The sequence below is a fragment of the Amphibalanus amphitrite genome, unplaced genomic scaffold (genome assembly GCF_019059575.1).
Source record: "Amphibalanus amphitrite isolate SeventyFive unplaced genomic scaffold, NRLGWU_Aamphi_draft 000360F_arrow, whole genome shotgun sequence".
Classification (NCBI taxonomy): Eukaryota; Metazoa; Arthropoda; class Thecostraca; order Balanomorpha; family Balanidae; genus Amphibalanus; species Amphibalanus amphitrite.
In genome coordinates, this window is record NW_024881854.1 from 144,112 (window position 1) to 215,836 (window position 71,725).

General features: G+C 48.9%; 2 protein-coding genes and 2 long non-coding RNA genes across 5 annotated transcripts in view; 3 read left to right on the plus strand and 1 right to left on the minus strand.

Moving 5' to 3' along the window:
• The first annotated feature begins 11,880 nt into the window (after nucleotides 1-11,880).
• LOC122389501 (formin-like protein 18) lies at nucleotides 11,881-12,961 on the plus strand. The gene is made up of 3 exons (XM_043381614.1): nucleotides 11,881-11,936; nucleotides 12,191-12,515; nucleotides 12,956-12,961. The coding sequence occupies exons 1-3, from the start codon at nucleotides 11,881-11,883 to the stop codon at nucleotides 12,959-12,961; spliced, it is 387 nt and encodes a 128-aa protein (XP_043237549.1).
• Nucleotides 12,962-26,744: 13,783 nt separating this feature from the next.
• Nucleotides 26,745-27,806, minus strand: LOC122389492. The gene is made up of 3 exons (XR_006257981.1): nucleotides 27,754-27,806; nucleotides 27,210-27,316; nucleotides 26,745-26,861 (listed from the first exon to the last, which is right to left on the minus strand). It is a non-coding gene; the product is annotated as an uncharacterized LOC122389492 (long non-coding RNA).
• A 12,296-nt stretch (nucleotides 27,807-40,102) lies between these two features.
• LOC122389502 lies at nucleotides 40,103-57,103 on the plus strand. Its single transcript, XM_043381616.1, has 6 exons — nucleotides 40,103-40,109; nucleotides 40,639-41,112; nucleotides 41,599-41,773; nucleotides 55,662-55,878; nucleotides 55,977-56,636; nucleotides 56,894-57,103. The coding sequence occupies exons 1-6, from the start codon at nucleotides 40,103-40,105 to the stop codon at nucleotides 57,101-57,103; spliced, it is 1,743 nt and encodes a 580-aa protein (XP_043237551.1).
• A 10,106-nt stretch (nucleotides 57,104-67,209) lies between these two features.
• Nucleotides 67,210-71,725, plus strand: part of LOC122389493 — a 16,523-nt gene continuing 12,007 nt past the window's right edge. For both annotated transcript variants that reach the window (XR_006257983.1, XR_006257982.1), the window contains exons 1-2: nucleotides 67,210-67,260; nucleotides 67,529-67,599. This is a non-coding gene — a long non-coding RNA (uncharacterized LOC122389493). The remainder of the gene's footprint in view (nucleotides 67,261-67,528; nucleotides 67,600-71,725) is intronic.

Sequence of the window (71,725 nt, forward strand, 5' to 3'; positions counted from 1 at the left end):
ATTCGGCTGCCCCTGTGTAAAATGCCCCATTTGGGGCAGGATTCTGGCTGCCCCAAACACCTCGTCGAGCTCCATGCCACGTTTTGCAGACTGGTTGAGAGGGATGTGACAATGCAACATGTTGCATTTTCTGAAACTGTCAAGCTCTTGATGATGAAGGAACAATTGGTACCTGTACCTAATTAGTATTCTGTACCAGAGTGCAAGCTCCCCTACAGCAAATGGTAAAACCATTACAGGTTTTCAAAGGCTTCACCACTTTCAATGTTGGTGGGCATCCTTTGCATGATTTTGACAGGCTAGACTGCTTATCAGAATGTAAGATTAAGGATTTAAAGTTTTATTTTTGAGTACTTAAGATTGAGCTTGAAATCTCGCAGCCGTGGCCACAGCCGTAGCCGTGTTCTTGGAGATATTTGCAGCCGCCCCGGCCCACAGCCGTGGGGCTGCAGCCAGCCGCGGCTGCAGCCGGCCGGTGCAGACCTCTACCAAAAAGATTCTTTGGGATGAGACGAATCCAATGATACCCAGTTTTACCTTCTCAGGTCAGTCATTGACCTTCCAGAAAATGTTGCTGTTTTGGGTCACCGTTGGATATGTGCGCTGCTTATCATATACCGATGACGATGCCGTTTTCTGCTGCCAAGCCAGCTAGAGCCTCTTAGTCACACTACCCGACCAGGTTTTTGCTGCTGATGTCATTTCAGGTCAAGTTAGGTCAAGGTCAATGATATGTGCTTGTATGTCTGTGTGTGTGTGTGTGTATACTGATGTGTGCACCGATTGTTTATGTTTCCATATTACATGAAATCATGATCTGAGAAGCTTTTACCAAAAATGCAGTCAAAAAACTTCACGAAAAGTAAGTTCAGCTTGCCTAAAACGCAATTATTTTAGATGACCTAGGTTGACCTTGACCCTGACTTTGACATCGGTACATCGTCGAACATCATGTTCCATGATAGGTGGGAGGTATAAGATTGGCAAAAAGGCCGAAATCAATGTGTCCAAAGCTCACAAGGCCCATAGCAAACGCACTAGATAATGAGAATTGGTCATTTGGGTCATGATAGGTAGGTATGACCTGAAACACAGGTCATATCTCCGAAACAAAAAAAAAAAACACAGAAACTTGAAATTTTCAGTGGACATCAAGAAAGGATAGAGAAGCAGCTATACGAAAAGTCAGGCTTCTATCTCTAAAAAATGTAGAGTGCAGAGCAGAAAGACTACCTGGGGGAAGGGGACAGCCTCCCCCCCCATGTACGGGCGAGAAGTAATCATGTATGGCATTGATTGGCAAATGAATACTTTTGAGCCTGTAGTAGGTAGTACACCCTCGCCCACACATGGGGGGAAGGTGGTTGCCAACCCCACCCCCTCCCAGGTAGTTTTTCTGCTCTGCACTCAACATTTATGGAGCTAGAAGCCTGATTTTTCGTATAGCTGCTTCTCTATCCTTTTTTTATGTCCACTATAAATTTCAAGTTTCTGTATTTTTTGGTTTCGGAGATATGACCTTGTTCTTCAGGTCAAGTCATAACCCAAATGACAAATTCCAAATACTTTTCGTTGGCTATGGGTCTTGTAAGCTTTTGATATCTTCATTTTGGCCTTTTTTGCCAGTCTTACCTCCCACCTATCATGGAACATGTTCCACGATATACAGGTGTCAAGGTCAGGGTCAAGGTGAACCTAAGTCATCTAAAAAATTGCGTTTTAGGCAAGCTGAAATTAATTTTCATGAGTTTCTTTGACTGTATTTTTTGGTAAAAGCTTCTCATTTCATGATCTCATGTAATATGGACACATACCTAAACAATCTTTGCACACATCAGTATAGGCACACAGACACACAGACATACAAACACATATCATTGACCTTGACCTAGCTTGACCTGAAATGACCTCAGCAGCAAAAACCTGGTCGGATGGTGTGACAAAGAGGTTCTAGCTTGCTTGGCACCACAATTCGGCATCGTCATCGCCCATCGGTCTATGTTGAGCGGCGCACTGGATATCCAACGGTGACCCAAAACAGCAACATTTTTTAGTTTGACCTGACCTGGAAGGTCATTTAATGACCTGCGAAGGTAAAACTGAATATCATTGGATTTGTCTCTTCCAAAATAATCTTTTTGGTCTTTACCGCGAGGCTCTATCTCCAACAGGAACGCAATGGCAATGGGGGGGGGGGGGGGGTGGCAACCACCATGTGCGTTCTTGGATGGTAAAATGGTATGTGCGGGCGAGGGTTAAAAGGAAAAAAACAGTGATGATTTTTAACTACTGCGTAGGTTTCGGACATCTTTGGACAAATGGCTGATTTGGACATTTTTGGACGGACAACCTATTGGACTCCGGACGGACATTGGACAAACTTTTTCTGAAACTGACACCACTAGCTCTCGGCCTCTGTGTTTTGAAGAATTTGAACGTGCGCACCAGACCGCAGTACACATCCAGCCAGCGAGCCGAGCCGGTCAGGCCACGGACAAAGACGGTGACGAATCGTGAGCTGCCCTTCCGCTCCACCGATAGCGCTGCTCCGAACCGCCGCCACCACACAGGAAGGGTGACCGCGCCGCCGCAGCTGAGGCCGACAGGAAGGACGTCAGATAGCCGGGCCAGTACCACCGAGTCCCAGAGCCGCAGGCAGGATGGTGCGGTGATCTAAAGAAGGTCCTCTTCAATATTATGTATAAAAAAATTAGGTATAAAATTATAAGTATGGCCTACTGATCGCTCTAAGAAGTCCTTTTTTATCTAAGAAGGACCCTCTTTCCGATTTCAGCGAGCCCTGCCAATCTACAGAGGGCCCTCAGTCAGCATTTAACCCTCGGCCGTAAATGGTGTTTTGCCACCTTCGCCCATGCAGGGGGGGGGGGGGTGCGACCCCCCCTGGCGTTTGAAAACGGAGCGTCGTAAAGCTTAGCGGAAAGGACCAACGGATTGCTCTCAACGAGATCTCGCGATTGGCGGTATATTTTTTGGTCCTAGGTTAACATTTGACCTACTTATGACCCGTAAAAGGTCAAATTTTCGAAAAATCTAACTTTTTCAATTTCCGCGCCGATTGCGACAAAACGGTAAGAGATATCGACTTGAAACCTTCACTTTCGTGATCCTTGATCAATTCTCTATCGTTTGGTGTGTATTTCGATGTCATAACTCTAAAAATGATGCGTTGGGAGCATCGGAAGTCTGCAAGGTCATTTGTGCATTGGGTCACGTCAGGCGTGTGACGTCACTCTGACCTGACCCTGACCCAAAATGAACTACAAGAAACAACCGACGATGCCTGAAATGGATAGCACATTCGAATTCAGGGCATCAAAATACCCCCAAGAGGCATACAAGTGCAAGAAGTCATTACAGGTCAACCGAGGTCACTGACCTTACCTTGACCTTTAGTAACCTTCAAAATGTCAACGGACATTGTGCCAATGTCAAATCAGCCAGTTGTGATTCTAAAAACAATCCATCAGTGTGTCAGGTCAGTCGGCATTTATACCAATGTGAAGCAATCTCCAATTTAGCGTAAATCTGGCCGGAGGTTGTTCCCTTTATGACGTCATAACTCCGTGACCTGACATGACCTTGACAAAAAAATAGGAAAAGTTGCGCAAAGGATGCCGCAGAGGGTAGGTACTGAAATTTTGAGCAGGCTATCTGAAACGGTTCGGCGTGTAGCTAAGAAAAACCTCAGGGGGGGAGGTTGCACCAACCCCCCCTACATGGGCGAGGGTTAACCCGCGCAAGGCCGGAGGGGTGTTTGAATAGCCCCCCCCCCCCCGCGGTTTTCCGCAGATGTCTCAAAAACGTCAACGCGGAGCGACGCCGTTTCTTATACACCTGTTCATGCATCCTTTCCACACATGTTGTGAAAATTTCAGACCCAGGGCTCTTAACCCTCGCCGGACCTATTGGTTTTCTACATACGCGCCGGCCGAGGGGGGGCGTGTACGACCCCCCTCGCCGTTTCGCCCCTGGTGGAGCTAGCGCGTCGCGGAAAAACGAGCGTGTGCTCCGTTGCGAGACGCAGAGATTGGTACCCGATTTTAAGGTCCTTGGTCAACCGGTGACCTCTGAGGTCAGGTCAAGTGCCCTAAGGTACGGTTCAGTTTGTGGCGAATAACTTCGCAAAAAATGGCCACAGAACCGCGAGTTTAGCAGCATCGTGTTCGCCATTTTCAGACGCGTCGAATGATATACTTTTTGTTCGGGTCAGGTCAACTTAGGGTGTTGACCTCAGGTCAAGGTCAGGTCAACACCCCCAGGTCACGAAGTTGGTCGAAAGAGGTCATGTCGCATTACATTCGATTCGGCAGGTCTTCCTGAGTCCACTGGTGGCTTTCCCGACTCGTTAGCTCAATTTGATCAAGTTATTGACGAAAAACGAATATGACCTTGATGACGTTATAAATGACGTCACACAAGGTCAACATTGCAAAAGTGACTCATCTAACCTTACAAAGAGTGCATTAAATCACGATTATGTGTGCTTGAGATAGTTGGAGATCGTTCCCGGCGCCAAAATAGCAGTTTTCTTTTTTCCCCATTGACTTATTGAAATGGTGAGGTCACGAAAATGACCTGACCTCATATGACCTTTAGGAGAAATCCGAGATATACAAGTTGTGAGACTCATAATGGATACTAGATCCTGCAAGTTGTATTTCCCTGTGACATCTCCTCTGGCAGTGAGGGCGTTGCGAAGTTGCGACATCTGAAGACCGTGCAGAGGTTCACTTATGACGTCATAGGTCAGTGACCTGACCTGACCCGAAAATGTGGTTGGTGTCAAAAGATCCGGCTTGAATCAAAGGTCCGGTATGTCAAGTTTCAGCTCTCTATCCCCAGCGTGTTCGGAGCTATCGCGAAAAAAAACCCTACGACGGGGGGGGCGGCACCTGCCGCCCCCCCCCTCGGCCGGCGAGGGTTAAGGCTCTCAGAAATCAGAGACCAGTACAGGGCCTGCAAAGGGCAGTTTGAGACCTTTAGATGCCGACTTGGGTCATCGGGGGCTAATGTGGATCCTTACAGGCCAGCATGGGCCCTCAGAGATCAGTGTGGGACCCTAAAATACCGGCATGGGCTTACCGGCATGAGAAAATAGCGGCACGGGATCTGAGGGCCCCGCAGTGCGGGGCCCTCAGATCCCATGCCTCAGATCCCATGCTCAGAGGCACCTAAAGGTTAGTCTTAGGACACCAGAGACGGAAATGATGCCACCAGAGGCCGGAATGAGGCCCTCAGACGACGGCTGGGCCCTTGAGGCCGGTGTAGGGGCCCTCAAATGCCAGTGGAGGGGCCTCAGAGGTCAATGTGGGTCCTCATCCGTCAATGTGGGCGCTTGACCGCCACTGAAGGGCCCTCCGAGATCAGTGTAGGACCCTTAACCCGCGCACCGACGGGGGGGGGGGGGGGCGGATATCCGCCCCCCCCCTGAGGTTTTTCGCGGATAGCGGGAAAACCGCGGCGCGAAATTTGGTATGACTATAACCTTATCAATTTTACACATGGTGTGCAAGTTTGAACCTCCTAACTTTTAAGGTCAGGTCACCAGGTCACTTTGAATGACCCAACCTCAAGTCACTTTTTTGCAACTTTGTCACCGTGCCAGAGCTACAGTAGATGTCGGAGGCCTTTGAAAGTCGCAGGATGTTATAAGGTCATTAGTAGCTACAATTTGTATATCTCGGAATTTTGATGTCGGTGACCTAAGGTCAGGTCAATTTCGCGACCTCCCCATTATAAGTCAATGGGGGAAAAATCAACTCCCTGTTTTACCACTAAAACGGGTCGGAATGGCCCCATATACTATACATGACTTCATATACGATCAACCTTCACTACCTTGAGGTCTGTTTTGCTGTTGGGCAGCTGTAAGGTCGTGTGACGTCATCAAAGGTCACCAAAGGTTTTTTGCCAATAACTCCTTACAGGAACAAGATACAGCCGCGCGGATGGTCTCATTGTGTTCAGCTCGTCAAGACGCATCGAATGATATGCATGATGACCTCGAGGTCACGTGACCTGAGGTCAACCTTTGACCTTGACCTTTCGAGGTCAACATATATATCATTCGATGCGGATTGACGAGAGGATCACGATGATGCCCTTAGTTTGTTCCTATCTTGACTACTTCGAAAGTTATTCGAGAAAAACCCTCTCCATATCTAGCGCCGCCATTTTGACTTTTTCGACCCCTGTGACGTCATCTTTGACCTGACCTGAAAATGACCTTAGTAAAAATTGTAGACCTTGTCCGTGCGTATCCGATGTTGTTTACCGCTTGTCGCTATCTTGCTTCGTTCTCGAGATCTCAGGGGGGGGGGCGGTCATCCGCCCCCCCCCGTCGGTACTAAGTTGGCGCAGACCCCCGTCGGTGCGCGGGTTAAAGACTGGTATGGGAGCTGTAAATAGCTGGCGTGGGTTTCTTATTAACCTTCGCCCCAGTGGGGGGGGGGGCATATGTTACCACCCTGCCACGTTTTTTGCGTGGGAATAAAAAACCGCGGCGCGTAGCGCCGCGCCGCTTGGAGTAGCTTTTGGTACATCAATTTTGGACAATGTGTAAAATTTTTGACCCCAGGTCATGTCAGGTCAGGTCACCAGGTCAAGTTAACTGACCAAGCCTTAAAAAAAGTTTGCAATCATGTCCAGCCTGCAGTGTTTGTCAGAAAGATTTGAAACTTGGTGGATTGCATGCTGTTATAGGTGCCTACAATTTGTATATCTCGGATTTTTTTATATCCGTGACCTAAGGTCAGGTCAGTGGCATGACCTTTCCATTACAAGTCAATGGAGAAAAATGAAAATGCCTCTAGATCCGTGTGTACGCATAGGAACAGTCCAAATATTTCAGAATCACAATGATTTAGTCCACTCGTGATGACCAAGGTGTCATTTTTGCTGATATCCTTTAGAAAGGTCATCCGAGGTCATTTGAGGATACGAACAGTTTTTTGCCAATAACTCACGATTGGAAAGAGATAGAACGCTGGGGATGGTCTCATTGTGTTTGTCTTGTTGAGACGCATCGACTGATATGCAACATGACCTTTTCCGGTGAGGTCATGACCTTGACCTGAGGTCAAATTTTCAAGTTGACCTTTCAAGGTCAAATTATAGTTCATTCGACGCGTCTCGGTGAGGGGAACACGATTCTGGCAATAGAAATGTCGTGGCTTTTTGTAGTCGAAAGTTATTGGCGAAAAACACTTTTCGTAAAAACAGCTATTTTTGGAGTTTTTGCGCTCTGGAGGCTAAACCGTTGACCTGAGGTCAATATTGATAATGACCTTTTCAAAAGAAGAGTTCAAAAGCTATCGACTGTTCTATCATGCGTTTTTCTAGCTACCATAGTTCCTGAAATAGCGGCATGTTTTCTGAAAAATATAATGACAATTGGCAAATTTTGACCTTTGATGACCTCTGGTGACCCTAATATTGCTCTAAGGTGAAAAATGACCGAAATACTTTCAAACGTACGCATTGAGAGCTATCGACTGCTTTTTACCGCGTCTTTCTAGCCCTCTTAGTTTTTGAGTTAGAGGTGGGTGGTAACATATGCCCCCCCTCACTAGGGCGAAGTTGGCCGAGACCGCCACTGGGGCGTGGGTTAACCCGCGCACCGACGGGGGTCTGCGCCAACTTCGTTCCGACAGGGGGGGGGGGGCGGATGACCGCCCCCCAACCTGAGATCTCGAGAACGAAGCAAGATAGCGACAAGCGGTAAACGGCATCGGATACGCAGGGACAAAGTCTACAATTTTTACAAAGGTCATTTTCAGGTCAGGTCAAAGATGACGTCACAGGGGTCGAAAAAGTCAAAATGGCGGCGCTGAATATGGAGAGAGTTTTTCTCGAATAACTTTCGAATTAGTCAAGATAAGAACAAACTAAGGGCATCATCGTGATCCTCTCGTCAATCCACATCGAATGATATATATGTTGACCTCGAAAGGTCAAGGTCAAAGGTTGACCTCAGTTCACGTGACCTCGAGGTCATCATGTGTATCATTCGATGCGTCTTGACGAGCTGAACACAATGAGACCATCCGCGCGGCTGTATCTAGTTCCAGTACGGAGTTATTGGCAAAAAACCGCTGGTGACCTTTGATGACGTCACATGACCTTACAGCTGCCCAACAGCAAAACAGACCTCAAGGTAGTGAAGGTTGATCGTATATGAAGTCATATATGGTATATAGGCCATTCCGACCCGTTTTAGTGGTAAAAACAGGGAGTTGATTTTTCCCCCATTGACTTATAATGGGGAGGTCGCGAAATTGACCTGACCTTAGGTCACCGATATCAAAATTCCGAGATAAACAAATTGTAGCTACTAATTACCTAATAATATCCTGCGACTTTCAAAGGCCTCCGACATCTACTGTAGCTCTGGCAAGGTGACAAAGTTGCAAAAAAGTGACTTGAGGTTGGGTCATTCAAAGTGACCTGGTGACCTGACCTTAAAAGGTAGGAGGTTCAAACTTGCACTCCATGTGTAAAATTGATAAGGTTATAGTCATACCAAATTTCGCGGCGCTACGCGCCGCGGTTTTCCCGCTATTCGCGAAAAACCTCAGGGGGGCGGATATCCGCCCCCCCCGTCGGTGCGCGGGTTAAGAGGCACTAGTGGTGGGGCCCTCAGATATGGCAATGTGGGGACCTCGGACTGGAGGCGCCGGTGTGGGGGCTTCACAGTCGCCGGTGACGGCCCTCACACTTCACAGGCGCCGTTGTGGGGGCTCTCTGAGACACTGCTTTAGGGCTATCACAGGCGCGCGTGGGGCCCTCAGAACTGCTGTTACGGAACGGACCCTTCATAGGCCGACAAAAAGATATCAAGAGGTCACCGGTGCCTTCAGGAGCCTTGTGGGGTTCTCAGAGACTGGCATGGTGCGCTCAGACGCCGCTAGGACCCTCCGAGTCACCTGTGTGGGGCCGTCAGGGTCGCTGGTAACTGACAAGGGCCCTCAGAACCGCCCATGTAGGGTTTTTAAAGGCATTGGTGTAGGGCCTCAGAGTTAGGGGTGTGGGGCCCTCAGAGACGCCGGTGTGGCGCTCAGGGGCGCCGGTGAGGGCCCTCACAGTCGCCGTTATAGGAGCCCTCAGAGAAATGGGTGTGGGGCCATTACAGGCGGGTGTGCAGCTCCTAGAGCTGGCCTCCTATACGCCGGTTAAGACCCCCAGAGGCCGGCAAGTGGCCCTCAGAGGCTGGCTTGGGACCCTTATGGAGATAATGTTGGTACTTGTGGGCCCATGAGGTGTTCTTACGAGCCCTGTGGGGCCCTTCTGAGTCCAAATATAGCCAACGTGGAACCTCAGCGTCCAATTGGCGCCGCAGGGCCCCTCAGCCTCAGGCCCGAATAACCCGATGGGCCCCTGAACCTGATGGGGGGGGGGAGGCATGTGCCTCACGGGCCCACCTGGCTACGCCACTGAGGAAAATCGTAAACCCATAAATATCGAAATGCGACCACCTGTCATTTTTTCAACGATTATTGTGATCGTCTGATTAACGCCAGAGCCTCGTAGCTATAGGGTAACTGTGGGGAAAACGCACCCCAGGGTTAAACGCCTCCCCTAAAAAAAATCGTAGATCTTATCGACGGATAGGTGTTTTATCCTGTCTTTCATAACAGTCAACTGCTTGTTTACGTAGTTCTCTATTTCCGGTTCTGCGTCTTGAGGAGCAGCGTGGGTAGGTGCTGATGCTGGTTTTGGGTGTTGTTTTTGTTGTTTTTACAGAAGATTCCTAAGCTTTTGATGCCTTCTTTATAGGGTAGCCTGGGGCAAGACGCCCCAGATAATTTATTTTGCCGCATAAATTTTGTCCCAAATCACCTGGAAGGCCAAATTTGTGCTCAATGCGTTCTTTGGACATTTTACTTCCCCGCAGGGGGCTGACCGTGGTCAGAGCTGCTGCTTAGCCGGGGTCATCTGGCTCCGGCTGTGCGGCGGCTGTGACTTCGGCCAGTAAGGGGAGTAGCGCCCCCTCGGCCCCAGCTTGACGCGCGTTTTGACCTGGACTTGCCTTGCTTACTGGATGGATTGTCTGCAGGATTGGCCCCGCAGGGGGTTGGCAGTGGCCGGGGTCGCTGTTGGACTGGGTTCCTTGGGCCTTTACCCCGCGGCGGCCCTGGCCTCGGCCAGCAAGGGGAGTAGCGCCCCCTCGGCCCCAGCTTGACTCATGCTTGCTTACGACTTGCTTTGATTGCTGGATGGACAGATGGTACGGTCCGACTTTTCCTGGTTTTCGTGGTTTTGTTTCTCTTGAGCGGTCTTTGTTTGCTTTTGCTTTGCTTCTCACCGGATGTCCGCGTTTCGTTCGATCACAGCTTTCTGATTCTTTTCCTACCTTTTTTCGTTGGTTTTGCACCCGCAGGAACACAGCCGAGTTGGGCTAGTGTAAGGGGAGTGGCGTCCCCTCGGGTACCAGCCGGTTTTACTAGGCTAGGCGAGCCGACCCGTACCCCAGGACAACGGGATCCTGGAGGTTGAGCCCCCCACCGTCCGGAGCCAGTCGCGGTGGCTGGGCAACACGCCTCTTTGGCCCTGAGTTCTGTAAGGGCGGGACACTCAGTGGGGCGCCGCACTTGAGGAGCCATTCCCAGTCGTGATGCCGCCGGGGGTGGTGTCGGAGAGGTGTCGCCGGCGGGGTTCGGGCACTTGTGCTCGTCCTCCGTCGGTGGGACTGATCTGTCGCTGCCCCTGGCGGTGACTCGGCGAGGCGTCAAGGGAGGAGGCGGTATCCGACCGTGGGGGGTGGTGAGTCTCTCTCTCCCCCGCGGAAGGTGCCGCCAAGTCCCGTACAGTCAGCTCGGCCGTCCTAGGCCTTGTAGCGGCGCCGTTGCGGAGCGTCGGCGGCCGAGCTGGCGGAGACCAACTCACACTGCATGGATTCTGAACTCCTTCCCCCGACCCCTACCTCGACCTCGACCTCAACCACGACCACCTCGACCTCGGCGACCACTTCGACCTCGGCGACCACTTCAACTCCGGCCCCGCCCGGATGTCCTCGCCCCCAGACCTCGACTGAGGCAACCCCTCGACCACCCGGTGATCTTGGGAGGCCGCTGCCTTACTTTCTGCTCATGAGCTCAACCGATCAGGATGAGTCTGGCCAGCCTATGCCGCTCAAACTCAATCCGTTTCAAAGAGAGCAGGCACTCTCGCCTCACTGTCAGCCTCAGCGTGTAACCCAACGCCCAGACGGGACCCTGGAAATCCACCTGACGAACCAAACTGAGATCCGGAATATGCTTGCCCTCAAAGAAATATCATTCAAGGCACGAGATAAGCAGGTCCGCAAAATAGAGGTCAAAGTTGAGCCACATCCGTTCAAAAATTCAGTGCGGGGAGTGATCACATGCCCGGACCTCCGCGGCGTGGCGGACGACGAAGTCGTGGACGGAATGGAAGGGCAAGGTGTCACCCATGCCCGCCGCATCCGCCGTAAGGTGAAAGGATCTCTTATGAACACCGATTCAATCGTTTTAACTCTGAACCGCCCCACCCTCCCGCGGGAGGTCAAGGTTGGCTATCTTGTGGTTCCCATTCGTGCCTTTCTTCCGGATCCAGTCCGGTGTTTCAAATGCCAGGCCTTCGGGCACGTCTCCTCGAAGTGCCGGGGAACACAGCGCTGTGGGGTCTGCTCAGCTGAGGGGCATGGCTCTGACGCTTGCCAATCGGACAGTGTCAAATGTGCCAACTGCGGTGGCCAGCACCGGGCATGGCACCGCAAATGCCCTAAGTTTTTGTTCGAGGCTGAGGTGCGCGCATTGATGACGAAGGAGAACGTCTCCTTTCGCGAGGCGCGGGACAGGGTGCGACAGCGCACTCCCGCACCTTCGCTTTCATACCGAGATGTGGCCGCTCGGCCACCCCAACCTGCTGCAAGCCGGGTCGCCCTCGGACCCGGGGTGAGTGGTGCCCTCAGGAAGGCCGGCAATCTTCGCCAGCTTTCTGTAGCAGAGCTGATCCAGCTCCTCTCGGGGCTCATTGAGGATGACACCCCGCCGGCTCCCGCAGCCGATTCTGTGCCAGCAGCACCTGCTGCTGATGCACGTCGCCGGGCAGAATCTGAGGATGACTGGACCGTTGTTCACCCACGGCGCCGCCCGTCGAGGCGCCAGTCTCCAACAGCCACTGTACCACCATCTCCGGGATCTGACAGGGCGATCAGCCCAGCAGTGCTGGAAACCCTGAAGCGAGGAGAGGAGGAGCGACGGGCGAGGGACGCCAAACGTGCCAGACTGGCCGAGAAGGCCAAGGAGGGGAGGCCGTCCCCAGTGGTGAACGCCCCGGCCGGCTCTCCGGCCATGCCCCCTCCCCCTCCCCCGCCTCTCCCGAGGCGGCCCCCTCCGCCGTCCCTTGGGGCGGCATCCGGAACCCTCAGTGTGCCGGATCCTGCACCCAGCCCCCCAAGCTCGGTGCTGGCCGAACGCAGGCGTTCGGCCAAGCGTGGTCCCCCGTCGCCGCCAGAGCAGGGCCCTGGCCGGGTGCGGTTTGGCAACCGAACCGTTTCAGGCCCTGTGGGACCTCGGTCCCAGTCTGCCGACGGCCGACAGAGAACTAGCCACGCGAGGATTCAATACGAATCCTCTGGGGAGGTGATTTTCTAGTCGTCTTTCTACTCAATCTTTTAAACAGTTTTATCGCCTTCTCGGGCTGTTTTACGTCTGAACGGGCTTTTAAAGCGCTTCTGCGCCTCTTTTACTGTCTTCTCCATGCAGAGTTTCTTACAGTGGAACTGTAGAGGACTCCGCAGTAGCCTTGTTGATTTACAGACGGTGATCCGTCGCGACTGTCCTCTCCTGGTCTGTCTACAGGAGACGAAGCTGAAACCAGAGCATCACCTACATTTCAAAGGGTATTCCATTTTCAGGAAGGACCTGGATACCGACTCAGTTGCTCACGGTGGTGTTCTCGTGGCTGTCAGCCATAGAGTTTCGACGAGACCAATCCCGGTCAGATCCCCACTTCAAGCGGTCGCTGTTGGGGTGGCTCTCGGTCACCGGGAGCTAACCTGTTGTTCACTGTACTGCCCACCAGGGGAGTCTCTCCCTGTGCAGGATCTTCGTATGTTACTGGCAGAGCTACCTCAGCCAGTTTTGATTCTAGGCGATTTTAACTCTCACCACTCTGCATGGGGATGTCAGACAGTTTGCACCCGTGGTCGACTTTTAGCATCTTTTATTGGCGATGAGGACTTATGCGTCCTTAACTCCGGTGCTCCAACTCATTTTACTCTACCTTCTGGCCAGACATCAGTTCTAGATCTCAGTCTTAGCAGTCCGCAGCTCGCTCCTCTTTTCACGTGGCGCGTTGCTGCGCACCCAATGGGCAGCGACCATTTTCCGATCTGGCTGGACCTCCGGGAGCATGGCTCAGTTGGCTGTCGGCCACCCAGGTGGAACTTAACGAAGGCAGACTGGACCGAATTCGAGGCGAGACTGACAGAGTCATTCTCAGATGTTCCAACATACAGTTTGTCAGTCGATGATTTCACGTCCAAACTCGTCGAGGCTGCCGAAGCCTGCATACCCCGCAGTTCCGGTATGCCCCGACGACCACCAGTTCCGTGGTGGAGTGATGCCTGTTCTGATGCAATTCGTGCCCGAAAGCGTGCCTACCGTGCCTTTCAGCGGAATAGTTCCACGGCCAACATGATAGCTTTTAAGAGAGCCAGAGCGGTTGCCAAGCGCACTATCAAAGAGGCCAAGATCTTATCTTGGAAACGATATGTCAGCACTCTTAATCGTTTTACTCCAATCGGCGAAGTATGGTCGCGCATAAAGCGCATCTCGGGCCGGCACTCCTCTGTACCCTTACCCGTGCTGAAGGTGGATGGAAGGGACATCATGGAGCCAAACGCCGTTGCTTCGGAGATAGGCCGCGCCCTCTATCGGCGGTGTGGTGATGAGTCCCTCGACGAATCCTTTGTCAGGCACCGCTCGTCTTGTGAAGCTTCTGGGGTCAATTTTAGCACCTCCGACGTTTTGAGCTACAAAGATACTTTTACAATGGTTGAGCTCAAGTCAGCTATAAGCTGTCTTAACCCTCGCCGGACCTATTGGTTTTCTACATACGCGCCGGCCGAGAGGGGGGGGGGGCGGGTACGACCCCCCCCCCTCGCCGTTTCGCCCCTGGTGGAGCTAGCGCGTCGCGGAAAAAACGAGCGTGTGCGCCGTTACGAGACGCAGAGATTGGTACCCAATTTTAAGGTCCTAGGTCAACCGGTGACCTCTGAGGTCAGGTCAAGTGCCCCAAGGTACGGTTCAGTTTTTGGTGAATAACTTCGCAAAAAACGGCCGCAGAGCGCCGATTTTGGCAGCATCGTGTTCGTCTCGCTCAGGCGCGTCGAATGATATACTTTTTGTCCGGGTCAGGTCAGCTTGGGGTGTTGACCTCAGGTCAAGGTCAGGTCAGCACCCCCAGGTCACGAAATTGGTCGAAAGGGGTCATGTCGCATATCATTCGATTCGGCAGGTCTTCCTGAGTCCATTGGTGGCTTTCCCGGCTCGCTAGCTCAATTTGATCAAGAGTTATTGACGAAAAACTAATATGACCTTGATGACGTCATAAATGACGTCACGCAAGGTCAACATTGCAAAAGTGACGCATCTAACCTTGCAAGGAGTGCATAAAATCACGATTCTGTGTGCTTGAGATAGTTGGAGATCGTTCCCGGCGCCAGAATAGCAGTTTGAATTTTTCCCCATTGACTTATAATGGTGAGGTCACGAAAATGACCTGACCTCATATGACCTTTAGGAAAAATCCGAGATATACAAGTTGTGAGACTCATAATGGATACTAGATCCTGCAAGTTTCATTTCCCTGTGACATCTCCTCTGGCAGTGAGGGCGTTGCGAAGTTGCGACATCTGAAGACCGTGCAGAGGTTCACTTATGACGTCATAGGTCAGTGACCTGACCTGACCCAAAAATGCGGTTGGTGTCAAAAGATGCGGCTTGGATCAAAGGTCAGGTATGCCAAGTTTCAGCTCTCTATCGCCAGCGTGTTCGGAGCTATCGCGAAAAAACCCTATGGGGGGGCGGCACCCGCCCCCCCCCTCGGCCGGCGAGGGTTAAATGTGTCGCAGAAGGCCCGGATTCTATCCACAATGAGATGCTTCGCCATCTCCCTCCGGTTGCTCTGGATGCTCTCCTTCAGCTGTTCAACCTCCTATGGATGACGGGTGTTTACCCAAACTCCTGGCGGGAGGCAGTTGTCATCCCTGTTCTAAAAGCAGGGAAGAGCGGTTTGGACCCTCTGCACTACCGCCCAATTGCGCTCACATCCGCCGTTGGAAAGCTGTTGGAAAAGCTGGTGAATATCCGACTTACCTGGCATCTGGAGCGGCACGGACCTCTTGCCAATTCTCAGTGTGGTTTTAGAAAGCACCGGAGTACTGTCGACCACGTTCTTACTCTTGACTCAGTTGTCCGCTCGAATTTTAAACAAGGTCGTCAAGTAGGCGCCTTGTTCTTCGACATTGAAGCAGCGTATGATACCACTTGGCGATTCGGTATCTTACAGAAGCTGCATAAGCTAGGCATTCGAGGCACGATGGGTCATTTTCTAAGCAGTTTTCTTGGTGATCGTTTCTTCCGTGTTCGTGTGGGCAACCAGTTATCTGAGCGGTTCGCCCAGATTAATGGAGTCCCACAAGGCGGTGTGCTCAGCGTGACGCTTTTTGGTGTCATGATCAACGACATTGAAAAGGTCCTCTCTCCAGCCATCGGCCGCGCTCTTTACGTCGATGATTTCGCTATTTGGTGCAGTGCGGCGTCGACTCGATCAATGGAGCGACAGCTGCAGATGGCAGTTGCTCGAGTGGAGGCATGGGGCAAGGAGAACGGCTTCCGGTTCTCCTCTGCAAAGACGGTAGGCATGCAGTTTTCCCGTAAGCGTCGCCCCACTGCACCCATGGTGGTGAGGCTCTACCGTGAAGCCATACCAGTGGTTGCGGAGGCCAAGTTCCTTGGCATGACTCTTGACTGCCGACTCACATACCGAAGTCACATAAAGTGTCTCCGTGACAGATGTCTTAAAGCTCTTGACATTCTGAAGTGTGTCGCTCGCATGTCCTACGGCGCTGACCGTAGTACGCTACTCCTTCTTTATCGGTCTCTGGTGCGGTCCCGTCTGGACTATGGATCTTTTATCTATGACAACGCTGCATCCTCATCCAAGCTTATCCTTGACACTGTCCACCACGCAGCGATTCGCATTGCGACTGGTGCTTTCCGAACTACTCCTGTCGTCAGCTTGTTAGCTGAGGCGAACGAGCCCCCTCTGGCCTTACGAAGGCAGATGTTGGGCATGCGATACGCCATCAAACTTCGTCAGTTCCCTTCCCATCCTGCTCACGGACCGGCTTTCTCCAGGTCGCTCTTAGCAGTCTTTGATGGCGACGAGAGGAGCCGCTCTCGAGTTTTCTGCACCCGAACGGCCGATCTCCTCCGAGATTGTGGCCTAAGCACTCGGGACATCATGCGAGTTGTTATCCTGCCTGAACCGCCTTGGAGGTTATCTGTCCACTCTGTGGACCTAACCCTATCAGGCACACGGAAAGACCAAATTCTGCCTCTGGCCTTCAAGGCGAAGGCATTGGAACATATTGAATCATATTCAGGCCATGCCGTGGCATACACCGATGGGTCCAAGTCGGACCTCGGTGCTGGCTGTGCCTTCGTCTGCGGCGACGCTGTGCGATGTTTTACTTTACCTAAACATGCATCCGTTTTTACCTGCGAATTGGTCGCCGTCCTCAAACTTTTGTGTTTTATCCAGATTCATCCCGCTCGGTCATATCTTGTCCTCTCCGACTCATTGAGCGGACTCCAGTCCTTGACACAATTCTATCCACTTGACCCCCTCGTACAGGAGATTCTTCTCCGTTTGACGGCTCTCGACCGAGAGGGTACCTCAGTGACTTTTTGCTGGATTCCTAGCCATGTTGGTATAGCTGGCAATGAGCGGGCGGACCGTGCTGCGAACCATGCGGCGCGGCAGCCCTGCTCCCGCCGGTTCCCTCTACCGGCCAGGGACTTTTTCCCTGCGGTGAGCTCATTCTTCCGCGGAAAGTGGCAGGAGGATTGGAGCAGATGTCAGACAAACAAGCTGCTACGCATCAAACCGGGTTTGGCAACCTGGTTGTCTGCGTCGCGCAAGTCGCGTCGAGAGGAGGTTATCCTCTGTCGGCTTCGCACAGGGCACACTTTCGGTACCCATGGACACCTTATTGGCGTCGGCCCAAGACCTGTTTGTGCGAGATGTGGCGACAGACTTTCCGTCCGACAGCAGGGGCGGATCCAAGGGGGGGGGGGTCACATGGGTCATGGCCCCCCCTTGAGGCCCGGGGGCCTAAAGACCTGCCAGGGGCACCACCGGCCTATCAGGGGTATCACAGTCCTGGGCCTGGCAGGGGCACCACAGGACCGCCAGGGGCACCACAGGCCTAGCAGGGACACCACGGGCCTGGTGCCCCTGGGCCCTGACAGGACTGTAACGCCCCTGACAAGCCTGAAGTGTCCCCGGCAGGCACGTGGTGCCCCTGACAGGCCTGAGGCGCCCCTGCAAGGCCGGTGGTGCCCCTGGCAGGCCTGTGGTGTCCATGGCAGGCCTGTGGTGCCCTTGCTAGGCCTCTGGTGCCCCTGACAGGCTTGTAATGCCCCTGGGCCCTGACAAGCCTGAGGTGCCCCTGACAGGCCAGTGGTGCCCTTGCTAGGCCTGTGGTGCCCCTGGCAGGCCTCTGGTGCCCCTGACAGGCTTGCGGTGCCCTTGGAAGGACTGTGGTGTCCCTGGGCCCTGACAAGCCTGAGGTGCCCCTGGCAGGCCCGTGGTGCCCTTGTTAGGCCTGTGGTGCCCCTGGCAGGCCTCTGGTGCCCTTGCTAGGCCGCTGGTACCCCTGCGCCCGGAGAGGACTGGTACCCCTGAAAAGTCTGAAGTGCCCCTCGGCAGGCCCGTGGTGCCCCTGACAGGCCCAAGGTGCCCCTGCGAGGCCGGTGGTGCCCCTGGCAGACCTCTGGTGCCCCTGGCAGGTCTGTGGTGCCCCTGGCAGGTCTGTGGCGCCCCTGGCAGACCTGTGTTGACTGGTGCCCCTCACAGACCTGTGGTGCCTCTGGGCCTTGACAAGCCTGAGATGCCTGGCTATGACAGGCTCGTGGTGCCCCTGATAGACCAGTGGTGCCCCTGGCAGGCCTCTGGTGCCCCTGCTACCCCTGCGCCCGGAGAGGACTATGGTGTCCCTGAAAAGCCTGAAGTGCCTCTCGACAGGCCCGTGGTGCCCCTGGGCCCTGACAGGCCAAAGTTACCCCTGCGAGGTCGGTGGTGCTCCTGGCAGGCCTCTGGTGCCCCTGGCAGGTCTGTGGTGCCCCTGGCAGGCCTGTGTTGACTGGTGCCCCTGCTAGGCCGCTGGTGCCCCTCACAGGCCTGCGGTGCCCCTGGAAGGACCCCTGCCCCTAGGGGTGCTCATGGGCCCAACAGGCCCGTTGTGCCCCTGACAGGCCTGTCGTGTATACTTGCTAGACCTGTGGTGCCCCTGCTTCCTGGCAGGCCTGTGGTGCCCCTGGCGGGCCTGTGGCGCCCCTACAAGGCCGTAGGTGCCCCTGACAGGTTTGTGGTGTCCCTGGAAGGACTTTGGTGCCCCTGACAAGCCTGAAGTGTCAAGGACAGACCCTTTAGACGCCAGGGTCAAGTTCGTCGGACTGACAACGATTTGCTTACCTGATAACGTTCCTGGTAAGTACTCACTACTCAGCGTCCACAACATATATACACATAGAACATTCATATATACTTGCTTACAATTGGTAAATGTGGTTGTGGCTAAGAGTTAAGATACTGACTAAAAATAAAAAAATAAAAAGAAAAAACTGAAAATGGGGGCACCACCAAAATGAAGTGGACGAAATCCGTTGAGTTTTTAATTTTGGGTATAGGTAGGGGCACCACTTCGATTCATGACCCTCCCCTTGGAGTTTTCCTGGATCCGCCCCTGGTCCGACACGTTTTTCTGGAGTGTCCGAGACTGGAAGCTGAGCGGCTGAAGTTTCTGGGCCTGCGCGGAGCCCAGCTTTCTTTGAGAGCAGTCTTAGGTGACGAGTCCTCTTTGCTAGACTCTTCTCGTCTCTTTTCGTTTATTGCGGCCTCCGGCCTTCAGGTGATTTTTAACGCCCGACACTGAGGAAGTTAAATAAGAAATGGGCGCGATATAGCCTCGCAGCTGGTGCGCCCTGTCACTCCAAATCATCATCATTGGACATTTTACTTTAAATTGCACCCCTCAAATTCATTCACTTGTGATCGGACTCCAAGCTAGGAAGTGATTTGTGAAGCAACTGCAAATGGGGCATTTTGCCCCAACCCCAGGGCAAAACGCCCCACGGCATGGGGCAAGTAGCCCCATACTTTAGATTACAGATTTAACGTGGTAGTTGGCTAAATCTTATGTGAGAGGTCCGTTACACCTCTGAGGGCACGGCGCTGAAGTTACCACTTTCCATCCTGTCAGGTGTTCAGCTATGACACTATTGTATGAGCAGGTTTTTCACCTGCCTCATAAGACCAAATAATAAATTATTGCAATGCAAATGTTTACAGAATACTTCCTTTGCCATCCAGTTGCTGGGAAAAATACGCATAAAGGCATAGAAACTTACTGTTCGCCAGCTACCGAACATTAGAAAGTGGGTAGCCCGAACAACACATGAGGTAAAACGCCCCATGGGCTTTTTGCCCCGCGACCTACTGGGGCGTTTTACCCCATCACGTAAGTAGTTGGGTCAGAGAACAACGCTTTGCACTCCAGCAAGACATAATTGAACACGAACCAACCCGGCATGATAAGCGTTAGACAATAGTTGTTCAAAATACATAAAAGTCGTTAACCTGATGTGGCCCATAAAAGAACGCCATGATGCATAATCTGACAACAAAACATAAAAATCACTCAAAAAAACACATTTTTGGCTATGTCTCCCGAAAGAGTCATCACAATTTCTTTCCAGTCTGCTCATATAATGATCATATAGTGCACGTTTTATAGAAGAGAGGATGTTTCCCCAGAACTCTGCCAGTTCCGAGAAACATCGGCGAGGCGTTTTACCTCGGCGAGGCGACTTGCCCCGGTCTACCCTATCACAAAACTTGCTATTGTGCACATCACTCAAAACTGCGTTTTATTGTCATTCTGTTGAATTTATTATGCTGCGGCGTTAGTGGCGCGTTTTTTGTCAATATTTTGTTGACCGGAAATGGAGTGGATGGGGAAAGACGCCTACTCGATGCATGGGGCAAGACGCCCCCAGTTTTCTGAAAGGGGGGCGTTTTGCACGGTGGTGAGAGTGCAGGTTAGCGCCCTGTAGGTCGGGGCCGAAAAGGCCTCTCCCTGTCCTTTTTTGCTGATATATCCTAAACGACTGCAGATATCGTCACCAAACTTTCAGGACTGCTCCGGGCATCCATTTTACACATTGCAACAACATTTTATTCCAAAGGCTATGATAGGTTGGCCACAAATGACGTCAGAATGACGTCAAGTTCTGCCATGTTCATCATTTTCTGTTGATGGATGGGGTGGGGGCGCTTTGCACATGGGTGTGGGCGTATTACCCAGGGTGTGGGGCAAAACGCCCTTTTGTAAGGGTATGCGGAAACCTTTTTGGGGGGTTAAATACCACACGCAAGTGTCTTTTCTTGGTCTCAAAGCGTAGTAAAAAGAATGAGCTACATGATGGTGCCCAAAGGTTTGAGTAATCTGGGTTGGGTTGAGTGTCAGAAGGTTTCGCGCTTAATGGGGGCGTTTTTGACCTATTCACCCTACCGTTGCCTCCCGCGCAATATCTGCCCCTGTGGACCGCAGGGGCTGCTGCACCGGTGCTAATCGCGATCATCGGTTTCTGTCACCTTAGTGACCTTATTACAGAGGTGCCGGGGCTGCTGCCGAGCTGCCGGCAAATGTACGACTTTTTTCGGAAAGATGTTTATTGTAATGAGGTAGCCAAGTACTAGGACGAGCAGTATGATTTTGAAGAACGTTTAACCTTTGGGAAATATTAGTGGAAATCCCGGGATTATCAGTACCTATAAGTCAATGGGAGAAAATTGAAATGCGCCTCTTTTGGATGAAAGACATTATAAACACTCCCAAACACCAAATTACAAGTGGTTTAGACACACTGAACATTAAAATGGTGTCCGTGACCCTTGTTTATGCCCTGAGGTCATCTTAGGTCACGAATGGTGTCTAACAGTTTTTCGCTAACTTTTGATAGAGGCATGCTAGAGCGATGAAAACGCCTTAGATGTGTTCAGCTCGACGATACGGATCAACTGATATGCAACATGATCCTTTCCGGTCAGGTCATGACCTTGACCTGAGGTCAAATTTTCAAGTTGACCTTTCAAGGTCAAGTTATAGTTCATTCGATGCGTCTTGATGAGAGGAACACGATGCCGGTAAAAGTAAGCTCGTACAAGGCTTGGGTCAAAAGTTATTGCAGAAAACTGTTTTCGAAAAAAAATCGGCTATTTTTGCAGTTTTTGCCCCCTGCAGGTAAAACCGTTGACGTTAGGTCAAATCCGAGAGAATTACTCAGAAAGGGCGTTAATAGGGCTATCGAATGCGCTTTTCCGCGGCGCTGTAGCTCTATTGGTTCCCGAGTTATGCGTTGGCTTCTTGGAAATTTTCGACATTCGACCTGGAAATCGGCGAAATTTTGCCTTTAATGACCTGTGGTGACCTGACCTATGACCTGACCAAAAAATTGACCGAAGTGATTTCGTCATCATTTTTGGCGTTCTTTCGAACGCCGCCTTCCGCGTATCGCTACGTGGCCCAGGAGCCGAGTTACAACTAGCCGAGTTACTATTCAGCCCAGGGCAGGCTGAATAGTCGTCAAGTTCTGATGTTTAGAGAACATACCAGGTGGTAGGTAGGTACAGACAGACACTAAAGTCAGCAAAAAGTGGGGGGGGGCAGTTAACATTGCTGCCCCCCACACCTCCGAAAGTGGGGGGCAGGGCCCCCAGGCCCCCTCCCCCCTGTTCCTACGCCTATGATTGTGCTTGCATGTTACCTACGTTTGATGGCTGGGTCTTCACTTCCAAGCAATCACCAATCACCGTTCTGCAAACGATGTTGAACCGTTAGTTTTCAGGATAGGTGTGAGCTGCGTGCCCCCTCGCTAGGTCTCCCTTGCCCCCCCCCCCCCACAGACAGCAAATGGTTCTAAGAAGTCGTTTATTCAAATATCTTTACGCCGATGTTCCAGCATCACCGCACTCGGTGCTCATTGGACGTTCCAGTATGGACGGACGAGTCCATTATTGTGCTCATCCAGACGGGGGAGGTAGTTTCCATCCCCGTCGTGTATAAACAGCACGGAACAAGGCAATTATGTTTGTTTGCAACTAACAAGGCTAAAAAATGATTCATTTTGTAATGAATAGATCGGCGCAGGTACCACCTCTGGTGTGTGGCCCCGCGCCGGCCCGGCTCGTCTCTGTGTTGGCCGTGACGCCGGCAGCCGGAGGTGGCCGCCGGCCGGCTCCAGTCGGCGCCGCGCGCCTGTCGCTGCCGGCAGTGGCGGATCCAGAGGGGGGGGGGGCAAAATGGGCATTTGCCACTCCTAAACGGCATAATTTTACCATTACGCCTATGGACTAGGCATGGAAAGAATCGATAAATTGTTTTAGTTTGCCCAACCCAAACATTTCTGAGCTGGATCCGCCTCTGGCTGCCGGCGGCCGGCGGCTCTTATCGGGGCCGCCGCCGGCGGTCGGTATATCAGCAGCGGCGCCGGCCGGCACCGGCCAGTCCTTCTGTGACAGTGCCACAGTGACACCTAGTGTTTGCCTTACGTTAGATCGCTTACCTATTATATCTACCTACATAGATACAAGTATGTCTAAAATCATTGATGCCGCTCGCTTTTACAGGGTGGAGCGGAATTGGAGGCTGGTGGAGAGGAGGCTGGACCCGGTGGTGCAGCAGCTGGTGGCGAGGTGCGGGTCGGCGGCCCATCTGGTCCCCGACACGCTGCTGTTGGCGAAGGACCTGGTGGACAACCACGGGCCGGGACAACAGGCGTACATCACCTACCAGGAGGTCGGTGACGCCGTCGGTGATCTGCTGAGCCGCCCTCTGCTGTCGGCGCTGGCGGAGGTCGGGGCCGCCGCCGCCGCCCGGTGCCGTCACTGCCAGCCCCGCCAGCCGCTCCGGCTGGTCACCTCTAACAGGTCGGGGAGCTCGGCTGAGGGGCTGTCTGACGGTATCGTCGGTGTGGGGGGCACGTCAGACTTCGACATTATGTTAGAGTTTGACGGCCCCTTCCGCTGGGCGCCGCCGGGCGCGGAGAAGCCGGCCGACATCGAGCCGCGCTCTGCGCCGCAGCTGTGGGCCCGGCCGACCGACAACGCCGGCTTCGTGACGCTGCACTGGGTGCGGACGGACCGGTGCGGCCACGAGGAGCCGCTGGAGGCGCTGCCGGCCGACTCGGTCCGTCGGCTGATGTACGACTTCTGTCGGGTCATGATGGATGGTGAGATCACCCCCACCGGCCCGGCAGTCAATGTCAAGGGGCCTGGTGCTAAAGACGGCGGCAGAGACTACGTCTTCTGCCTGCTGGTGCGCGGCTGGTGGCCCGCGCCAGTCTGGCCCGACGGCGCCCCCTGGGAGACCAACTTCCCGTCGGCAGCGGCGCGGGACGATATCCCCCGGTTCGGGGTCCACCTGGTGCCCACCGGCCGGCCGGGCAGTAAGACGGAGTTCATTGAGTACCGCATCTCGCTGTCTCGGGCGGAGCTGCTGGCCGTCCGTCAGCTCTGCCCGGGGCTGCGGGCTGCGGTTACAGCCCTAAAGGCCATTAAAAAGATCCTGAAGGAGAGCGGGGTAGCCATTGGCGACTCATTAAAGTCGTACTTCATGAAGACGGCGGCGCTCTGGCTGGCCCAGGAGCCGCACGGTGGACCGCGGACGGGCGTCACGGACGGCGTCCACCGGCTCCTGGACTGGCTGGAGCGGCGCCTCGATGAAGAATGGCTGCCCTGCTTCTTCTACCCGGCCATTAACGTGGCGGCGGAGCTGACCGCGGACCAGCGGCAGGCCATCATCGGCTCCCTCCGGCTGGTGAGGGAGCACCTGACACCCCTTCTGATGGCCTGCTGTGAGGAGCAGTGGTCCCTGGACACACTGCTGGAGGGGCGGCCGACGGAGCCGCTCTCAGAGCGCCAGCTGCGGCTCCGTCTGGGACGGCTGCTCCTCCGGCAGGCTGTGTTTGAGGGCATCCAGTTCCGCCCCACGGCTCCCTGCTGGGAGAGCTGGTGGAGTGGCAACATCCCCCGCCTGGCCCGCGCGGCCCCCCGCCTGCTCCAGTGGCGCCACCACGTGAGGTCGGGGACACACTACCAGCAGTGTTACCTGCTCATGGCCTGGAGCGTGGTGGACCCGGCGGACCTGGCGGACGGCGAGCCGATGACGTCACCGGTCGGTGACGTCACCGTCACGCTCGACGTGACGCCGCTCACCCGGCTCCTCACCGACTCCGACCTGGTGCTCCTGCTGGGTGAGCCGGCCGCGGTGGCCGCCTGGTGTCGCCGGGAGCGGCCGGCCGGCCTGACCGCCGAGCCGGACACGCCGCGGGGCCGGGCCGAGCTGCTGCTGCGGCCCGAGCTGCTGCTGCGGGCCCTCGGTGAGGCCGTGCCGCGGGAGATGGACGTGTGGCGAGAGGTGGACCGGGAGCTGAAGGAGGCCTGTGAGGGGAACTACCGACCACCGGTCACCTACCAGTGGTGCCGGGGGTGTTTGGAGCGGGCCCTCAGCTGTGACCTGCAGCACTGGCTCCGTGTCAAACTACCAGAGATGGACGGCCCGTCGGTGGTCGCCACGGCCGGCCTCTGGCGCCGGCGGATGCAGCAGCTGCTGTCCGGTGACCGGCTGCGCGCGGCATACGACGCGGCCGTCGGCCGGTGGCCGGACCGGTGGCAGCTGCTGCAGCATTACCTGGCGGAGGACGACACACAAGGTAAGTCCGCCGCCGGCACCGCCGCGCGGGTTTCGCTTTGGTAGCCGAGTTACTGACTGAATCTATATTACTATTTGAGGAGGGTGCGTCTGTCCGTTACCGAGGTCCCGACTTGGTGGTGCTTTGCGTGGACTACAGGCCAGACCGTTGCACCTAGCCCGGTGAAATTTGCACAACTTATAGATCAAGGATGCGCGACGTGCCTTTGAGGGGTCTCAGCTCGATCGGGTCGATAGGGATCGCGAGGCGCGTGCTCAAAAAGTGCAAATTCGCGTCATAGACTTTACATGTATAAATCGGCGTGCGAAATCGGGCGAAAACGGCTAATTTTGGCCTACACGGGTCCAGTTCCCGTGCAATATCTTGGTGACCAGGGGTCCGACCGGCACGGGGAAAACAGCATCGTGTACAGAATTGAACGGGCTATTGAATGGTGTGCAATGCAGAGGATAGCACGCGCCACGTGCACCGGAGAGGGCACTTTTATTTGAAAAATTGCGGTTTTTGAGGGATTTTGGAATTAATTTTATTTTTAGGTGACCGTTAAATGGAGCGAGTTGAATCAACGCCTATTTGCAAGAGAAAGGTACCGCCTCTCATATAAAAATTGTGAAAAGCTGATTGATCCAAATCAAGGTGGTGCAAATCACAGGAGAAAATGGTGTTTGTCAATTTTGTGCCACTTTATTAATCACACGGGGTTTGCTGCATAACCTGATACCTTTGGCAATTGAATATGGTACCATTGGATAGAGCATTCAATTCTGTCCAATATTCACTCTTCATTTTTGCATGATTAGCAACAGTATCCTTAAAAATGTAAATGTTCCAAACCATTACATTGTCATTTTTAGCGAAATTCATCGATGGCCCTCAAAAGACTTCACGCCAGTTTTCGAATCATTCTAAAGTAGAACGCATGATAATACGACACGGGCACCTCGATGCGATGTATCTTTTTGTTTTCTTACAAAATGCTTGGCCGTCAAAAAGCAATCAAACGAAATGGATACCAACCAAATCGACACAGACCAACCCAATACCCACGGGTCAAAAATAACCCTTCTTCGCGTTGCGGAGCACGCGGGTAACCCTAGTAAATGCTATTTAGAAACACAGGCAAGAGCAAATGGGTGAACCCGGCCGCGAACCCACGACCTCTGGCTTGGAATGCGACTGCGCTAGCTATTACGCCACGAAGCCACTCTCGATTAATAGACTTATTAGTGAGTTATAATGAAAAGTAAATTATTCTCCGGGTGGCTCCTCCCCCTCCCGCTGACACAGACACACACAGACACACACACAAGTGGGCGGTTCACTCCGTCACCCGGTGGCCACAACACTGGACCGGATTGGTCATCACTGTACAACGGCAATACGAGAGACCACCGACTGTTCAATGGCCGTGGACCGATACTAAATCAGAATGTGACCCGTGGCATTGATCAATTCTACATATATAAGTAAATAATATGATATAATGCTATGATCAGTATGATTGTATGATTAGATATACGCTCTATTATATGGTCCAAATGCGATTTACCTATATCATGCTAATGAATAGGTATCTGTAAGAGTTTGCATCTCTCTAATGATGCCAAAGTTTATGCAATTCCGTTAATACCTACCTCCAATACAATACCAATACCACGGTGTTGAAAAGCCTCAGTAGCGAAGACTGCCCTTGGAGACAAATGTCCAAGATATGAGCTGCAGTCGGTGCCGAAAGCAGTTTGACAGATAGCAGCACCGTCAACTGATGCTTGTGTAGGTGGCAGCACCAGTCACAGCAACACCAGGCCAGAGCTGCAATCACAAACAAAAGGGTTATTGGCAACGAGACGCATATTGTTGAAAGGTGCGTCGAACTCTACGAATACAGCAAAACGGGAAGATATGCCAGTCATACTAGTTTATAGAGGAAGCAAATTATAAATCATTTTCAGCTGCTGCATTGATTGTCTTTATTATGTTTGCGTTTCAGCCTACCTTCTGCCAGGCTACCAGATTGCTTGCTACCTATAGGTAGCCAGGATATTTGCAATAAAATAAAATGGTTCAGCGAAACTAGATTCAGCAGATGGAAAATACATTATTGTGCTAAATACAATTATAACGTTTGTATAGAGTTAGACTTGATCCAGTCCAAGATACCCATCTGCTGCCGTCGGTGCCGGAATATGCCGTCAGATGACAGGGCCGACATCAGAATAGGAACCGATTGAAATGTCCAAATCAGTCTCAGAAACACCAAAGTCGAGCTGCAAACAGAAACAACAAAAAGATGTCAGCGTGACCGAAACGTGCAGCTGAGTGAGCAATTATTGTCATTTCTGGGATGGACAAATAGGAAACAAATCAAGAAACGAACAAAACAACAAACATGCATCGTTAGCTCATGTTGAGGCCATCGCTATGGACAACTCAGAGTCTTGCATATCTGAAAGTGGTTTGACAAAAATTGACTCTGGGACAACTTTGCACAGAAGGGCTAGGGCAGGGAAGGGCAGGGCAGGGAAGGGCTAGCGACAAGCGGTAAACGTATGGGATACATTCGGTTGGTATCTGCAATTTTTACACGGTTTTTATTTTTCTCTTTCAAGTCAGTGCAAAGATGACGTTGCAGGGGTGAAACTAATCAAAGTTGTGGTGTGTGAGGTCAAGAAAGTATTTTTGTAGGTACTCCTGTGCTCCTTACCTGTAAGGCGCTATCCGGATCGTTGACACCAAGCGGCCGCCGGCGAGATGTGCCTCCGATAGGTGAATTGATACTGCCCCTGAGAGTCTAATGGTACCTGGTAAGACGTCTGAAAAGACAGCCTCAGATTCAGATTCACTTTCAGAATCACATTCGGACCCCCTTAGATTTTCATAAAAACTGGTCCATGGGTACAGTTTTGGACGCTGATTCCAATGGTGAAGTCTGTTTTTCGCCACATATAATACTTTGGCCCCTAGAGGCATTCAAAGTTTTTTTTTGGGGCGAAGGGGGACCCCCTTAGATTTTCATAAAGACTGGTCCATGTGTACAGTTTTGGACGCTGATTCCAACGGTGAAGTCTGTTTTTCGCCACATATTATACTTTGGCCCCTAGAGGCATTCAAAGTTTTTTGGGGCGAAGGGGGACCCCCTTAGATTTTCATAAAAACTAGTCCATGGGTACAGTTTTGGACGCTGATTCCAATGGTGAAGTCTGTTTTTCGCCACATATTATACTTTGGCCCCTAGAGGCATTCAAAGTTTTTTTGGGGCGAAGGGGGACCCCCTTAGATTTTCATAAAAACTGGTCCATGTGTACAGTTTTGGACGCTGATTCCAACGGTGAAGTCTGTTTTTCGCCACATATTATACTTTGGCCCCTAGAGCAGGGCTGCGGAGTCGATGGATTTTCGGCGACTCCGACTCCGACTCCGACTCCGGCTTTCAAAAACCAGCTCCGACTCCGACTCCGACTCCTGGCAGAATTGTCGACTCCGACCGACTCCAACTCCCGACTCCGACTCCGCAGACCTAGCAGGGCTGCGGAGTCGACAGATTTTCGGTGACTCCGACTCCGACTCCGGCTCGGGTTTGTAAAATCGACTCCGACTCCGACTCCGACTCCGGTCACAACTGTCGACTCCGACCGACTCCGACTCCGACTCCGACTCCGCAGCCCTGCCCTAGAGGCATTCAAAGTTTTTTGGGGGAAGGGGGACCCCCTTAGATTTTCATAAAAAACTGGTCCATGTGTACAGTTTTGGACGCTGATTCCAATGGTGAAGTCTGTTTTTCGCCACATATTATACTTTGCTACCTAGAGGCATTCAAAGTTTTTTTTGGGCGAAGGGGGACCCCCTTAGATTTTCATAAAAACTGGTCCATGGGTACAGTTTTGGACGCTGATTCCAATGGTGAAGTCTGTTTTTCGCCACATGTTATACTTTGGCCCCTAGAGGCATTCAAAGTTTTTTTGGGGGCGAAGGGGGACCCCCTTAGATTTTTATAACAACTGGTCCATGTGTACAGTTTTGGACGCTGATTCCAACGGTGAAGTCTGTTTTTCGACACATATTATACTTTGGCCCCTAGAGGCATTCAAAGTTTTTTTGGGGAAGGGGACCCCCTTAGATTTTCATAAAAACTGGTCCATGTGTACAGTTTTGGACGCTGATTCCAATGGTGAAGTCTGTTTTTCGCCACATATTTTACTTTGGCCCCTAGAGGCATTCAAAGTTTTTTTTGGGGCGAAGGGGGACCCCCTTAGATTTTCATTAAAACTGGTCCATGTGTACAGTTTTGGACGCTGATTCCGATGGTGAAGTCTGTTTTTCGCCACATATTATACTTTGGCCCCTAGAGGCATTCAATTTTTTGAATTCAATTTTTTGAATGCCTCTAGGGGCCAAAGTATAATATGTGGCGAAAAACAGACTTCACCATTGGAATCAGCGTCCAAAACTGTACACATGGACCAGTTTTAATTAAAATCTAAGGGGGTCCCCCTTCGCCCCCAAAAAAACTTTGAAAGCCTCTAGGGGCCAAAGTATAATATGTGGCGAAAAACAGACTTCACCATTGGAATCAGCGTCCAAAACTGTACCCATGGACCAGTTTTTATGAAAATCTAAGGGGGTCCGAATGTGATTCTGAAAGTGAATCTGAATGCCTCTAGGGGCCAAAGTATAATATGTGGCGAAAAACAGACTTCACCGTTGTAATCAGCGTCCAAAACTGTACACATGGACCAGTTTTTATGAAAATCTAAGGGGGTCCCCCCTCGCCCCAAAAAAACTTTGAATGCCTCTAGGGGCCAAAGTATAATATGTGGCGGAAAACAGACTTCAGCGTTGGAATCAGCGTCCAAAACTGTACCTATGGACCAGTTTTTATGAAAATCTAAGGGGGTCCCCCTTCGCCCCAAAAAAACTTTGAATGCCTCTAGGGGCCAAAGTATAATATGTGGCGAAAAACAGACTTCACCATTGGAATCAGCGTCCAAAACTGTACACATGGACCGGTTTTTATGAAAATCTAAGGGGGTCCCTCTTCGCCCCAAAAAAACTTTGAATGCCTCTAGGGGCCAAAGTATAATATGTGGCGAAAAACAGACTTCACCATTGGAATCAGCGTCCATAACTGTACACATGGACCAGTTTTTATAAAAATCTAAGGGGGTCCCCCTTCCCCAAAAACTTTGAATGCCTCTAGGGGCCAAAGTATAATATGTGGCGAAAAACAGACTTCACCGTTGGAATCAGCGTCCAAAACTGTACACATGGACCAGTTTTTATGAAAATCTAAGGGGGTCCCCCTTCGCCCCCAAAAAAACTTTGAATGCCTCTAGGGGCCAAAGTATAATATGTGGCAAAAAACAGACTTCACCATTGGAATCAGCGTCCAAAACTGTACCCATGGACCAGTTTTTGTGAAAATCTAAGGGGGTCCCCCTTCGCCCCAAAAAACTTTGAATGCCTCTAGGGGCCAAAGTATAATATGTGGCGAAAAACAGACTTCACCATTGGAATCAGCGTCCAAAACTGTACACATGGACCAGTTTTTATGAAAATCTAAGGGGGTCCGAATGTGATTCTGAAAGTGAATCTGAATCTGAGGCTGTCTTGACAGACGTCCTGGTAAGAGGCTACTACGGTCTGTTTCTGCAAAAGAGAAACAAGCTCGTCAGTTGCGTTCCCTATCTGAGACTGAGCCATTCTCCGTTGAGTGGCCAGGAATGGACCGTGCTCGATGTTCTTTCACCCTCGCCGCACCTATTGGTTTTCTACATACGCGGCGGCCGAGCGGGGGGGGGGGTAGGGTATGACCCCCCGTCGTTTCTCCCCTAATAGAGCTAGAGCCGAGCGTCGCAGGAAAAGCGAGCGTGTGCACCGTTACGAGACGCAGCGATTAGTACCCCTAATTTTAACCCTCGCCGGCACAGGGGGGAAGGTGGTTGATGCAACCCCCCTAAGGTTTTTCGCAAATAACTCGCGTAAAAAGAGGCCGATCGCGACGAAACTTTCAGTACCCTCGCATTGATCAAGTTTACACCTACGCTAAAAAAAATTATGACCCTGACTCAAATGACCTTTGACCTGTGACCTACTTTCCGAGACCATGTTTGGACGGAATCGCGATTCGGCGTATGTCGGCTCGCATTAGCCGCGCGTTTGCAAGCTTTTCGTGGTTTCAAACGCTCAAACATGTGATTTGATGTTGCTCCCATGCATTAGGGTGGATGTCAAGGCCACCTGAAGGTCAGGTCAGGTCATTGACCTTTGTGACCTCGTTTCACTTTTCGAGTTATACCTACATGTTTCTAGGCTAATTTTTTGAGCTGATTTCGAATTTAGCAACCATTTAAGCATTTACGAAGTGGTTTTGGTGCATTCGTAACATGTTACGAAGCTGTCAGAGGCGGTTGACACGTATTACGAATACCCGTCACAATCCCTACCGGTTGACCTGACCTGACCTGACCCGACCTGGTCTAAATGCTTAGACATCATCTCTGATCAAAACTAACACGATATTCGTGATCAGCACCCCGGAAAACCCCATAGCAGCCACACTTTACGACTTTCTAACAGGTCCCGATTTTCCCGATTTTCAGGTAATTGACCTGACCTGGAAGGTCACCCGATGACATAGGACCTTAACCCTCGCCGGCACAGGCCATTTCGCGTCCTTCGACGGCACAAGGGGGGGGGGGGTTGGTACGACCCCCCTCGCGTTTGGCCCCTGATCGAGCTAGAGCTTCGCGGAAAAAACGAGCGTGCTGCCCGTCACAAGAGGAAGCCGACGATACCCAATTCTAAGGTCCTATTCTAAGGTCAAACGTACGCATTGAGAGCTGTCGACTGCTTTTTACCGCGTCTTTCTAGCCCTCTTAGTTTTTGAGATAGAGGTGGGTGGTAACATACCTATGCCCCCCCCCCCCACTAGGGCGAAGTTGGCTGAGACTGTCACTGGGGCGCGGGTAAAGTTATTGTGACGTCGTTCCCGGCGCCAAAATAGCAGTTTTAATTTTTCCCCATTGACTTAGGTATTGACATTGACTCAGCTAATGGTGAGGTCTTGTGACCGACCTGAACTCATGTGACCTTAACACGCGCACCGACGGGGGGGGGGGCGGATATCCGCCCCCTGAGGTTTTTCGCGAAAAGCGGGAAGCGCCGCGAAATTTAGTACGACTATTCTCTTATTAATTTTACACATGGTGTGCAAGTTTGAACCTCCTAACTTTTAAGGTCAGGTCACCAGGTCACTTTGAATGACCCAACCTCAAGTCACTTTTTTGCAACTTTGTCACCGTGCCAGAGCTACAGTAGATGACGGAGGCCTTTGAATGTCGCAGGATGTTATAAGGTCATTAGTATCTACAATTTGTATATCTCGGAATTTTTATATCGGTGACCTAAGGTCAGGTCGATTTCGCGACCTCCCCATTATAAGTCAATGGGGGAAAAAACAGCTCCCTGTTTTTACCACTAAAATGGGTCGGAATGGCCCCATATACCATGCACGACCTCATATACGATCAACCTTCACTACCTTGAGGTCAGTTTTGCTGTTGGGCAGCTGTAAGGTCATGTGACGTCATCAAAGGTCACCAGCGGTTTTTTGCCAATAACTCCGTACAGGAACAAGATACAGCCGCGCGGATGGTCTCATTGTGTTCAGCTCGTCAAGACGCATCGAATGACATGCATGATGACCTTGAGGTCACGTGACCTGAGGTCAACCTTTGACCTTGACCTTTCGAGGTCAACATATACATCATTCGATGCGGATTGACGAGTGGATCACGATAATGCCATTAGTTTGTTCCTATCTTGTCTAATTCGAAAGTTATTCGAGAAAAACTTTATCCATATCTAGCGCCGCCATTTTGACTTTGACCCTTGTCACGTCATCTTTGACCTGACCTGAAAATGACCTTTGTAAAAATTGTAAACCTTGTCCGTACGTATCCGATGCCGTTTACCGCTTGTCGCTACTCGCTATCTTGCTTCGTTCTCGAGATCTCAGGGGGGGGGCGGTCATCCGCCCCCCCCCCCGTCGGTACGAAGTTGGCGCAGACCCCCGTCGGAGCGAGTGTTAAAAAAAAAGATCCGATATACAGGATGTGAGACCTCTGGAGGATACTACATAGGTCCTGTAAGTTCCATCCCCCTGTGAAAGCTCCTCTGGCACTGAGAGCGTTGTGAAGTTGCGACATCTGACGACCGTGCAGAGGTTCAATTATGACGTCATAAGTCAGTGATCTGATGTGACCCGAAAATGCAGTTGGTGTCACAAAATGCGGCTTGGATCAAAGGTCACGTAACACAAGTTTCAGCTCTCTATCGCCCCGTTTTCGGCAAAAAAAAAAACTATTGGTCGTTGGGTGCCGCCCCCCCCCCACATTTTTATTATTTATGGCGTCACTTGGGTCATAAGGGTTTTTCGTAAATAAATCTCGGTCAAATGGACCTAGCGAGCCGGGAAAATCACCAATGGACTCAATGGGGCACTGACCTGACCTTGACCCGAGGTGAGCACCTTAAATTGACCTTACCCGAACAAAAAGTATACCATTCGACCCGCCTGAGCGAGGCGAGCACGATGATGCCAAAATCGCGGCTCTGCGACCGTGTTTTCGAAGTTGTTAACGAAAAACTGGTCCTGTGCCCGGGTCACTTGACCTGAGCTCAGAGGGCCCCGGTTCACCTGAGACCTTCCAGTCGATGTGCCTCGTAACGGCGCACACGTTCGTTCTTTCCGCGCCGCTCTAGCTCCATCAGCTTATCAGGGTCGAAACGGCGGGGGGGGGGGTCTTAACACCGGCGGCTGGCGAATATGTAGGCATAACACCGGCCCTTCGGCCGGCGAAAATGTAGAAAACCAACACTCGCCGGACCTATAGGACTGGCGAGGGTTCAGGGGCAAAAAAGCCCCCCCCCCCTACGGGTGGCATTGTCCGGCGATAGCCCTACGGCCCACGGGCCACGGGGTGTGGGTTATACGAATCATTTGGATAACCAGTAGCGCGGGAACTACTTTCAGACTGGGGGGGGGGCACACTTTTTAACCCGCGCCCCGTTGGGCTCTGCCGAGCAACGCGCCCTGTTGGGGGGGGCCATTTTGCCCCCCCCCCCCTAAGATCTGGAGAACCACGCAACCTAGCGACAAGCGGCAAACGGTGTTGGATAGCCCTATCAGGGAACTACCGTGTGACCCAATTTTATTGACCTAGGTCAAGCCGATGACGTCACAGGTCAGGTCAAAGGTCCAATTTTCACCGTTTACAGGTATTTCAAGAAATGCGTTGTAAAATCGAGTAAAATGCATTTCATTGAAAATCATCGATGGGGAAATGTTCTTCAAACACATATTTTGCTATTTGAGGTCACTGATACCAGGTCAGGTCACAGAGGTCAGGTCACTGGGGGGTCACAATATGAAAGTGTCGTGTGATACATGTTTTATGGTTCATTTTACATGACAAATGCGATTATGTGGGTCAAGCAGCCTTTGAGGCCAGCTTAGGTCACGTTTTGGTCAAGGTCAGGTCAAGGTAAGGTCAAGGTCAGGTCGAGGTCAGGTCAAGGTCAGGTCAAATCAGGTCAAATTTCAAAGCTGATATTTTTGCATAAAATGGGTATCGAATCGATGAGGCTCGTCACGGGGAGTTCAATGATGGTCTTTATTTTGCCGTAGGTATGTGGTCTAGAATCGCTAAAAATCGAGTTCAAAAATTTGACGTCATCATTTTTAACATTTTTTTTCGCTATAACGTGGCCAAAAAACGAGATATCGATCTGAAATTTGGTATGTATATAGAAGAGCGCAGGGACTATCACATATATTCCGGTGTTTTCGAAATTCGGATTTTTTTATTTTTTCAGTTTTTTTATATTTGAATTTCTTTTTGGTCAAAAACCCAAAATTTTGAAAATCAGAGATAGCAGTTTTGTAGCGCCGCTTTTTCTCTACTAGACCATATAAAGAACTTTGAAATTGCTTGATAACTGTAGATTAAGTGAGCGTTTCAAGATTGCATATTTTTTGCTCATTTTTGCTCGAACATGACCTCAGTTTGACCTCAATAACTCCTGACCTAAGGTGACCTAAGACTTGAAATTTGGTGTGAAGGTGTTAAATTGATGCCCGGGAAGGTACTAAAAATTTAGCGGCACTGCGCGCCGCCGTTTTCTTGCTATTCAGGAAAAATCACAGGGGGGCCAAAATGCCCCCCCCCCCCAACGGGGCGCGGGTTAATAGAGGTCAACCTAGGGTGCCCCGAAATCTAGTTTTCTCATCGTTTTTTGGCTTCTTATTTCTCATCCCTTGACCCTTTCAACAAAAAAAGAACACATTTGCATACAAAGTGCGATATTCCGTCTCAAAGTTGTGGGGGCACCGCGGCACCGCCCCCACGCCCCCAGAACTGTGGGGGCAAGCTGCCCCACTGCCCCCCCCCCCACACTGCGCGGGTTTCCACGCCTATGTAGATAGCTTACCCTCTTTCATGACGAAATATAAGTCTTGCTTTTTTGTAACAAAAAGTACCTACTTGCACAAGCGGTCACTATGGCAACAGAATCTAAGGCGAAAAATAAAAAAATAACAGAAAATGCAATAAAACATTAAGATAAGAACAATTGTGTCACTCATATTCCATGAAACTTACACCTATACCAAATTTATTATTATTACTAGGGATGAATGAAGCTATATAATATTTTCGAGTATTTACTTAACTGTTTACGTATGTCGTAGGTATCGTGACCGAGTTGTGTCCCAAATTCCTGAAGGCCGTCTTTCTGATCTTCGCTCTCAATCACGTTCACATCTTCTGATACCTATTTAGAGCTGATGCCACATGAACACACAAGAATCCGTTTTCGCCGGCATTTCCATCCGCTCCCTCCCTCCGCTCCCCGATACAAGCCGTTGCCAGGCAACCGTTGCCATGACAACCAATCTGGGCATTCCAATTGGCCGAGTTTCTCGCCATACCGGGATCCAAGATTGTGAAGGATGCACAGTTCACAGTTCGCATGTCGCATTGGCCTGGGGGGGGGGGGGGGACTTCCCTTTTCGTTGATTCACTATCCACCCACAAAAATGCCTGTTTTTTGTTATATGGTGAGCTTGAGTGGGGTTAACCCGCCCCCCGTATGGCCGTCAACCGACCCTGCCACCCGTGCCCCACACCCCCTCCCAAAGATCTCGGAAAGTTACCGACCGATTTTCGAATTTCAAACGACATTCGATAGCTTATTTGTTTATTTGTTTATTTATTTCAGAACAACCACAGGCCGAGGCCCACATTAACCCGGCCGGGCCCGGGGGGTAATCCCAACCATCGCAGCCCGGGGGGGGGGCGTTTTTGTGATCTCAAAGTAAGCCTTCTAGAGGACGGCAGGCGGCATCAAACCAGCAAAATTGGGTGTCAAACGAAAGAAGAGAATCTGAGACAATGCCATCGGAGAGGATTCCGAAAATGTGCTCAAAATTAAAGGTCAAGGTCAAGGTCACGCTCAAAATTGACCTCAAACTTGGCACTTTTTCGCACATCTTGCATGCTAACTTTCAAGATGTTTTAAAATGTTTTGAGGCTTATCAGTTCCCTATTTGTGGTTCCTCTTACGATACAAGGCTGCTCAAAGGTCAAGGTCACTGAAGAGTATCCCTGCTAGAGGCTTTTTTTACTAATTCAAGTTAGTAATAATAAATAAGACAATTTTGCCATCCGGAAGCTCTAAATGAAGGCTTAGAGGAAAATAGATGCTAGATTCGTGATCAGCGGGTACAAATCCATCATAAACGACCTTTCATGCGTCAAGGTCAACCAGAGGGCATTCGAGGTCACATGAGGTCAACATAAAACTTGACCTTTTCCGAACAAAATATATGTCATTCGACGCGGCTTGACAAGGTGAATGCGATGGTACCACTGCCGTAGCTCTAGGACCATTTTTGTCGAAGTTATTTGCGAAAAACTAAAACCACATTCGGGGTCGTTGACCTGGCCTCTGACCTCAGGTCACCAAAAATATTTTTCTATTTTTATCTAGGTCAAACGCTACACAACCGTACTCGTAATTTGTCTTTATCTCTAAAACTCTATTTTTAGCAGCTATTTGAAGTTTGCGTCTGTGACGCCGAAGTTTGCCGTGCAGGGGTCTAGAAAAATGGACGATGTGACGTCATCAAGGGGGCTAGGTCCAAATTTTTTATTTCAGAAGATGTCAAATTGATGGGACAAAAGGTACTGAAAGTTTCGCTTTCCTATCCCTTAGCGTTCGGGAGCTATCGCAAATATTCGCCAGGGGGGGGGGGCGAAAAACGCCCCCCCCCGGGCCCGCGAGGGTTAAGGCTGCAGTCGCAATAAAATCTAATTTCCCATCCCACCCCCTCAGGCATTCAACCCGCACTGCCGTCCCCCTACACACATACAATCCCCTCCCAGCATACATACACATACACCAGACGCGATCACAGAAAGTAAGTAGCAAAGAGTGCTGGCTGACATCAGTCGATATCACTCATTAAAAGTGCCCTGACTACTCGCAAAGCGGAGCATGGTAGTGCTCTCCAATGACATGACGGCCCTGTAGGTCGTAGCCCCAGCGGAGAACTACCTTGTGACCAAATTTCATTCACCGTTTAACCCTCGCCCGTATTGGTGTTTTTCCAGCCGCGAAAAGGGGGGAGGTCCGTTGGACCCAACCCTTGCCGTTTCGCCCCTGATCAAGCTAGAGCTTCGCGGAAAAACGAGCGTATTGCATGTGACGAGAGGAAGCCGATCATACCCAACTTAAAGGTCCTAGGTCATTGTTTGACCTTCCAGGTCAGGTCAATGACCCAAAAGTCGGGAAAATCGGGACCTGTTAGAACGTCGTAAAATGTGGCTACTCTGGGTTATTCGGGGTGCTGATCACGAATATCCTGTTAGTTTTTAATCAAAGATAATGTCTTCATGCATTTAGGCCTGGTCGGGTCAGGTCAGGTCAGGTCAGGTCAGGTCAGGTCAATCAGTAGGGGTTCTGCCGGGTATTCGTTGTAGGTGTCAACCGCCTCTGACAGCTTCATAACATGTAACGAAGGCACCAAAACTACTTCGTAAATCTTCATATGGTTGCTAAATTCAAATTCACCTAAAAAAAACTGGCCTTGAAATATGTAAAATTTCATTGCTAAGTGAACCGAGGTCACCAAAGGTCAATGAAACGATGTAAAGATGTCAGGGTCAGGTTCAAGGTCATCCTAGGTCATCTAAGATAATTGCGTTTTAGGCAAGCTGAATTTACTTTTCGTTAAGTTTCTTTGACTGCATTTTTGGTAAAAGCTTCTCAATTCATGATCTCATGTAACAGGGACACACAAACCAATCGGTGCACACATCACTATACACAGACACAAACACAGAAATACAAACACATATCATTGACCTTGACCTAACCTGACCTAAGACCCCAGTCAGTAAAAACTTAGTCGGATAGTGTAACAAAGAGCTGTTCTAGCTGGCTTGGCACCAATACTGCAGCGTCATCGGTATATGATGGGCACTGCACGTGATATTCCAACGGTGACCCCATACAGCAACATTTTTTAGTTTGACCTGACCTGGAAGGTCAATGACTGCACATTGGGGTAAAATTGGATACCATTGGATTTGTCTCTTCCAAAAGATTCTGTTGGTTTTTACCGCGAAGCTCTATCTCTAGCAGGAACGAAATGGCGCGGGGGTATAGCACCCCCTCCCCCATGTGCGCTCTACGGTGGAAAAATGGCATGCGTGGGCGAGGGTTAACCCGCGCGGGGCTGGGGGGGTAAATTTTACCCCCTCCAAACTTTCAGTACCTTTTCTTACATCAATTTGACACGTTCCCTGAAAATTTTAGCGAAATCTGTCGGAAAATTGTTGAGAAATTGACGTTTTAGTGACGTCATGTTCGCCATTTTCGCCTCAAAAACGGCAAAAGTTCAAACGCCGCTAACATCTTCATTTTTAAAGGAATCAAGACGTAACAAAAAAGGATATACGTAATTTTACTTTGTCTATCAAATGGCTATCTCGGTTTTTTGAAAATTTTGGATTTTGGCCCAAATTTTTTCAAAAAACTGACTTTTTTGGGAAAATAGCTATAAAATCCAAAATTTTGAGTTTATCGAAAAAACCGGAATATGTCAGAGAAGTGGTCTATGTGCACCTACATACCAAGTTTTAGAAGAATCGGTTCAAAAATGTGGGAGTTATTCAAAATTGTATGACGTCACGACAAACAAAAATTTTGAAAAATGACGTTTTTTGGAAGTTCTAGACCTTGTACGGAAACAAAAATAGCACCATTCGATTCGCCGTGAAAAACTGCATCAGATAGACACCTTTTTAGGCCTTAACAACCAACTTCAAAATTTGACCTCACTTGACCTGACCTTGACCTGACCTCGACCTGAAATTCATCCAGAGGTGGTCCATATCACTTATTGAGTGTGCCTATTGAATTCTATGAGTAAAATGACCCATAAAACATGTGTCGCACATGCCCTTTTCTATATTTTGTTTTTGGTGACCTGACCTGACCTGACCTGACCTTGACCTTGACCTCTGAATGATATTGTATGCAACGAATATTGTCTTGGTAGCCTAAGAACACGTTTTGGGCGATCAGTCTCAGTCCATGTCTCCATTCTTCGGCAACTACGGTGCAAGGCCGATACTGTAGGAACTTGCAATTTGTACCCTTGACCTGACCTTGACCTTGACCTTGACCTCAAACTTAAAATCAAGTACATGTTTTTAGTTGTTCGTGATGAGATCTTTCGATTGGCGTTTGAATTTTCCAAATCGGACCATTAGTTCGGGAGATAACAGGGGGGGGGGGGTAAAATTTACCTTCCCCCCCAGCCCCGCGCGTTCGGCTGGAGACCCCAGCCCCGCGCGGGTTAAAAAAAAACTAACCCCGACCACTCTAAGTAGGTACCCTGTCCACCGACTGCCGTCCTGTGTTCTTATCAAACATCATGGGCTAGATGGCGATAGTAATGACGCTGATACTGAACAGTTTTAGTCATGTACAGTCTGTCTTAAAAGTACCGCGCAAAGTGACGGTGGATCCATCAAGCCTGACCGATGAAGGACTGCCAAATTTGAGTCACCGAAGCAATGGACATCCTCGTCCATTCCCCAGCTCCATTGGTTCGGTGACTTTCAAATTATAGCAGGCCCTTCCTCGGTCAGGCTTGATGGATCCACCGTCACTTTGCGCGGTACTTTTAAGACAGACTGTACAGTACCGCGAGTCAGTGTCTTATTTGTTACATTATCACCGTGATGCACGATGCAGTGTTCATTATTTGAATAAATCGTAAAAATAAAAAAAATCATTTTTTGAACAAATCGTAACAAATCGTAAAAATAGATGCATAAAAAAATGTTGAGCGAAGTAACTAGATTTTGCAGCTCTGTTGCCCATGCTGATAAATGGCATGCCATAACACAAGGTCTTTTACCTTGTACTGTGAATAGTGATCCAGTTTTCTTTCGATTTGGTCGCCTATCGACCGTCCTCCCAGCATATGACTTCTGCCTGACCTGCTGTGTTCCAGACTCGTCGCATGGTGACCGCGACGGAGAGATCGAAGACGAGGAGCAGCACTGCGATGAGGAGGAGCGGCCATCAGATGGTCCTCCTCGCCCAAACCAAGGTCGATGTCAGGAGCTGGAACCGCGAGGGGCCGCACACAGTCGCAGCGATCTGAACAAGAAACACGCAGAGGAGCGTCGGCAGCAGGAGCAGGAGCACGGCAAGGAGTGGCAGGAGCTGGACGAACGTCACTATGAGGAGCGCATTGAGCTTCATCAGCAGCACGGGGAAGACACCAGATGCATCAACATGCCGACTGAGGACCAGTTAAGGCAGTTGGATCGCTCCCACCAGAAGCAGTGGGAAGAACTCCTACAGACCCTGCAGCAGCAGTGTCGAGAGCTGGAACAGAGACACCAGAGAGAGTCACGAGAGCTGGAACAGAGACGCCAGAGAGAGCCACGAGAGCTGGAACAGAGACACCCCAACGAGGATGGTGAGCGGCAGGCTTAGAACTCAGATGGTGGACGAATTTACATTGAAACAATCAGACGTCAAAATGTTTCTGAGCACCCACGCTATTTACGTGGGAAAGAAAACTGGTGATTTGTTTGACCCGAACCTTATTGAGACACCCTCACAACGTTTTGTAAATACTTTTCGAAAGCTGGCCGAATTGAGCTAATTTTTCTTATGTACTGAGTCCTCATTTTCTACATTTACAAAATAAATACACATTTTATCTTTACGAGAGCCTAAGGTATTTATCTTTAAATATTTCTACATACGTTTGATCTGTATCAGAATCGTCTTTGTCCCTCTTTTTTTCTCTGTCCCTTTGCCCTAAGGGATGTCTCTGACTCTGTTCGCTACGATTTTTTTTTATCTGCCATGCCATCAGTCCAAGAACTCATAGTCTCCCTGTCCCTCTCTAGCCAGCTTGTTCAACGACGTGAATTGTATTGGCCCTGATCTGCTGCAGAATCTGACGAGGAGCGGCAAGATCGGCGTCTCAGTCAGAGGCTGTTCGAGGCGAGCGAAAGACACCGCCGACAGCAGCTCCAGCTCAGTGAACGGCACCGCCAGGAGCTGGAGGAGCAGGAGAGCCGACACCGCCAGGAGAGGAAGGATCTGGAGCGGCGCCTCAGCCGCCGGCGGCACGGCCAGCTGAGCGGCGCCATGGACACTGACCGCCCCGTGAGTATAGGCTCTGAAACATACGGTATGCGGTAAATGACGTGTTATTAGTTGGTCAGTCACTGAGCGGCGCCATGGACACTGACCGCCCCGTGAGTATAGGCTCTGAAACAAACGGTATGCGGTAAATGACGTGTTATTAGTTGGTCAGTCACTGAGCGGCGCAATGGACACTGACCGCCGTGAGTATAGGCTCTGAAACAAACGGTATGCGGTAAATGACGTGTTATTAGTTGGTCAGTCACTGAGCGGCGCAATGGACACTGACCGCCGTGAGTATAGGCTCTGAAACAAACGGTATGCGGTAAATGACGTGTTATTAGTTGGTCAGTCTCTGAGCGGCGCCATGGATACTGACCGCCCCGTGAGTATAGGCTCTGAAACATACGGTATGCGGTAAATGACGTGTTATTAGTTGGTCAGTCTCTGAGCGGCGCCATGGACAGTGACCGCCCCGTGAGTATAGCCGCTGAAACAAACGGTATGTGGTAAATGACGTGTTATTTGTTGGTCAGTCACTGAGCGGCGCCATGGACACTGACCGCCGTGAGTATAGGCTCTGAAACAAACGGTATACGATAAATGACGTGTTATTTGTTGGTCAGTCTCTGAGCGGCGCCATGGACAGTGACCGCCCCGTGAGTATAGCCGCTGAAACAAACGGTATGTGGTAAATGACGTGTTATTTGTTGGTCAGTCACTGAGCGGCGCCATGGACACTGACCGCCGTGAGTATAGGCTCTGAAACAAACGGTATACGGTAAATGACGTGTTATTAGTTGGTCAGTCACTGAGCGGCGCAATGGACACTGACCGCCGTGAGCATAGGCTCTGAAACAAACGGTATGCGGTAAATGACGTGTTATTAGTTGGTCAGTCACTGAGCGGCGCCATGGACACTGACCGCCCCGTGAGTATAGGCTCTGAAACATACGGTATGCGGTAAATGACGTGTTATTTGTTGGTCAGTCACTGAGCGGCGCCATGGACAGTGACCGCCCCGTGAGTATAGCCGCTGAAACAAACGGTATGTGGTAAATGACGTGTTATTTGTTGGTCAGTCACTGAGCGGCGCCATGGACACTGACCGCCGTGAGTATAGGCTCTGAAACAAACGGTATACGGTAAATGACGTGTTATTAGTTGGTCAGTCACTGAGCGGCGCAATGGACACTGACCGCCGTGAGTATAGGCTCTGAAACAAACGGTATGCGGTAAATGACGTGTTATTAGTTGGTCAGTCACTGAGCGGCGCCATGGACACTGACCGCCCCGTGAGTATAGGCTCTGAAACATACGGTATGCGGTAAATGACGTGTTATTTGTTGGTCAGTCACTGGGCGGCGCCATGGACACTGACCGCCCCGTGAGTATAGGCTCTGAAACAAACGGTATGCGGTAAATGACGTGTTATTTGTTGGTCAGTCACTGAGCGGCGCCATGGACACTGACCGCCCCGTGAGTATAGGCTCTGAAACATACGGTAGGGGAAGTTGGGGGAACGCCGAATACTTTTTTCTGACGCCCGTAGCACGCAAGGTAGACAACATAAGCTATTCTTGTTGGCGTCATTCGAGAGGCCAGTCTTTTGCCTTTCAAACATACCAGGCGCATTTGATGAATTCGCATACCGTTAAGCGCACAAACTAAAAATATCAAAGAAGTGACTTTTTCGGCGTTGCCCCGGACTGCGGGGAAAGCCGAAAATGGGAGAAATGATCTACGGGGAATGCCGACATTGATGTTTTGCCACTTTATCTCAAACTTTATCCAGAATTTATCAAAGCTGACACGCGTTTTAAGAGCTTGAGGACGCTTGGTGCACACTGGAAGTTATAGTTGTGTGATATAATAAGAAAATGCCAGGTAAATAATTCCTTATAGGTAACAGGCCGTTGTGTCGGTTGAAAGTGTAATTTGTGTGACTAAAAATTCGCGTTGCTATTCTACAGCAGTAAAGTCCACGTAGCGTGCTTTAACGTGCGTAATTGCACGTTTTCGGCATTACCCCAGCCAGCCATACTTTCATTTGCAGGCCCATAACTTTTCAACGTGCCGTATAAATTTCAAATAGGCAGCACACTTATGCAAAGACATGCTGAAGATTACTTGACCGAATTGGCCAGACAAACGGTAGCATAATGAGTAAGAAATGCAGCTTCAAAGGCGCATGTAGTACAAGGAACGCGTACCGTAAGGTGGGGCTATTTGAGACAGTGGGGCTATTTGAGACAGTATTTAAAGTTGTTATAAAATAAAAACCGTTTGAAATTTATGCCTAATTTTTGCTCAGGCGATTTACTACTCGATTCCACACCTTCCTGAGCAAAAATATCACATAAAAATCAAACGGTCTTCATTTTATAGCGATTTTAAATACTGTCTCAAATAGCCCCACTGTCTCAAATAGCCCCACTTTACGGTACCTTGAAAACGCTCTTGGCGCCCTCACAGCCGAAGTATTCCGAATGACGACTCGTAACAAACATGCGATAATTGGTAGTCACTTAAGCTTCAGAGCATTACTGACAGGTGGCATCCATGTCTTACGGTTTTCGAAATATCTCGAATTTCGGCTTTGCCGCAACTCCGGCATTGCCTCAACTTCCCCTATGCGGTAAATGACGTGTTATTTGTTAGTCAGTCACTGAGCGGCGCCATGGACACTGACCGCCCCGTGAGTATAGGCTCTGAAACAAACGGTATGCGGTAAATGACGTGTTATTAGTTGGTCAGTCACTGAGCGGCGACATGGACACTGACCGCCCCGTGAGTATAGGCTCTGAAACAAACGGTATGCGGTAAATGACGTGTTATTTGTTGGTCAGTCACTGAGCGGCGACATGGACACTGACCGCCCCGTGAGTATAGGCTCTGAAACAAACGGTATGTGGTAAATGACGTGTTATTTGTTGGTCAGTCACTGAGTGGCGCCATGGACACTGACCGCCGTGAGGATAGGCTCTGAAACAAACGGTATGCGGTAAATGACGTGTTATTTGTTGGTCAGTCACTGAGCGGCGCCATGGACACTGACCCCCCGTGAGTATAGGCTCTGAAACAAACGGTATACGGTAAATGACGTGTTATTTGTTGGTCAGTCACTGAGCGGCGCCCTGGACACTGACCGCCCCGTGAGTATAGGCTCTGAAACAAACGGTATGCGGTAAATGACGTGTTATTAGTTGGTCAGTCACTGAGCGGCGCCATGGACACTGACCCCCCGTGAGTATAGGCTCTGAAACAAACGGTATGCGGTAAATGACGTGTTATTTGTTGGTCAGTCACTGAGCGGCGCCCTGGACACTGACCGCCCCGTGAGTATAGGCTCTGAAACAAACGGTATACGGTAAATGACGTGTTATTTGTTGGTCAGTCACTGAGCGGCGCCATGGACACTGACCGCCCCGTGAGTATAGGCTCTGAAACAAACGGTATGCGGTAAATGACGTGTTATTAGTTGGTCAGTCACTGAGCGGCGCCATGGACACTGACCGCCCCGTGAGTATAGGCTCTGAAACATACGGTATGCGGTAAATGACGTGTTATTAGTTGGTCAGTCACTGAGCGGCGCCATGGACACTGACCCCCCGTGAGTATAGGCTCTGAAACAAACGGTATGTGGTAAATGACGTGTTATTAGTTGGTCAGTCACTGAGCGGCGTCATGGACACTGACCGCCCCGTGAGTATAGGCTCTGAAACAAACGGTATGCGGTAAATGACGTGTTATTTGTTGGTCAGTCACAGTGGCGGGCAGAGCGATACTGAATGGCCGGTCGGACCTGGTTGTTTACTCGGTCGGACCAGCAGTTCGGGTGGGGGAGTGACGTCACACCACTGTCAGACCCGGTGTGGGATAGCGGTAGCGACACGGCGGGTGTGGGAGTGACGTCACACCACTGTCAGACCCGGTGTGGGATAGCGGTAGCGACACGGCGGGTGTGGCTGTCAATATCAGGGGACCTAAAACTGGACACTGTGGTGTTTCAGATCACCACAGACGTCACCATCACCAGCAGTGACAGCACCACCGGCACCACCGGCAGGCGTGAGTACACCCACAGCAGTCGGGTCCAGCTTCACGGCTTTCGAAACCACTAGTATCAAGTGAACTGCCATTGACTTAGAGTTACCGTAAATGATAACACAGCTATTATATTTTATAAGACAATTAACCCGCGCCCCAGTGGCGGTCTCGGCCAACTTCGCCCTAGTGAGGGGGGGGCATATGTTACCACCCACCTCTAACTCAAAAACTAAGAGGGCTAGAAAGACGCGGTAAAAAGCAGTCGATAGCCCTTAATGCGTACGTTTGAAAGTATTTCGGTCATTTTTCACCTTAGAGCAATATTGGGGTCACCAGAGGTCATCAAAGGTCAAAATTTGCCAATTGTCATTATATTTTTCAGAAAACATGCCGCTATCTCATGAACTATGGTAGCTAGAAAAACGCATGGAATAGCAGTCGATAGTTTTTGAACTCTTCTTTTGAAAAGGTCATTATCAATATTGACCTCAGGTCAACGGTTTAGCCTCCAGAGGGCAAAAACTCCAAAAATAGCTGTTATTACGAAAAGTGTTTTTCGACAATAACTTTCGACTACAAAAAGCCACAACATTTCAATTGCCAGAATCGTGTTCCCCTCGTCGAGACGCGTCGAATGAACTATAATTTGACCTCGAAAAGTCAACTTGAAAATTTGACCTCAGGTCAAGGTCATTACCTTACCGGAAAAGGTCATGTTGCATATCAGTCGATGTGTCTCAACAAGACAAACACAATGAGACCATCCCCAGCGTTCTATCTCTTTCCAATCGCGAGTTATTGGCAAACAACTGTTTGTAGCCTCAACCCAGCCAGCAATTCGCTTGGGCTGAACTGTGGCAGGCGTCGGGCAGCTTGGGCTTAGCTTGGGTTTGCCCACTTTGATCAAAACCAATGTATTTTTTACTAGGGCTGAGCTGGGGCATGCCGCAGCTATGCCCACGTGCGGATAGCAGTAGCTCAGCCCGACATCTGCCCGCGCATCCAAAACAGGCTTAACTTGGGCGGAGCGCGGGCTGATCAAGCTGGCTGTGTCCTTCGGCTAACTGGAGTAAAGCCGGAGCTTAGCCATACTTGTTCGGCTGTTCGCGCATGCGCAGTTCTGCGCCAATCATGTGCAGCGTTTGTGACAGTCTGTGCGCTGTGCGACGTAACGACACACCGGTGTTGGGGCATTTGGTGGTTGATGTTTGGGCGCGTGTGACAGCGCGAAGAAGGGATAGTGCTCACTGCTCTTATCAAGTGGACTGGCATGGAGTTTTACGGTAGGTAAGTGTATATTGAATGGTGCGCTTGATCGTATGTAAACGTCATGATTTTGACTGAGTTTGACGCCATCAAACATGAAGCTGATTAGATGTTCAGCCTGGCGACTTATACCCTCGCTCAGAAAAGCTGCATTCCGTGCCTTTATATCTTTGTGAAATACCAGCACTTCTGAACCAGGAAAATGAAATACAAAACACAAATATTTATCTACTTATCACCGAGCACGCTCATTCTCTGTCCGCATTTAAAATCAAATGAACATTTTATACGGATCAATGAGAAGTGTTTTTACAGTATTAATGCATCAATAAGTTATTTTTCAAGCAAACATGCAATGTAAATTAAACCAATTAATCTCTTTTTCAGGTACGTACCATTAGAGCAAATGGTTCCAAAAAATGGAATAGTTATACAAACCAGGACCGGGTGGACGCCGCAGTCGCCCTCGCCAAGTGGTTTAGCGGAAACTGCCTGCTTATAATTGAGTAGGTATACCTACATATACGGAAACTGCGCCGAAAGCTGGCCGACCACCTACTGCAGATGTGTATGTGTTGAGGAACCAGACGCCTCCAAAGCTCCCATTCACCAGAGTGAAGTTCCTTATAAACGATTGTTTGCTTATTGCTTTATGTCTTATGAGCGATTACTTGCTGTCCTTACTTTATGCTTTCAGTTGAGTGTTTAACCAAGTATTATGAACGGGGAGGGAGGCTAGCGGGCCTTGTGATTGTTTTATAGTTTTGATGGCGTTTTTTCATGACTCATGCCATATTACTGCTGCAGTTTGCAGTCCACTGTTTCATGTATTTGTGTTTCATTTGACGTGTCTGTAGTCGTTTGAAATATACATTCAATCAAAGTCAACCACTACTTTCCTTTTGCAATGCTCGAGCCTCGATGACCGGTTAACAGAGCATATGAGTGACCGTAACAATTTTAAATATGCATTGAAACCGCACAACCTGCTGAAAGTGCATTGGCTGCTCCTTGCTACTTGATCCAGTGTGAAGCAAAAGCAAGATGAAGTCAAGTCGAGACTTGAGAAAACAGGAGCCATCACTCGAGCCGAACCCGAGCAAAGCCACAGCAGTTTGCAATGTATACACCCCATGAACTTCTATGGCTTAAGTCGGGATAGACAGGGCACACAGAGTGGGCTTGCCGGAGTTCAGCCCGCTCGGGCCCAGAGTAATCTCCATTATATAAATGGATTCACTGCTCGGGCTTAAATCGGGCTAACGCCAATCGTCGCTCAACTAGGGCTAAACTACGGCTGTCCGGAGCTCGCAGAGCGGGCATACCTCCGGCAGAGCATGGGCTTTAGTCGGCGTATTTGTGTCATACGCCGACTTTAGCCCAAGCCCTAGCCGACTTTAGCCCGACTAAAAATCTCGGGCAATCCGCACTTGAGCCTGCTTGGGCCCGGAGCAAAATTGCTGGCTGGGAAGTGACCTCGGATGACCTGTCTAGAGGCTATCAGCAAAAATGACACCTTGGTCATCACGAGTGGACTAAATCATTGTGATTCTGAAATATTTGGACTGTTCCGATGCGTACACACGGATCTAGAGGCATTTTCATTTTTCTCCATTGACTTGTAATGGAAAGGTCACGCCACTGACCTGACCTTAGGTCACGGATATAAAAAATCCGAGATATACAAATTGTAGGCGCCCATAACAGCATGCAATCCACCAAGTTTGAAACCGTTCTGACAAACACTGTAGGCTGGACATTTGATTGCAAACTTATTTTTAGGCCTGGTCAGTTAACCCGCGCGGGGCTGGGGGGGGGGTAAATTTTACCCCCCTCGCGAATTTTTGCGATATCTCAAAAACGGCGGCGCGCAGCGCCGCCAATCTTTCAGTACCTTTTCTTACATCAATTTGACACCTTCCCTGAAAATTTGAGCGAAATCCGTCGGAAAATTTTTGAGAAATTGACGTTTTAGTGACGTCATGTTCGCCATTTTCGCCTCAAAAACGGCAAAAGTTCAAACGCCGCTAACATCTTCATTTTTAAAGGAATCAAGACGTAACAAAAAAGGTTATACGTAATTTTACTTTGTCTATCAAATGGCTATCTCGGTTTTTTGAAAATTTTGGATTTTGGCCTAAATTTGTTCAAAAAACTGATTTTTTTGGGAAAATCATTATAAAATCCAAAACTTTGAGTCTATCGAAAAAACCAGAATATATGTCAGAGAAGTGGTCTATGTGCACCTACATACCAAATTTTAGAAGAATCGGTTCAAAAATGTGGGAGTTATTCAAAATTTTATGACGTCACGACACACAAAATTTTTGAAAAATGACTTTTTTGGAAGTTCTAGACCTCGTACGGAAACAAAAATAGCACCATTCGATTCGCCGTAAAAAACTGCATCAGATAGACACCTTTTTAGGCCTTAACAACCAACTTCAAAATTTGACCTCACTTGACCTGACCTTGACCTGACCTCGACCTGAAATTCATCCAGAGGTGGTCCATATCACTTATTGAGTGTGCCTATTGAATTCTATGAGTAAAATGACCCATAAAACATGTGTCGCACATGCCCTTTTCTATATTTTGTTTTTTGGTGACCTGACCTGACCTGACCTGACCTGACCTTGACCTTGACCTCTGAATGATATTGTATGCAACTAATATTGTCTTGGTAGCCTAAGAACACGTTTTGGGCGATCAGTCTCAGTCCATGACTCCATCCTTCGGCAACTACGGTGCAAGGCCGATACTTTAGAAACTTGCAATTTGTACCCTTGACCTGACCTTGACCTTGACCTCAAACTTTAAATTAAGTACATGTTTTTAGTAGTTCGTGATGAGAGCTTTCGATTGGCGTTTGAATTTTCCAAATCGGACCATTAGTTCGGGAGATAACAGGGGGGGTAAAATTTACCCCCCCCCCCCAGCCCCGCGCGTTCGGCTGGGGACCCCAGCCCCGCGCGGGTTAACTTGACCTGGTGACCTGACCTGACATGACCTGGGGTAAAAAATTTCACACATTATCCAAAATTGATGTACCAAAAGCTACCCCAAGCGGCGCGGCGCTACGCGCCGCGGTTTTTTATTCACACGCAAAAAACGCGACAGGGTGGTAACATATGCCCCCCCCCCCCACTGGGGCGAAGGTTAATGTTGTTATTTTTACAATTTGTCTGCTAACTCAAAATATTTGTGGTTGTGATTTCGCTTCTTTAGCGCTGTATCTAAGATATAAACATCAAAGACGACATTAACCCGCGCCCGGCTGGGGGTCCTGGATTTCCACGCCCTGCTGGGGGGGGGGGGTGTTTGAACACCCCCCCTTCTAACTCGGCTCCTGGGCCACGTAGCGATACGCGGAAGGCGGCGTTCGAAAGAGCGCCAAAAATAATGAGGTAATCACTTCAGTCAATTTTTTGGTCAGGTCAAAGGTCAGGTCACCAGAGGTCATTGAAGGCAAAATTTCGCCGATTTCCAGGTCGAATGTCGACAATTTCCAAGAAGCCAACGCATAACTCGGGAACCAATAGAGCTACAGCGCCGCGGAAAAGCGCATTCGATAGCCCTATTAGCGCCCTTTCTGAGTAATTTTCTCAGATTTGACCTAACGTCAACGGTTTTGCCTGCAGGGGGCAAAAACTGCAAAAATAGCCGATTTTTTCGGAAACAGTTTTTCTGCAATAACTTTTGACCCAAGCCTTGTACGAGCTTACTTTTACCGGCATCGTGTTCCTCTCGTCACGACGCATCGAATGAACTATAACTTGACCTTGAAAGGTCAACTTGAAAATTTGACCTCAGGTCAAGGTCATGACCTGACCGGAAAGGGTCATGTTGCATATCAGTCGATCCGTATCGTCGAGCTGAACACATCTAAGGCGTTTTCATCGCTCTAGCATGCCTCTATCAAAAGTTATTTGCGAAAAACTGTTAGATACCATTCGTGACCTAAGATGACCTCAGGGCATAAACAGGGGTCACGGACACCATTTTCATGTTCAGTGTGTCTAAACCACTTGTAATTCAGTGTTTGGGAGCGTTTATAATGTCTTTCGTCCAAAAGAAGCGCATTTCAATTTTCTCCCATTGACTTATAATGGGGAGGTCGCAAAATTGACCTGACCTTAGGTCATCGATGTCAAAATTCTGAGATATACATTTTGTACATGCTATTGCTCTTAGCAATCGCTGAAAGTTTCAAAGCGATCGGTCACTCGGTGTAGCTATGACAGACATTGAAACTTTTTATGAGGTGAGGTCACTTCAAGTGACCTGGTGACCTGACCTTGAATGACCTTGGTTTGAAATTTTCACAACATGTGTAGAATTGATGTATGATAAGGTGTACCAAAAACGGCGGCGCTCCGCGCCGCCGTTTTTGAGATATTCGCGAAAAACCACAAGGGGGGTGTTCAAACACCCCCCAGCAGGGCGCGGGTTAATAACTAGCGCCTTGTATTTCAGCTCCATCATCACCACCGTCTCCAGCATGACAATCACCATCACCATCACCAGCCAGCACCGGCTCCGGGATCAAACCCGTCACCAGCATGTCCGTAAGTGTCGAATCATAAAATGACAATGATCATGTAAAACTCAAAAGTTTTTTCCAATCGTTCTAATTTTGACCAATTTCCTCAGTTTGTCTTACTTCTTGTTCTTACTGTGCCTAAAACGCTGATCTCAAAACCTGACTGCTTTCAGATCATCAGATCATCTAACATTACCAGCACCACCACCAGCACCACCGGCTCCGGAACCAGGTTCACCACCAGCCTCCGTGAGTACAGACGCGATAACCGGGCACTGTTGCCTCTTGCTTGTCTCTGGGAAACTCAAACATTTGGCGATGTTCAATGATGCAGAAACTATAAACAAACTAAAAATGAAAATAAGAATAATAGCAGTGAAACATTTGATTTTTTCATTGTCTCCGTTGGGTACATTTATATTTATTCGGTCTACCAAACTGTCAGTTCCCACTCTTCTTTGATCTTACCATACCAATAAATAGTCCTTTACTTGGCACGAAAAACACCATAAACGTATTTTTTCAGTTATATATTTCACGTTCTTGCTATATGTTGTCGATACTTTTTGTATTGAATGTACTTGTCCGAACATTTTTGTTTATTTTGCCGTAGACAGTGCTACCGCTCTGTCTGTATGACAAAGTGATCGTTTCGTCTGTCATATATAATGATTCAATCGTTCATATTGTTTCAGGTCCGCCATCACCACCATCACCAGCACCATCAACATCATCATCACAGCCACCAGCACCACCGGCTCCGGGATCAAATCCTCCACCAGCCTCCGTGAGTGTCTTATCATTGAATGCATCCTGAAACGTAAAACTTGTTCTTTTCTCAATGTTACATAGGATTTGTGGTCCACGTTTTTTGCATAATCAGATCGATATGAATAATATGATACAACAATAATAACGGATTCCGTCAGAACTTTTCTGACCATAGGGCTGGTTGAGAGGTGAACCCACTGTATTTTATAGGAGTTCTATCGTTTTGTGGTCAATTTGTATTATCTCCCTTTCAGGTCATCTACCATCACCACCACCAGCACCACCGGCCTCAGCACCAGGCCCGCCACCAGCCTCTGTGAGTACAGACGCGATATTGGCGGGCACACTGTTGTCCGCTGTACTCGTCTATAGGAAATAAAATATTTGGCATTTGTAATGTTTGCAGATAATACTAATAGAAAATATGAATAGGGATTGTTTTTTTTTTTTATTCAGTTGATCTTTGTTAGCTATAATAAGAACAGTTCTGATTGCTGACTCTTTATTTGGTCATGAATGGTCGCGGTTCCACGTCAAATAACCACGGTTATCGTTTTTTATATTATTTGTAGTATGACTTTCATCGAATTATAATGAGCGAGCAATTGATACAATTTAGGCACCTCCAAAACTATTGTTGTGATATCTCCTGTGTGGTTAGCATTTGTATTGTATTTGTATTATATACGGCGCTAATTGGTATCTACGTACCTAATAGTTAAAACGTTTGTATTATTTCAGGCCCGCCACCATTACCAGCACCACCACCAGCACCACCGGCTCCGGGATCAAGTCCTCCACCAGCCTCCGTGAGTGGCTGATCTTTGAACCTGAAAACGAAAAACTGGTTTTGTATTATAAACAGGAGATTTAGTGAGTAATTTCTTCTTCATAATCAGATAAAGTGATGTACTGTAGCATTATATTTATTCAAATACTGATGACGGATTCTGTCAGGAAGCTTCTAATCGTAATATGTGGTAAGAAAAGAAACCACCGTAATGTATTATATATGCAGCAATCGGGCTCAATTTATAATTTTATTCCTTCCTTTCAGACCATCAACCAGCACCACCACCAGCACCGCCGGCCTCAGCACCAAGCCCGCCACCAGCGTCCGTAAGTATCTTATAACATATTGGCCATAAAGGCGTAAACATTTTATTTTATTCGTAATTTCGAGACACAATCGTAGTTCCTTTCTCATCACAAAATGTAGGTAGATGGGCCATTCATTGTAGGTGTTGTAGCAAATAGTTTGTCAGAAATGCCCAAAAACGTAAGACGTGCATGGGTGTAACTTTGTATACTTTAGAGGTCCCATGTGGGACCCCAATGCGAACATTTGGGACCCCAATTGTCATTTTGGGACCCCAATAGTGGAGGCCCGCGAGACGCACCAGCCACTACAAATGGAGGTCCGATGTTCATATAGAAGGTTCTCTGCATAAATAGGAGGCCCCTTAGATAAATAGGAGGCCCTGTTCGACATATGGGAGGCCCCCTGGACAAATAGGAGGCCCCCTGAACAAGTAGGAGGCCCCCCCGGAAAACAGGAGGCCCCCTGGAGAAATAGGAGGCTCTCTGGACAAGCAGGAGGCCTCCTGGACAAATCAGAGGCCCCTAGACAAATAGGAGGCCCCATGGACAAATAGGAGGCCCTCTGTACAAATAAGAAGCTCTGAACAAATAGGAGGCCCCATGGACAAGTCAGAGGCCCTCTGTACAAATAGGAGGCCCCCTGCAAAAATAGGAGGCCCCCTGGACAAATAGGAGACCCTAGACCTAGACAAACAGGAGGCCCCTTTCACAAAAGGAGCCCTGGACAAATAGAAGGCCCCTTTCACAAAAGGAGGCCCCCTGGACAATTAGGAGGCCCCCTGGACAAATAGGAGGCCCCTGGACGAATAGAAGGCCCCTGGATAAATAGGAGGCCCCCTGAACAAGAAGGAGGCCCCCTGGATAAAGAGGAGGCCCCCTTAAAATAGGAGCCCTCTTGATAATAGGAGGCCGCTTGGAGAATAGGAGGCTTCTTTAACCAAAAGGAGGCCCCCTGGACAAATAGGAGGCCCCATGAACAAGTAGGAGGCCCGTTGGACAAATAAGAGACCTCTTGGACAAATAGGAGGCCCCTAGAAAAATAGCAGGCCCCTTGAACAAATAGGAGGCCCCCTGGACAAATAGGAGGCCCCCTGTACAAATAGGGGACCTCTTGAACAAAAAGGAGGCCCCATGGACAAGTAGGAGCTAGAGGCCCTCTGTACGAATAAGAGGCCCCCTGGACAAATAGAAGGCTCCCTAAACAAAAAAGAGGCCCTTCAAAAAAGGAGGCCCCTGGACAAGTAGGAGACCCCTGCACAAATATGAGACCCCTGTTCGAATAAAAGACCCCTGGATAAATAGGAGGCCCCTGGACAAATAGGAGGCCCCTGAACACGTAGGAGGCCCCCTTGATAAAGAGGAAGCCCCTGGAAAATAGAAGCCCCTGGATAAATGGGGACCTTCTGGAGAAACAGGAGACCTCCTGGACAAATAGGAGGCCCCCTAGACGAATAGGAGGCCCCCTGGACAAATAGAAGGCTCGCTAAACAAAAAGGAGGCCCTTCAAAAAAGGAGGCCCCTGGACAAGTAGGAGACCCCTGCACAAATATGAGACCCCTGGTCGAATAAAAGACCCCTGGATAAATAGGAGGCCCCCTAGACAAATAGGAGGCCCTCTGTAACAGTAGGAGGTTCTCTGTACGTACAAATAGGAGAACGGCGCTCGACCTGTAGAAGCTCAGCTGTAAGTACAAAAAGGAGGCTCTCTGTGCAAGTAGTCGAAGTGGGAGGCTCTCTGTCAGTGCTGCCAGATTTGGAGGATTTCCGCAAATCTGGAGGATTTTGAACTCTATTTGCAGACAAATTTCGCTTTCGGAGGATTTTTGATTCTGGAGGAAAATCTGGAGGATTTGTCGCCCGATTATTATGTTCAATATCATGGAAAAATATAACACATTCAAGACTAAAAAGGCATTTTCCTGCCCAGCGTCACCCTACCCGTTAGGATATATCACGTCCTTTATCACCGTGAGACTGCAGAATGTCTCAGTATGTAGCTATATCTACGAGGGTACCAAACTTCTGAAACTTCTGGGAGTGACGCTAGACAGGACGCTGAGCTTCGGCCCGCACTGCAGAAGTCTCCGTCGGCGCGTCCGGCCCCGAGCGGCCCAACTCCGACGTCTCACCGGCCGCAGCTGGGGGCTGCAAGAACAGCAGCTGCGCGCCGTCGCAAACGGCTACGTGCGCGGCGCGATAGAGCACGCGGCTGCTGCCTGGCTGCCGGCAGTGTCCAAGTCCAACATCGAAATCCTGGAGCGGGAGATGCGCGCCGTGGCGAGGATCGTCACGGGCTGCATACACTCCGCACCACACCACGGTGTGACGGCCGAGGCTGGCATGCTGCCTGTCGCGGCACGACGTACTGCGCTAGCGGCGCGTATGTTCGCGAAGGCTGCCGCGCTCCCGCCAGAGGACCCCTCCGAGCGGTCGCCATGGCTGACCCCCCTCAGCGCCTCAAGCTGGTCACGGGGTGGCGCCAAGTAGGCCGGGAGGCCCTGCGGGAGCTACGGGTCGAGCTGCCGGTTGAGGCCCTGCTACCAGAGCGACCGCCACCGTGGACGCCCACCGGCAAGATCACCTTCAACCTGAGCATTGGCGCGCTGCCCGCCGGTGCGGCGAGGTCCACGAAGAGAGACGTAGCGCTCCATCACCTGGCGTCCATGACGCAGTGCGCGACGTGGGCGTGGACCGACGGCTCGTCGAGCGACGGGATCCTCCGCGGGGGGGCTGGCGCCCTCATCGTCGGAGCTGATGACAGCCGCACCGAGCTCCGTGTCCCAGCGGGCACACTCTGCTCCAGCTTTCGAGCGGAGATGGTCGCCCTGCAGGTGACGCTGGACCACATCCTGGAACACCAGCGGGACGCACCAGAACCAGTCATTATATGTACCGACTCGCTGTCGGCGGTAGCGGCGCTGAGAGAGGGTCCGTCGGCACAGCGCTCGGCCAGAGGCGCTGCCATATGGAAGCAGCTACTGGAGCTCACCGCCGGAGACCGAACGGTCACCCTCCAGTGGGTTCCATCCCACTGCGGGATCCCAGAGAACGAGTCCGCCGACGCCCTGGCAAACGAGGCTGCGACGCTGGCACAAGAAGACGTCATGCTCGATGTAGACACCATCTACCGAGCGCAGTCCGCACCGCCAGAGACCGCGCCGCAAGGGACAGGCCGACATACCCGAACCCCGACCGCAAAGCCGCAACGGGGTGGTACAGAGAGCTTATGGGTGCAAGATGGCCACCACCTCTCACCAACATGGACAGGACGACAGCAGTAGACGTCCACCAGATCCGCACTGGGCGCTGGAGCGGCTCGGCGCAGTTTCTACATTCCATCGGACGAAACCCATCTGCGGACTGCCCACAGTGCAGGAACCTCGACTGCCCTGCAGCTCGTTGCCCGCTGTGCGGCGAGCAAGCCGACACACCTCGACACATTCTGCTGACCTGCCCGGGACTGATGGGGGTTCGCCTCAGAATCCCGGCGGTCGGCAACATACTGCCAACGGTGGAGGAGGTCAGGCGCGGCGACACGGTGGCGGCCCTGGTGGCCGCCTTCAGGGCCCTCCAGAGCTGAAGCTACACCGCGGCTCGCCGCAGATGGAGGGAAAACCAACAACAACAACAACAACAGGGTACCAAACTACTGGCGGATCTAAGGGGGACATTTGGGGCAAATGCCCTCGGTTCCCCTGCAGCGCCCGAAATCGACGAAAATTTTCGTTTCTTTTTGGAGGATAAAACGAAAACTAAACAACTTTTGTAAGAAAAAGTATCTTTTAAACTGCACAGCAGTGCGAAAGGATTCGAAATCCGATGAGTTTTTAGAATTTGGTGAAACTTTTTTTGGGGTATAGCCCCCCGCAGCATCCAAGACCGCCTTTCTATATCTACCAATAGGATTTGGAGGAATCTGGAGGATTTTTGTAACTGATCTGGAGGATTACAGCCTTCCCCATCTGGCAGCACTGCTCTCTGTACTGTACCTACAAATAAAAGGCTCCCTGGGCAACTTAGATGCTACACAAATCTGAGGTCACCTATAACCCGGCAGTTGCTGGGGTATTTCGCCACCCGCCGTTTGCTGGGGAGGGGCGTTAACCCGCGCGGGGCTGGGGGGGGGTAAATTTTACCCCCCCTCGCGAATTTTTGCGATATCTCAAAAACGGCGGCGCGCAGCGCCGCCAAACTTTCAGTACCTTTTCTTACATCAATTTGACACGTTCCCTGAAAATTTGAGCGAAATCCGTCGGAAAATTTTTGAGAAATTGACGTTTTAGTGACGTCATGTTCGCCATTTTCGCCTCAAAAACGGCAAAAGTTCAAACGCCGCTAACATCTTCATTTTTAAAGGAATCAAGACGTAACAAAAAAAGTTATACGTAATTTTACTTTGTCTATCAAATGGCTATCTCGGTTTTTTGAAAAATTTTGGATTTTGGCCTAAATTTTTTCAAAAAACTGACTTTTTTGGGAAAATCATTACAAAATCCAAAATTTTGAGTCTATCGAAAAAACCGGAATATATGTCAGAGAAGTGGTCTATGTGCACCTACATACCAAATTTTAGAAGAATCGGTTCAAAAATGTGGGAGTTATTCAAAATTTTATGACGTCACGACACACAAAATTTTTGAAAAATGACTTTTTTGGAAGTTCTAGACCTCGTACGGAAACAAAAATAGCACCATTCGATTCGCCGTGAAAAACTGCATCAGATAGACACCTTTTTAGGCCTTAACAACCAACTTCAAAATTTGACCTCACTTGACCTGACCTTGACCTGACCTCGACCTGAAATTCATCCAGAGGTGGTCCATATCACTTATTGAGTGTGCCTATTGAATTCTATGAGTAAAATGACCCATAAAACATGTGTCGCACATGCCCTTTTCTATATTTTGTTTTTTGGTGACCTGACCTGACCTGACCTGACCTTGACCTTGACCTCCGAATGATGTTGTATGCAACGAATATTGTCTTGGTAGCCTAAGAACACGTTTTGGGCGATCAGTCTCAGTCGATGACTCCATTCTTCGGCAACTACGGTGCAAGGCCGATACTGTAGAAACTTGCAATTTGTACCCTTGACCTGACCTTGACCTTGACCTCAAACTTTAAATTAAGTACATGTTTTTAGTAGTTCGTGATGAGAGCTTTCGATTGGCGTTTGAATTTTCCAAATCGGACCATTAGTTTGGGAGATAACAGGGGGGGGGGGGGGTAAAATTTACCCCCCCCCCCAGCCCCGCGCGTTCGGCTGGAGACCCCAGCCCCGCGCGGGTTAAACGCCCCCAGCCGATAACTTGAGAACCAATGGGCGCAGCGAAACGCACTAAGCGGCAAACGAAAGAACACGACAAGACGCTTCAGATGAGTGCTTGAAAGTTGAATTTCGAGGTCACAGGTCGGGTCAAGGTCAGGTCAAACATCTGAAATCGGGCTTTCGGTAGCATGGACTTCAGAACCTCGTAATGGGCGCCCCTCGTCAATAGCTCAATCAAAACTGTGCACAATCCTTCATATAAGTGCTACAAGAGTGTCAGATTCATGTAGGGGTCGGTCAAACATAGGTCAGGGTCAAGGTCAGGTCAATCAGGTAAGAACATACCCCCGAAAATCAAAACTGGTATTCGCAGTCTATGATACATGTTTTATGGGTAATTTTGGGCGAAGAACACGTTGGTGACATTTATAATCATACGAGTACGCGTTTTATTGAAAAATATCAATTGAAGAAATACATGCATCATTGTCGTGAAGTGTCACGAGAAATAGCCAAGATTCAGTCCAAGATTTTGGAAAATATTGAACGGTAATCAAAAATCGAAGATAACCATTTGATTGTACCTACATAACATTGGCAGTCTAGTGGCGTTTACGGCATGTCTGTATGTCTATTCTGTAATTTTATATGATTTTTCGAACATATGCCGTTTTTCGTTGAAAAATCAGAAATCATGACGTCACTAAACCCTCGATATCTCAAAAAATTTACGACCAATTTTTTTTGAAACTTTGGCACAATATACCTTGATCAATTCCTCGCAGGTACCCAAAATTTGGTGCGCCTACGGCGCGCCGTTTTTAAGCTACAGCGCGGCGAAAAAAGTGGGGGCGTTTAACGCCCCTCCCCAGCAACTCGCGGGATAAAAAGCGGGACTCTGTTGGAGTACCTGTTTGAATAAATTATTGTCCTGATATTCAAATCATTTAATCCTCGCCCGCACATGGGGGGGACAGTGGTTGTCACTCCCCCCCCCCCCCAGGTAGTTTTTTCTGCTCTGCGCTCAACATTTTGATTGCTAGAAGCCGGATGTTTCGTATAGCTGCTTCTCTATTTCTTCTTAGCGTCCACTGAAAATTTAAAGCTTCTGTGGTTTTTTGGTTTCGGAGATACTGATATGACCTTATTCTTCAGGTGATGTCATAGCCCAAATGACAAATACCCAATACCTATCTTGCGTTGGCTATGGGTCTTGTGAGCTTTTGACACTTTGATTTCGGCCTTTTTGCCAGTCTTACCTCCCACCTATCATGGAACATGTTGTTCGATGATGTAGAGATGCCAGGGTCAGGGTCAAGGTCAACCTAGGTCGTCTAAAATATTGCGTTTTAGGCAAGTTGAATTTACTTTCGTGAAGTTTCATTGACTGTATTTTTTGTAAAAGCTTCTCAGTTCATGATCTCATGTAATATGGACACATTCACAATCGGTGCAAACATCAGTATACACACAAATACGCACAGACATACAAACACATATCATTGACCTTGACCTAACTTGACCTGAAATGACCACAGCCAGCAAAAACCTAGTCGGATAGTGTGACAAAGAGGTTCTAGCTGGCTTGGCACCACAATACGGCAGCGTCATCGGTATATGATGAGCAGCACACGTGATATTCCAACGGGCAACGGTGAGCCCAAACAGCAACATTCTTTAGTTTGACATGACCTGGAAGGTCAATGACTGACCTGATGAGATAAAATTTGGTATCATTGGATTCGTCTCTTCCCAAAGAATCTGTTGCTCTTGACCGCGAAGCTTAAAATCTTGTAATAAAAAATTGTGGTGATGTAGAATAAAATACCTACACAAGCAGCGGACCAACCCATCATATACCGATGACGCTGCCGTATTAGTGCCAAGCCAGCTAGAACAGCTCTTTGTCACACTATCCGACTAATTTGCTGGCTGTGGTCATTTCATGTCAAGTTAGGTCAAGGTCAATGATATGTGTTTGCATGTCTGTGTATGTCTGTGTATGTACTGATGTGTGCACATATTGGTTTGTGTTTCCTTATTACATGATATCATGAACTGAGAAGCTTTTACTAAACATGCAGTCAAAGAAACTTCACGAAAAGTAAATTCAGCTTGTCTAAAACGCAATAGTTTTAGATGACCTAGGTTGACCTTGAACCTGACCCTGACATCTGTACATCGCAAAACAACATGTTCAATGATAGGTGGGAGGTAAGACTGGCAAAAAACGCCGAAATCAGGGTGTCAAAAGATCACAAGGCCCATAGCCAACGCAAGATATTGGGTATTCGTTAGTTAGGGCATGACATGACCTGAAGAACAAGGTCATATCTCCAAACCCAAAAGCCACAGAAACTTGAAATTTTCAATGGACGCTGAGAAAAGATGGAAAAGCAGTTATACAAAAAAATCAGGTTTCTACCTTTAAAAATGTTCAGTGTAGAGCAGAAAAACTAACTTGGGGGTGGCAACCATCCCCCCAGGTGCGGGTGAGGGTTAACCCTCACACTTTCTGGGGTCGACTAGATTCGTTGTGCAATGCTGTGCCGTTAAATTATTTTTTTCTATAATAAAGGCATTTTGTTTTAATGTCGAAATTGAAAAAGCCAGAAATTTTCGTCGATTTCGGACGCCGCGGGGGATATTTGCATACAATGTCACCCTGCTGGCCTGGATCCACCAGTAGGGTCAGGTGGCCTACCATTTCTTTATTAAAACCCTCGCCGGCACAGGCCATTTTGCGTCCTTCGACGGCACAAGGGGGGGGGGGTTGGTACGACCCCTCCCTCGCGTTTGGCCCCTGATCGAGCTAGAGCTTCGCGGAAAAAACGAGCGTGTTGCCCGTCACGAGAGCAAGCCGATGATACCCAATTTTAAGGTCCTAGATCATCGGCCGACCTTCCAGGTCAGGTCAATGACCCGAAAACCGGGAAAATCGGGACCTGTTAGAAAGTCGTAAATTGTGGCTGCTATGTGGTTTTCCGGGGTGCTGATCACGAATATCGTGTAAGTTTTGATCAGAGATGATGTCTTTAAGCATTTAGACCAGGTCGGGTCAGGTCAGGTCAACCGGTAGGGGTTGTGACGGGTATTCGTAATACGTGTCAACCGCTTCTGAGAGCTTCGTAACATGTTACGAAGGCACCAAAACTACTTTGTAAATGTTCAAATGGTTGCCAAATTCGAATTCAGCTCCAAAAACTAGCCTAGAAACATGTAAAACTCGAAAAAGTGAACCGATGTCACCCGAGGTCACCAAAGGTCAATAACCTGACCTGACCTTCAGGTGACCTTGACACCCACCCTAATGTATGGGAGCGACATCAAATCACATGTTTGAACGTTTGAAACCACAAAAAGCTTGCAAACGCGCGGCTAATGTTAGCCGACATACGCCGAATCGCGATTCCGGCCAAACATGGTCTCGGAAAAGAGGTCACAGGTCAAAGGTCATTGGGGTCAGGGTCATGAAATTTTCAGGGTAGGTGTAAAATTGATAAATGCGAGGGTACTAAAAGTTTCGTCGCGATCGGCCGCTTTTTACGCGAGTTATTTGCGAAAAACCTTAAGGGGGGTGCATCAACCCCCCCCCCTGTGCCGGCGAGGGTTAATATTAAAAAAAAAAAATAGATCATGGCATCCGAGCTGTGACGAAAAATAAGTGACCTAAATCCGATGAGAAAACTGGATTTGGGGGTACCATAAGTTTGGCTTCTGAGTATCTGGTCCCCCAGTGAAAATTTCTTAGAGGAGGCCCTGGCGTGGTTCGTAAATTACCGCTTCCGCAATTGGAGGCCCCTAATTGCTTGGAGGCCCCCACTAAATGGAGGGAGGCCCCCTTGGACGTTTGGGACCCCAATGGTGATGTCAAAGTTTCACCCATGAAGACGTGTTTAGATAGGAAATTAGCGACGCTTTTTTACAGTGTACATACATATCACAATTTGAAAAAAATGTGCTGATTCTTTTTCAGGTCATCTACCATCACCACCACCAGCACCACCAACTCCGGGACCAAGCCCGCCACCAGCCTCCGTGAGTACAGACGCGATATCGGCGGGCACACAGTCTTCTCCTGCACGCACGACTCAGTAGTTTGATATTTAGCCAACAGATGGCTCTGGCATACAGCGCCTGAAACATGCTGTGCTGCTCGATTCAGTAGTCATTCATCTCGACAACAGATGGCTCTGGCATACAGCACCTGAAGATTGCTGTACCGAACGACTCAGTAGTTTATTATGTCGACAACAGATGGCTCTGGCATACAGCGCCTGAAGATTGCTGTACCTTACGACTCAGTAGTTTCTTATGTCGGCAACAGATGGCTCTGGCATACAGCACCTGAAGACTGCTGTACCGCACGACTCAGTAGTTTCTTATGTCAGCAACAGATGGCTCTGGCATACAGCGCCTGAAGCATCCTGTACCGCACGACTCAGTAGTTTCAGTGTTAGCCAACAGATGGCTCTGGCATACAGCGCCTGAAGCATGCTGTACCACTCGACTCAGTAGTTATTCATCTCGACAACAGATGGCTCTGGCATATGGCGCCTGAAGCATGCTGTACCGCACGACTCAGTAGTTTCTTATGTCGCCAACAGATGGCTCTGGCATAAAGCACCTGAAGCATGCTGTACCGCACGACTCAGTAGTTTCTTATGTCGGCAACAGATGGCTCTATCACACAGCGCCTGAAGCATGCTGTACCGCACGACTCAGTAGTTTCAGTGTTAGCCAACAGATGGCTCTGGCATACAGCACCTGAAGCATGCTGTACCGCACGACTCAGTAGTTTCAGTGTTAGCCAACATATGGCTCTGGCATACAGCACCTGGAGATTGCTGCGCCGCAGGTCTCAGTAGTTTCTTATGTCGCCAACAGATGGCTCTGGCATACAGCACCTGAAGCATGCTGTACCGCACGACTCAGTAGTTTCTTATGTCGCCAACAGATGGCTCTGGCATACAGCACCTGAAGATTGCTGCGCCGCAGGTCTCAGTAAATACATAGGGTAGCCCACCACCAGCCTCTGAGAGCTCGGACGAGATGTCATTGGGCACACTGTCGTCCGTGGCTAGTTTCTAGCAAAGGAACGCTTGACGTTGATAATTGATACACAGACGAAACAAATGGAATAATTTGATCCGTCATTGTCTTGGATACACTTTTTAAGATTTGATATACGAAACTGTAAATTACGACTCTTCTTTGCTGTGTCCAATAGTCCTCTATCTGTGTGAAATGCATCATGAACTTTTTAGTTACAGATTTCACGGTTTTGTGATATGATGTCGAAGCTTTTTGTATTGTATATTAGTGTCTGACCAATTTTGTTCATTTTACCGTAGACATTGCTACCGCTCTGTCTGTATGATAAGGTGATCATGTCAAATACAATAAATAAATTGTTTGTATTTTTCAGGTCCGTCATCACCACCGTCCCCAGCATCACCATCACCATCAACCAGCACCACCACCAGCACCACCGGCTCCGGGACCAAGCCCGCCTCCAGCCTCCGTGAGTACAGACGCGATATCGGCGGGAACACTGTCTTCTCCTGTACGCACGACTCAGTAGTTTTGATATTTAGCCAACAGATGGCTCTGGCATACAGCACCTAAAGCATGCTGTACCGCACGACTCAGTAGTTTCTTATGTCGCCAACAGATGGCTCTGGCATACAGCACCTGAAGACTGCTGCGCCGCAGGTCTCAGTAGTTTCTTATGTCGCCAACAGATGGCTCTGGCATAGAGCACCTGAAGACTGCTGCGCCGCAGGTCTCAGTAGTTTCTTATGTCGACAACAGATGGCTCTGTCATACAGCACCTGAAGCATGCTGTACCGCACGACTCAGTAGTTTCTTATGTCGACAACAGATGGCTCTGTCATACAGCCCCTGAAGAGTGCTGCGCCGCAGGTCTCAGTAGTTTCTTATGTCGCCAACAGATGGCTCTGGCACACAGCACCTGAAGAGTGCTGCGCCGCAGGTCTCAGTACATACATAGGGTAGCCCACCACCAGCCTCTGAGAGCTCGGACACGATGTCATTGGCACACTGTCGCCCGTGGCTAGTTTCTAGCAAAGGAAGGCTTGACGTTGATAATTGATACACAGACGAAACAAATGGAATAATTTGATCCGTCATTGTCTTGGATACACTTTTTTAGATTCGATATACGAAATTGTCAATTGTGACTCTTCTTTGCTGTGTCCAATAGCCCTCTATCTGTGTGAAATGCACCATGAACTTGTTTTTTAGTTGCAGATTTCACGGTTTCGTTATATGTTATCGAAACTTTTTGTATTTTAGTGTCAGACTAATTTTGTTCATTTTGCCGTAGACAGTGCTACCGCTCTGTCTGTATGATAAGGTGATCATTTGGTCTGTCATGTACAATAATTCAATCGTTTATATTATTTCAGGTCTGCCATCACCACCAGCCATCACCAGCACCAACACCAGCACCAGCACCATCACCATCACCAGCACCACCGGCTCCGGGACCAGGCCCACCACCAGCCTCCGTGAGTGTCTGATTTTTTATTGAAACCTGAAAACGTAAAACTTGTTCTTCTCGCTATGTTACATAGGATATTTTTTTCGGTAATTTCTTCTTCATAATCAGATCAATAGGAAGAATAATATGTAGGTATAATAAAGTAAAACGCTGTAATAATAAAATATAATAATAAAACGCTGACAACGGATTCCGTCAGGATTTTGCTGACGTTTGGACTGGTTGAGAGGTGAATCCACTGTATTTTATTACAGTTACAGCGGTTTACGGTCAATTTGTATTCTTTCGCTTATAGATCATCAACCAGCACCACCACCAGCACCACCGGCCTCAGCACCAAGCCCGTCACCATCGTCCGTAAGTGTCTTATCACATATTGACTTTAAAATTGGAGGTATTTGATTTTGGTCGTAAGTTCGAGGCACATTTTTAGTTTGTTTTTTCATCACCAAATCTATTACGATAGGCTATACATTGTACTGTAACAAATATTCCATCAGGAATGCTAATGATCGTAAAACCTGTTAAGAAAAGAAGTGAAGCTATATTTTCTTACAATGAATAGCAATTAAAACTCAACATGTTCTGATTCTTTTCCAGACCATCAACCATCACCACCACCAGCACCACCGGCCTCAGCACCAAGCCCGCCACCAGCCTCCGTGAGTACAGACGCGATATCGGCGGGCACATTGTCGCCCGCTTTACTCGTCAATAGGAAATACAATATTTGGCAATTGTAATGAATGTTGATAGGATACAAATTTTATCTAAATGATTTTTTTTTCAACTGCCAGACGATCAGTTCGTACTTTTCATTTTGTTATGAATGGTCGGGTTTCTGCGTCAAATAACCACAATTATCATTTTTTTGTTTTTTACGGGATTTTTTATCAAAATAAAAGAAGAAATTGGTACAATATACCTAGGCCTATTTGACATTACGTATGTAATGTCAAACCAATTTCAGTAATAAATGTTGTGTGATTAGCAGTTTTACTTTATCTGTATTATATGCGGCGCTAATTGGTCTCTACGTACCTAATAATTGAAACCTTTGTATTATTTTAGGTCCACCACCATCACCAGCGTCCAGCACCGCCACCAGCACCATCGGCTCCGGGATCAAGTCCTCCACCAGCCTCCGTGAGTGGCTGATCTTTGATTGAAACTGAAAACGAAAAACTTTTTTCCTATGCTGCACATGATATTTTGTCAGTAATTTCTTCTTCACAATCAATGCAATGGAAGAACTGCAGTACTATCCTCACTCAAATATTGATAACTGACTCCGTCATGATTTTTTTGTTTCTGACCATTAGACTGGTTCAGAGGTGAACCCATTGTATTTCTGAACAGTTGCATCTATTTGCGTTCAGTTTGTATTTCTTTCCTTTCAGACCATCCACCAGCAGCACCACCACCAGCACCACCAGCACCACCAGCCTCAGCACCAAGTCCGACACCGGCAGGTAGGTGCAGCTCCAGAAATATTCCCCTTTTCCAAACCTTTGACCTTTGTGTTGTTTCAGTTTGTATGTTTCAACTAACGTTAGAATATCGACTGCGTGTTTGTTTGTTTGTTTGTTTGTTTGTTTGTTTGTTTGTTTGTTTGTTTGTTTGTTTGTTTGTTTGTTTGTTTGTTTGTTTGTTTATTTGATTGCTTGTTTGTTTGTTTGCGTGTTTGTTTTATTAGCAGGCTGAGGTTCGTTACGACGAAACAAACACATCCTCATAAATGTTTGGCTGTTACGTCAAAACTGAGGTCATTTATCTCCCGACTGTTAAGCGTTAAGTTTTCTACAGAATCTCAGCAAAATAAATGAAAATATGCTCAAGTATTGATGAAAATTACCATCTATTTTAGGTCCACCATCACCACCAGCCATCACCAGCACCAGCACCAGCACCACCGGCTCCGGGATCTCCACCACCAGCCTCCGTGAGTGTTTTAGTATTGTATTGACAGTGTACAGGCACGCATGAATTGTGTATGTGTTATCAATACTTTGATAAATGATTTGATAGTAATCTCAAACAGCTTTGTGTATGCTTAGTGTTAGTTTATTTCTACCATCATCTTAGAAATATTGTGAGGAGTCTTGCAAGCGATACCTACCTAGGCCAGTTGTCTTTTAAGAATAAAAAACTGTACGAGTTACGATGTATACCTACAAATGGTGCAAGTGCTAAATATTTATATATTTCAGATCCCCTGCCAGTATTGGCAGCACCGCCACCAGCACCGCCGGCCTCAGGACCAAGCCCACCACCAGCGGGCGTGAGTTCACCAGCGGAATCAGCTTATTGATGTACATGTTACAGGCAATGTGTGGAATCAGGCATTCTATAGAATGCCTAGGCATTCTATAGAATGCCTGACCGACCAGGCATTCTATAGAATCCCTAGGTATTCTATAGAATGCCTGACCCACCAGGGATTCTATAGAATCCCTAGGCATTCTAAAGAATGCCTGATTTTCAGGCAATATATAGAATGCCTAGGAAATACACGAATCTTTCCAACATATAAGTGTATGTTGTATAAGATTATGAGCACAGACCGACATGTAACATTAAGTTATTTTCTGCCAGGCTACCTTGCGTTCAGCTATTTATGTTCATTCAGTCAAATGTTCATTCAGTCAAATTTTCCGGTCAGGTATTCAATCTGACCTTATTAGGTCAAATTGTATCAGGATTTCATTCTGAGAGTACAGAGTATTTATCTTAACGCTAGAAAGACGATGGTGGTAATGTCAATATCGGAAACGCCTTTGGTAAAAAAATTACACAGAAAAAATTGACAAATCGTCCATTTTTGGAGGTGTTTGCCTTCTAAGGAATTGATTTAAGGTCAAACTGGAGAAAACGGCTACGAGCCAAAAATGGACAAAAATTGGGCTGACCTAAAAAATGGCTTAGCTATTTGTTTTAGAAATGGCACCCTTTCGAACATTGCCAAAGAAGAACTAAAGTAAAATTTCATAATTTTGAGTCTTTGACGACCTTTCGAATACCGCATGGCCCAGAAGTCAAGCTGGAAGGGGAGATCGAACAACACCTAATCCGGCTCTTGTTACGGCCGGGCCACCGCCCAGACGTGGAATAATGAACCATTTATTCAGGTTATTCCTTGACATTACGGTGTAGGTTGAGCTGTCCATGTATGTATATTGAGAGTCGTTACACAAAGTGCTTATGACGACATAAAATGTGACCTTTGGTGTATTTTTCACCTTCATTTCTAACATCAGAACAAAGCCATCGTCATTCGCAGTCACTTTCGATTCAAGCCTACGGTCCACCCTCCCAGCCAACACTCTTCTAATGCAGCTTCGTATCTGTAGCAGCATAATCCTCCGAGGGTAACCGTTTAAGCGACTGGTTGGCCTGTGACTCTCCCGCGTGCCTTGCGCCGTGGCTCTCCCGTGCCAACGGAATTGGATCAGCTGCTGCTTGCGGCGCACCATTTGGTGGTCGGCATAGCCCAATACCTCCCTCGCTTCCTCTCAGCTCATTGCCCTGAAATGGTGTGAGGTGACGACCGGCCTAGGCCAACAATGAAAATTAGGTAAACAAATAGCATTACTGCCACTGACCCCTAATTTTCGAAGTGTGTTTCGGACAATCAAAATACTTAGGCATTCTATAGAATGCCTGGGAGCTTAAGCCAGGCATTCTATAAAATGCCCAAGCAGTCAGGGATTCTATACACCATTTTCGATGCATTTTAAGACAAATGAAGTCCAATTTAAAACAGTTGATTTCTGAATTAAAACAATTGACAGGCGCGCTAAAACACGTGACATTCAGCTTAAAACAACTGACACGCGATTTAAAATAAATGAAAAGCAAATTAATATAAATGACATGCAATTCAATCATACAAATATAGGTAGGGTAGACCGGGGCAAGTCGCCCCGCCGAGGTAAAACGCCTCACCGATGTTTCTCGGAAGTGGGAAGGTTCCGGGGAAGCATCCTCTCTTCAATAAAACGTGCACTATATGATCATTATATGAGCAGACTGGAAAGAAATTGTGACGACTCTTTAGGGAGATATAGCCAAAAATGTGTTTTTCGAGTGATTTTTATGTTTTGTTGTCAGATTATGCATCATGGCGTTATTTTATGGTCCACATCAAGTTAACGACTTTTATGTATTTTGAACAACTATTGTCTAACGCTTATGATGCCGGGTTGGTTCGTGTTAAAATATGTCTTGCTGGAGTGCAAGGCGCTGTTCTCTGACCGAACTACGTGATGGGGTAAAACGCCCCAGTAGGTCGTGGGGCAAAAAGCCCCATGGGGCGTTTTACCTCATGTGTTGTTCGGACTACCCACTTCCTAATGTTCGGTAGCTGGCGAACAGTAAGTTTCTATGCATCTATATGTACTTTTCTCAGCAACTGGATGGCAAAGGAAGTATTCTATTAACATTTGCATTGAAATAATTTATTATTTGGCCTTATGAGGCAGGTGGAAAACCTGCTCATACAATAGTGTCATAGGTGAACACCTCATAGGATGGAAGGTGCTAGCTTCAGTGCCGTGCCTCCCATGGTGTAACGGACCTCTCATTCAAGATTTAGTCAACTAGCATGTTTAATCTTTAATCTAGAGTATGGGGCTTCTTGCCCCAGGCCGTGGGGCGTTTTGCCCTGGGGTTGGGGCAAAATGCCTCATTTGCAGTTGCTTCACAAATCACTTCCTACCTGGGAGTCCGATCATATGTGAATGAATTTGAGGGGTGGAATCTAAAGTAAAATGTCCAAAGAATGCATTGAGCACAAATTTGGCCTTCCAGGTGATGTGGGACAAAAGTTATATAGCAAAATAAATTATCTGGGGCGTCTTGCCCCAGGCTACCCTACGTAAAGCTATGCTGAATAATTATGTTCTACTACAAATGGACAAAATGTTGTGTTCGACTACATGATTATTTGTAGGGAGAAAATTGAAAGACGCCTCTTTTGGACGAAAGTCATTTAAACACTTTCAAACACCGAATTACAATTTACAAGTAACGTTGACAGTTGACCCAATGAACATAAAAATACATAGCACCCGTGACCCCTGTTTATGCCCGTGAGGTCATGTCAGGTCACGAAGGGTATCTAGCAGGTTTTAGCAAATAACTTTGGATGGAGGCAAGTTAGAGTCATGAAAACGCCTTAGATTTGTAAGCTCCACCATACGAATCGGCTGATACGCAACATGACCCTTTCCGGTCAGGTCAAGACCTTGGCCTGAGGTCATTGTTCAATTTGACGTTTCAAGGTCAACTTATAGTTCATTCGACGCGTCTTGACGAGAGGAACACGATGCAGGTAAAGTTTAGCTCGTGCAAAGCTCGAGTCAAAAGAAAGTGCAAAAAAACGCCAAAATCGTCCATTTTGGCAGTTTTTGCCACCTGCAGGCTAGAACGTTGACGTTAGATCATATATGGGAAAAATATTCAGAGAGAGCGTTAAGTGGGCTATCAAATGCACCTTTCCTCGGTGCTGTAGCTCTCTTGGTTCCCGAGTTATGTGTCGGCTTCTAAAAATTATTGACATTTGACCTGAGAATCTGCAACATTTGGCCTACAATGACCTCTGGTGACCTGACTGACCTTTGAGCAAAAAGTGACTGAAGTAGTTCCGTCATTTTGTTTTGTCGCTCTCTCGCACACTGCCTTCCGCGTATCGCTACTTGGCCCAGGAGCCGAGTTAGAAGGGGAAGGGTGTTCAAAACACCCCCCTCCCCAGCAGGGCGTGGAAATCCAGGACCCCCAGCGGGACGCGGGTCAAGACGGAGAAGGACAGTGTAGTAGAGGACTCAATGTCATCGTATGGAAGCTCTAACGCCAATCAGTCATTTTGAATTTTTAATCCAATGAAGCATATGTTAAAATTCTACGAACTGTCAATTGCAAACATGTGGTCGAACACTTTATTTATTTTATTTGCACTAAAACGTGATTATTCAACATAGCTTTAAGAACTAAAATTGTATGATTAACCCGCGAGTTGCTGGGGGGGGGGGGCGTTAAACGCCCCCACTTTTTTCGCCGGCCCATAGCATAAAAACGGCGCGCCGCAGGCGCGCCAAATTTTGGATACCTGTAGGGAATTGATTGAAGTTTATTGTGACAAAGTTTCAAAAAATTCGGTCGGAAATTTTTTGAGATATCGAGGTTTTAGTGACGTCATGATTTCTGAGTTTTCGACCAAAAACGGCATATGTTCAAAAAATCATATAAAATCACAGAATAGACATACAGACATGCCGTAAACGCCATTAGACTGCCAATACCATGATCAATCAAATGGCTATCTTCGATTATTGATTATCGTTCCGCATTTTCCAAAATCTTGAACTGAATCTTGGCAATTTCTCGTGACTACTTCACGACCATGATAC

Bases quoted from the DNA above. Each gene is read 5' to 3' on its own strand.
- LOC122389501 (XM_043381614.1), top strand. From the start codon at position 11,881: ATGTGGCCGCTCGGCCACCCCAACCTGCTGCAAGCCGGGTCGCCCTCG. The intron at 11,937-12,190 runs GTGAGTGGTGCC...GGGATCTGACAG, and splicing joins GGGTCGCCCTCGGACCCGGG to GGCGATCAGCCCAGCAGTGC.
- LOC122389502 (XM_043381616.1), top strand. The intron at 41,113-41,598 runs GTGAGCGGCAGG...GATCTGCTGCAG, and splicing joins GAGACACCCCAACGAGGATG to AATCTGACGAGGAGCGGCAA. The intron at 56,637-56,893 runs GTAGACACCATC...GACTGCCCACAG, and splicing joins AAGAAGACGTCATGCTCGAT to TGCAGGAACCTCGACTGCCC.